This window comes from Helianthus annuus, chromosome 11 (genome assembly GCF_002127325.2).
Source record: "Helianthus annuus cultivar XRQ/B chromosome 11, HanXRQr2.0-SUNRISE, whole genome shotgun sequence".
Taxonomy (NCBI): Eukaryota; Viridiplantae; Streptophyta; class Magnoliopsida; order Asterales; family Asteraceae; genus Helianthus; species Helianthus annuus.
Window position 1 is genome coordinate 151,633,056 of NC_035443.2, and position 72,089 is coordinate 151,705,144.

At 37.1% G+C, this 72,089-nt stretch overlaps 2 protein-coding genes and 1 long non-coding RNA gene across 4 annotated transcripts; 2 read left to right on the top strand and 1 right to left on the bottom strand.

Moving 5' to 3' along the window:
• Nucleotides 1–1,353: 1,353 nt before the first annotated feature.
• LOC110930558 (guanosine nucleotide diphosphate dissociation inhibitor 1) lies at nucleotides 1,354–9,369 on the top strand. Its single transcript, XM_022173869.2, has 13 exons — nucleotides 1,354–1,573; nucleotides 4,005–4,067; nucleotides 4,179–4,262; nucleotides 4,362–4,469; nucleotides 4,545–4,717; nucleotides 5,415–5,526; nucleotides 7,056–7,136; nucleotides 7,236–7,298; nucleotides 7,469–7,570; nucleotides 8,399–8,523; nucleotides 8,660–8,870; nucleotides 8,961–9,035; nucleotides 9,130–9,369. Exons 1-13 carry the CDS (start codon nucleotides 1,487–1,489, stop codon nucleotides 9,178–9,180), a joined length of 1,335 nt encoding a protein of 444 aa, XP_022029561.1. The 5' UTR covers nucleotides 1,354–1,486; the 3' UTR covers nucleotides 9,181–9,369.
• Nucleotides 9,370–27,881: 18,512 nt separating this feature from the next.
• On the bottom strand, nucleotides 27,882–30,020 carry LOC110928265. Of its 2 annotated transcripts, none has more exons than XR_002586248.1 (2): nucleotides 29,981–30,020; nucleotides 27,882–28,063 (listed from the first exon to the last, which is right to left on the bottom strand). It is a non-coding gene; the product is annotated as an uncharacterized LOC110928265 (long non-coding RNA). The 2 variants fall into 2 exon arrangements; XR_004871124.1 differs by lacking the exon at nucleotides 29,981–30,020 and adding an exon at nucleotides 28,155–28,258.
• Nucleotides 30,021–55,244: 25,224 nt separating this feature from the next.
• LOC110932502 lies at nucleotides 55,245–58,073 on the top strand. The gene is made up of 2 exons (XM_022175830.1): nucleotides 55,245–55,530; nucleotides 57,649–58,073. Exons 1-2 carry the CDS (start codon nucleotides 55,245–55,247, stop codon nucleotides 58,071–58,073), a joined length of 711 nt encoding a protein of 236 aa, XP_022031522.1.
• The last annotated feature ends 14,016 nt before the right edge of the window (nucleotides 58,074–72,089 follow it).

The window sequence follows — 72,089 nt, forward strand, 5'->3', positions numbered from 1 at the left end:
ACGTGCTCGTGTTGCCTAATGATTCACCAAAAACGTAATTTAGGCCGAACCAAGACATCGCTAATTGGTTGTTGAAAGAAGAAACAATGAAATTCATCTTCTCCCTTCGTCGTTTATAAATGTAGAATGCAACAATCATTTTTCAAACTCCTATACGACTCGTATAGCCTTATACAAGTCGTATAAGGATGGTGTATCATCACTTCCATCACTTTCTGTCATTGTTGACTGGCATCGTATTATCTCGTATCATATACAAGTCATATAACTCTATACGACTCGTGTAGGGTTAACATGTGACTCCTGTAAGAGTCTTTGACTGACCTTGGAAATCATAATAATCATATACGAGTTGTGTAAAACTATACGACTCATATAGAGATATAGAAGGTATCGAAATAAGAAGACAAAGTGTCTCAATAAGACCTTACGGTATGGGTGTGGAAGCCCCTCCACGCCGGGAACACCACCCCGCATATGGCGTGGTGGGGGATGTTGTGGGTGGGGCTTGAGGATTTCCATTGGCATGGGGGCAAATGTGTGGGTGAGGTGGAGAATCTTGATTGGTAGGTGTAGTTTAGGTTTGTTTTGATTGGTTGATGTTTATTTATTTTATTTTTTTATTCTCATCCACACCACTTTCCCACCCCTGTGTTTTTTTCTCCACGCAACCTTGCTAACATGGTTGTCACGTGTCGTTACACGCCCTCCTTCGAGCCCACCGTGTGGTGTAGGGCTACAAACGAACCGAACGAACACGAACAAGACCTTATTCGTGTTCGTTTGTTAAGAAATATATGTGTTCTCAAACCGTTCATTAACATTTATCGAACGAGATTTTATGTTCATGTTCGTTTGTTAAGGAAATGAACTTTTTCGTGTTTGTTTGTTAATTTCAGGCAACGGACAAAAATGAATGTTGGCGAACACAAATGAGCACAACCTAATGTTCATGAACACAAATGCAAATAAACGAACACAAACAATCGTCATGAACAAAATATATAATACACTGACACTTATTAGATATTTAATTTGTTGGAATTTTAAAGTATTTAAATAAATATAAAAACCAAAAACACTAATGAACTATCGAACACAAATAAACACGTTACCGAACGTTCACGAACATAAACGAACGAACACGACCTCTGTTCATTTAACTAAACGAACAAAATTTATTGTTCGTGTTCGTTTGTTTAATAAACGAACGAACACAAACGAATTTTCCGCCGAATGATTCACGAACTATTCGCCGAACGTTTGGTTCGTTTGCAACCCTAACCTGGTGCTAATTTAATAGTAACATAGTTTATGAAATTATTAATGTTTTAAATAAATATATTCTACCACGAAGCAAAGCATAAATGTGTTCCGGAGATATAAAAACCCCCTGAAGACACGATCTTGACTCGATTTGAAACCCTACTTTCATCCTGATCCTCAGTCGATCTACTTCTACATCACCATTTGCAGACGATCCACCATGGATGAAGAGTATGACGTCATCGTTCTCGGAACTGGCCTCAAGGAATGCATCCTCAGTGGTCTTCTCTCCGTTGACGGTCTCAAGGTATCATTTCCGCTTATTTCTCCCTGATTTGCAGTTACGAATCTGTTATATACAAATATATGTTTGTTTATATAATTACATGGATGATTTTAGTTGTTTCGTTGATTAGGTCAACATTTTGTTCATGATTATTAGTTCGGATGATCAGATCTGAAATGATTAGTAGGATTGTTAGTAGGATCACGATATGTTTGCGATCGATTAGAGAAATTAGGTTGTGATGTTTGTATTTTTTGTTGTGTGCGTGTGATTAGGTTGAATTTTGTTATTTGAAGATGAATATATTGTTTATTTATAACGATGTAAGGCTATAAGAGTTACTGCATTATATGAGTTAATATAATTTTGTGTTATAAGTTTGCAACAGGATTGTTTTGCTAATTATTATTTTGTGTTAATATCAAAGTGAGAGAGAGTGAAATTTGTTACATCCGTGTCGGTTTAGATCTGAACCTTGCTTATTATTTATTAATAAGATCTAACCTTTAATTTCAGGCTATGAGTGTTACTGCATTTTATGGAAACGTGTGTGTTGATTCATGGTAGGTGGTGCTTGTCAGTGTGTGTTATTAATCACTTGGTACTTTGCAACTGGATTGATTTGCTAGTGTTATAATTTTGTGCTAATAGATTGTATGCTGATATCAAAGGAAGTGAGAGACAGAGAGAGAGAGTGAAATTTGTTACATCTGTGTCGGTTCAGATCTTAACCTTGCCAATTACTAAGATCTAACCTTATAATTCATTTGTCTATGCATGGTTGTAAAAATCGCTAGGTGCTAGTGGGGCGGCGGTGGGGTACTGACTAGGATTAATCGGGATTAATAGGAATTAATCGGATTGGAATTTTATATGTAATTTTTTAAACTTACTAACCGCATTGGATTAATAAGTATAAATTTTCAAATACTTCAAAGATTTTGACCCATTTTGACTGAAATTTGACCGGTTTGATCGATTTTGACCACTTTTGACCGGAATTTGACTGGGTTTGACCGATTTTGATTGCCTTTGACCAGTTAACTATTTTAGGTCCGATTAGGTGAAATTTACTCGGTAAACTACTGATTTCCAATCAATATGCGATTAATCCCAATTTTTACAACACCGAGTTTATGTCTTAAGATAAAGTTATTAAGATTAGATTTGTTATGCATTTTTTAGTTTGGAATTATTATAAAAGTAAAACAGTAATTATTCTAGTTGATTTTGATAATTGACAAAATCAAGAGTTCAATTTTTGGCATTTGTTTTTTTAGTTCTTAACAGAGCTTAACTAGTCAATGACGGAGCTGGAGACCCTAGTCATCGAGGTACGAATGGGGTCAGTGATGGTTCCCTAAGTAACTAATTAACTATGTAGTTGATAGTTGGTTGACTGGTCAAATAATGTTTTTACTCATTTGCATTTTTCTTACTTGGTATTTATTTTACAAAAGATGGTGTTAAAAACAAACTTCTTTGTATACCATTAATTAATATATTAAGGTGAAATTTAATCGAAGAGCACTAGAGCAGTACATCAAAAATATAACCTGAAATCAACATACATAAACTTTAATTTGGGTATATGTTTTAACTTGTTGAGTGTCAATATCGCTAATAAACCATCAAGATACTTTAATCATCACAATCCTTTTATAATAGTTCGTCAAAATACGATAATTGGTATAGTTTATAAAGTTTTGTACCAATATACTTTATTGGAACATTAATTGATTTATGTCATCTGTCATCGCTTGTATACGATTATACAAACCATGTGTTTTGTTGGCTGTTGCAGTAAAAAGGAATTGCATTTGACTTCTAACCTAATAACAACATGTTCTCTTTTTAAATTATGAGAAAGGAATTGCTATGTATTTATGCCTTAAGTTATTTTTTCCTTGACCATCTTCATCATTGCTAAATAATAACAATAAATAGATGTACCTGATTTACGCATGGGTTGCCCGGCTAGTTTTTGTCGGTTGTGTGGTGTAAGGCTATAATTGATACTCGAAAAGAAACTGCAACCTACTTTACTCTGAGATTGCATATATCTTAATTATCCACACACAAACAGTTAAACGAATAAGGACTTCATGTTTGCCAAATGATCTTGCAAATGCATATTAGTTGTTATTGACATGATCGAAAACTTTGGTGCTGCAGAAACATTATTGCTTTTATCCTTATCTATCAAATAGTAGCCCATCTTACAAACTTTACAATAGGAATTCCAAAGAAGATGCTCTAGATTGAATTCATGAAATTAGATGGACCATGGACGTTGTGGCGTTGTTGAACATTCATTAAATAATTTGTTTGGTGTAGTGCATATGTTTGCGAATTTACAGCATTATCTATTTTCAACACTCGTTGAAGATTTTCATATAATTGGCCAAATGGATTTATGGTCTTACTCTCGTATACTTTGTGTGTAAATCAGGTTTTGCACATGGACAGGAATGATTATTATGGTGGAGAATCAACCTCGCTCAACCTTATTCAGGTTTCGTTTCTTTAAACATTTATCATATATGTAGATCATATATGTATAAACTACAGTTGTATCATATGTGTAGACCGTAATAACTAACACGACCACTTTAAAAACCTACAGCTCTGGAAAAAATTTAGAGGAAGCGATAAGCCTCCAGCTCATTTAGGCTCTAGTAGAGATTACAATGTGGACATGATCCCTAAGGTATCTATCCTGTTTACCTTTTCACTCTCGACTCTATTTTCTTACAGTTATTTATCATCTTCATTTTTGTTCAACATTATATTGTTTTCGTATTGCAAGTTTATAATGGCAAATGGTGCTCTAGTACGTGTCCTCATTCACACGGACGTCACAAAATATCTCTACTTCAAAGCAGTGGATGGCAGCTTTGTCTATAACAAAGGAAAGGTATATTGACTTTTTTTTACCAACTGTTTGACATTTTAAAGTCTCGTACGCTTTTGAACAATTTTAACTCTATAGGTGCACAAAGTTCCTGCTACCGACATGGAGGCTCTCAAGTCTCCTCTCATGGGCATTTTCGAGAAACGTCGTGCTCGCAAGTTCTTCATTTACGTTCAAGACTACGTTGAGAATGATCCCAAAACACACGAGGGGTTGGATCTGACACGCGTGACAACTAAAGAGCTTATTGCGTAAGCTTCTTGTTTAAGATAAACTAGTAAAATTACCCGCACGCGTCGTGGCGCGGGTTCATTTCATATGTCAGGACCATTTTGGTGCAATTTTCAAAAGTTGAGGGGTTGTAAAATAAAGTAATAGTGTAGGTGACCAACGCAAAACGTACTTAAAATAAGCATGAAATCGTATTTTAGTTGAGCTGACTCGTTTCCAAAAAAAGTTTACGTTGAAAAGTAAACCAACTCGAATTTATACCTACACGTACATAAAAATACGCACGTTAAAAAAGTAGTTTTTTTTAAGTTAACGAACGAAAGGGATAAACTCAAAACTTTAGAAACTCGAGGGGGTCAAAATGATATGTTATATATAGCATTTAAAAAAAAAAAGACAACAGCAAGCGGTAAAGTTGGAGCATTAGAAACTGAAGGGTTAGCTTGTAAAACTTGTAAAATTAAGTAGTAGTCTAGGGGTTAAAATTGTCATTTGCAAAAGTTTAGGGTTGTAAAATAAAGAGGTCTAGGGGCTAAAGTTGCCATTTGCAGAAGTTGGAGGAACGGTGGAAAAACCCACCGACATTTCTAAGTAAGTGTTGTATGTGAAATATTATTTTGCACTATCGCTGCATAAGGTTTGTTTAGTTGTATTAAATGTATAAAAGATTTAACATCTTTATCCTAAAACGCCACTGATGATGTTTTATTTTCTCAGTAAATACGGTCTTGATGACAACACGGTGGATTTCATTGGCCATGCCTTAGCTTTGCACAGAGATGACCGTTACTTGAATGAACCCGCTCTGGATACAGTGAAAAGAATGAAGGTGTACACATTTTTTCAATTTCTTTTAGGGTAAATTACTTTTTGAGTCCCTGTGTTTTATGGGTTTTAACTAGTTGAGTCCAAAAGCAAAAAGTTTAACGACCTCAGTCCCCATAAGCAATTTCTTTAACCATTTGAGTCCAAATTTCTAACACCATCCATCAAGTTTGTTAACTACAAGGGCAATTTAGTCATTTACACACAAAGTACAACTCTTATATGCACAAAGTATAAGGAACAAGTGTCTAATGCATAAATATTTTAATATTATATAAAATAAATCTTATATATAATGTTATCCACACCTGCACAAAATTTACTCAACCTGTCATCCCTCTCTCTCTCGCTCATCTAGACCCTTACGCCACCACCGTTCACACCACCGTTCACACCACTGCACCACCACCATCCCCACCGCACCTCCACCACTATCACCACCTTCTGTCTGTCAACCACCACTGTCACCGCCTGCATACGAGACCACCACCACTGTCAACGACCGCCTGCATACGAGACCACCATGTCTCCGTCGCCTTTCCCTCTCCACCTATCCAACAAAATTTCAACAAAACCCTAGAAAAAGAAACCCTAATTTTTTGATTTTCCCCAAATTGTTAACTACAAATGTATGTATGATTAAACATTTATGATCATCCGGTAGGATGTTTTCAGAGGGAGAGGCATTCTCCGGCTGTCGAGGATGGTGGTGCAGAGACGGGGGTTGATTTGGTTTGAAAATATGATCATACAGATTTGGCTTTTAACTCGCTTTGATTATACAGAGACGGGGATGGTGGTGCAGAGACGGGGATGGCTGTTGATTTGATTTGATTTTGATTTGGTTTGAACATTTGATTTGGTTTGAACATTTGATTATACAGATTTGGCTTTTAACTCGCTTTGATTATACAGAGACGGGGATGGTGGTGCTGTTGATTTGATTTTGATTTGGCTGTTCATTTGCGATTTGGTTTTTTCAAGGGTTCCGTTTAACTTTGACTTGCTGTTTTGACCGTTTAACCACAAGCTGTGGTGGTGATGCGATGGTGACTGTGGTGGTGACGCGACGGTGGTTGTGTTGGAGGTTTGTGGTTGAGGTGGTGGTTGGTGACGGAGGTGGAGGTGGTGGTGACGGTGGTGGTGTGGTGGTGGAGGATGTAGGGGATCTAGAGAGAGAGAAAGAAAGATGAGAAAGATGAAGACTTTAAAGAGAGAGAAAGAGATTGGTGTGCCTGATGAAGAACATGTGGTTTTTTATTTTTATTTTTAATTATAGGGTAATTTGGTCATTTAACAAAATTTGGTCATTTAACAAAACTTAACAACAAAATTCTAACTGGGTTAGAAATTTGGATTCAAATGGTTAAAGAAAATGCTTATAGGGACTCAGGTCGTTAAACTTTTTGTTTTGGACTCAACTAGTTAAAACACATAAAACACAGGGACTCAAAAAGTAATTTACCCTTTCTTTTATTTACTTTATTACTTTAATTAGAATTAACGGATTTTGAAATTTCCTTTCTGCGATAGCTTTATGCTGAGTCACTTGCACGGTTTCAAGGAGGATCACCATACATTTATCCTTTGTATGGACTAGGCGAGCTTCCTCAGGTACAACTTCTAGATACGTTTGTTCCATTTGCCTATGTCATCATGTTGGTTAGAGCATGAAGTGGAGGTTTAATGTATTAATTCCAATATATTTTGTAGGCCTTTGCTCGGCTCAGTGCTGTTTATGGTGGAACTTATATGTTGAATAAACCTGAGTGCAAGGTATTCTATATCATACCGCTCCTCATTTTTTTTCTGAATCGGCCTCTCCTATATAAATATATATATATATATATATATATATATATATATATATATATATATATATATATATATATATATATATATAACGCACTATGTTCATAACCGATTTTAAATTTACAAAATACTAGGTTGAGTTTGATGAAGAAGGCAAGGTCTGTGGTGTTACTTCAGAGGGCGAAACAGCCAAGTGCAAGAAAGTTGTTTGCGATCCTTCCTATTTGCCTAACAAGGTACAATCCTTCTGCCTCGTTTTACGTGGGCTGCAAGTTTTGTAGCATTAGCCAGAGTTGTCTACTGTGCATGCATTAGGGGTGAGCAGAAAACCAAAAAAACCAATTTAATCGAACCGAACCGTGCAAAATACCGAAAAATCCAAACCGAAATTTACGGTTCAGTTATGGTTTGATGAAAACAACAAAAAAAAAACAATCCGAAATATATGGTTCAGTTATGGTTTTGATGAAACAGAAAAACCGAACCGAATAACCTAAAAATTATTTTTTTTAATGTTTGTTATATATTGATTTAAGAATTAAGAATTATTAATATTATTCTTGAATGTTAAGTATTTATCATAAAAACATTAAAATAACAAAATTTAACATAAAAAATGAAATGATTTTCAAAGTATTATAAACAAAATGTCTTGGTAAAAGCTTTAGAGAAACATAAAAATAGATTAGAAGGTTAGGTTTATGTGAACAATATTAACTAAAAATGTTGAATATAAATCCCTTAAATGTAAACATCTAAGAAAGATTGTTAAATCTTGAATTGTATTTTTATATATGAATTTTATGTAATATAGTGCCAAAAAACCAAACCATTTCTAAAACCGAAAAAAAAACTAACATTGTGGTTACGGGTTCGGTTTGACCATAAAACCGAACTGAGAACCATGCACACCCCGTCGTGCATAACAATATTACTCAATAATTATTAAAAAAATAAGAATTTTGGCTGCTGTGTGTGACACATGTATTGTTGGTATGAAATAATTATTTAGTTATTTTCTAACCATAGTGCAAAATATCTAACTATCTAAGCATCGTTGACAGGTGAGGAAGGTGGGCAAGGTGGCCCGAGCAATTTGCATTATGAGCCATCCCATTCCGAATACCAACGACTCACACTCGGTGCAAGTTATTCTTCCACAGAAGCAGTTGGGTCGTAAATCAGACATGTGAGTTTAAACATAATATCTGAATAAAAATTCATTGTTTGTATGTGTTTGTTTTATGTTGAAGGCAACGCAACGCGTGCACTAATTTAAAGTAAACACGCAAATAAAAATAACCATAATGACTTGCATTCTGCAGGTATCTCTTTTGCTGTTCGTATTCCCACAATGTTGCTCCAAAAGGGAAATTTATTGCATTTGTATCCACAGAGGCAGAAACCGATCAACCTGAAATTGAATTAAAGCCAGGGCTTGATCTTCTGGGTCCAGTTGACGAAATCTTTTATGATGTTTATGATAGATATGAACCAGTCAATGAGCCGACTTTGGATAATTGCTTTATATCCACAGTGAGTTCTATTTTTGTAACACATCATTTTCACTATTTTTTTTACATATTATGGTGTTTTAATTTTAATTCCGTCTCCTACGTTGAACAGAGCTATGATGCCACAACTCACTTTGAGTCAACTGTAATTGACGTGCTCAACATGTACTCAATGATAACAGGAAAGGTATGTAAATAATTCCTCTTCTGTACTCGATGATAACTTTATTCGGTTGCAATTGAGATCTCTAATTTTCGGGCCTATTTTTTTTTTTTTGTAGGTTCTTGATCTGAATGTAGACCTAAGTGCTGCAAGTGCTGCTGAAGAGTAGAAACTTGGGTAGTATGTTGTTTTCCTATATCTTTTTAAGTTCTGGTGGATAAAACTTTTCTTGAAATTTTACGGAGGTTATCGTATGTACTTTTGTGTAAAATACGACTTGGGTGTGTTTACGTCCCCTTGGTTGTGGCCCTGTGTGCAAATTATATTTTTAGTTTTGACAGGCGGAATTTATTGTTATGAATTTCGTAGAAACCTGAATTGAGCCGGGTCATCACATCCAAGTTGCTGGTACAAAGAGTTTGGGTTATGTGGGACGGATTTCAGATTAACCAAATATGCTTTGTTTAACAAGTAGTCAAGTACTCGTTGAATTGGTAGGTATTGTGTTACACTTTCTAAAACCTGGTCACTGACCAACTTGAAACTGTCGTAAGGAAAGCACAACTAAGTGGAATGCTCAGTAACACATCAACAAATGGGACAAAACGACAAGACCATAATCAGAATATATAGCAATAACCTGAGAATCTAAACAGTGTAGTAACAAATCAAGGATAAAGAAAACATTCTAAGATTTTAAATATCCATAAGTCGAAACATAATAAAGCATTTGAAAATGTACATAGGTAGCTCAGTGGCGAGCTTGAGATTTCCGACCGGGGGTCGAAAACGTATATACCCAAAAATTTCTATAAAACCGAGGGGTCAAAAATGTATATACAACAACAACAACCATACCCAGTATATCCCACAAATAGCAAAGCTACTTATAGGGTCCGGGGAGGGTGGGATGTAGACAGACCTTGCCTCTATCTTTAGGGATAGAGAGGCTGCTTCCAGAGAGACCCTCAACTCGAAAACGAATAGCAAACCAACATACCAAGTCAAAGAATATAGAAAGAATATAGAAATAAGAAGTCGCCCATGCCAAGAAAGTGAACAGAGTGGCCCAATATATTGTAAATCATGTAAAATTGCATACAACATCATTTGTGCATAAACATAAGAAGGCAATCACCGGAAAAGTCACTTAAAGAATAAGAAAACCTACGACCCTGAAATACACCTAAGAGCTTACTGCCATATCCTCTAGAGGTCCTTAACCCTAATCCTACGCCTCCACGAAGTCCTATCTTGGACCATGTCCTCAGAAAGATGCAATTCTAGTAAATCATGTCTGATCTGCTCATCCCATGTCAGTTTGGGTCTGCCTCTTCCTCTCCTCCCCTCCACAGTAAGAGTTTCCATCCCGCCTCTGAGCGAAAAGTTCCTCCCCCATCCCGCCTCTACTATGCCGCGCCATTGAGGTAGCTAATGTACTAAATGTGTGATGGGTTTAAGAATTCACGCTAATCGACAAAGTATGTATACCGAAGGACCAATTCATACGCCTGACCTATATACTCCAAGAAAAATATTTGGAGGTGTGGTATGATATTACTGCTACGAAAAGCATCACCGCAATAGGGGTGGTATTGGGTACCGGAGTATCAATAATTGGGGATACAAACTTGGTATTATATCATTAGGGACCAATGGGGTGGTGGTCCATTAGCAAAGACAATGCTTTTAAACACCTTGGAAGGGGAGGTCTTGGGTTCAAGTCCCACAGACGACAGGAGTAAGAAATTTGCCGTTCAAAAAAAAAATATATATCATTAGGGGATGCAAAGCGTCAAAACAAGTGTAATATAACTACATAATCATAATAAGCTTTAGGATCATGATTCATGAATTGAGATACAACCAAATAATTTATATCGCATACATAGCGAAGAAGTATATTATCAAATTCAGGGTTTACAGTGATGATTACGAAGCCACATAATCAGATATCAACATATGGTAACGAGCCGACGATACTATGAAAACTAGACTTGAACTTGATAAACCTTCAAGGGGTGTTCAAACATGTGAGATCCAAATAGTTTTGATAGTTTTAGGAGTTTGGTGGCTATTTTATATGATTTTTTTTCATGTTAGAAACATGTAGTTATGCATATGTATCATGAACCATTTTTAATTCCTTATCATTTAAAAATTGCTTCAAACCAACCGATCCACGCAACCCGTCCGCTTCGGTTAATCGATTCCAACATGGTCTAACCATGGGTTGGTCATGAGAGTTATATAGATATAAACAATTCAAAGGATTCTAACCAAGACCAAGTATCAAATGATTATATAAAGATGAGAGGCCACGATAACGCACAAAAGAAAAGTAGTCAATGCACAGTTTGACCATGAATTGATCAAGCAAAGTATGCAGTAAAACCTTAAAATTATAAATATGGTTGTTGAATACTCCAAAAAATGATTTTTTTTTCTTCAAAAAACTCTAAAACTTCCGGTTCAATTTAGACGGCCGTCACAAGTTCCATACCATTGGCCGCATCACTAAAGCATTACACCGTAAAAGCCAAACCATAAACCGTATGAATCTTAAACTGTGTGACTACCTTTGATTTAAGCAGTCAGCATTTTTTAACACATTCATATTGACTCACGCATCCATGTTATCAGCTTTACTCAGAAAAAGACCCTTGGTAGTTGTTACCTAGTTGTGAACGAAGTTTAATGACTAAATTGACATAACACAAAGACAACAAATGTATTCCACTTTATTTATATTTTACAAACTATAACTATTACAAAACCAGAAACTCATAATATTAACCAAACATATGCATGTTTATCAACATTTTAAACAATAAACTAAAAGTATTAGCCTTCTTTACACCTCTTAAAAGTTAAAACTACCAAAAATCATGTAATAACAGTATCAATGTTCTCTAAACCATCCTTTGGTAACGACCACTAGCCGAAAAAGAACAAGGCAAGAAAGCCAAGAACGCAAACACCATAGCTAACTGTTAGATTTGTTGGCCAGTTTTGAAGAGTATCTCAAATGGGTTCGAGTCTAATGGATTGAATTTTGTGAGATATGATGGTTATTTGAGATAATTGTGATTCATTGGATTTAACATAGCAAGTGGGTCGGTTGGTGTGTTTTTCAAGATTTGTGGGTTCTTTGTTTCTAGACAAAATCTGAGATCTGTTGGTGTGTTTTTAGACTGTCCGCAATGCAACAGGCTGCATTTACTACATGCATCCTAGTCATCACTGCCACATCAGCTTTTTACTCATTATTAACAAATGCACTCTCTCTCCTCTTTTTAACTCCAACCCATCCTTCCCATATACACCCTCTCTCTTCTACATCACCATTTCTTTTTCCAACCCATTAGTTTTTAAAGGACCCACCTTCACCTTCTCTCTCCTGCATTTAGGTGCACTTCACTAAGTGCAAACCCCTTAAGTGCAAGTCCACCCCAATGCATCCTTCACAAGTGCACACGCCACGTCATTAAGTGCAACCCTCTAAAAAGAAGCATTGGATGCAGTCTTAAGGTTTTAACTAACGTGTTTCATGGCATTGAATGTTGACTAAACATTACACATGTTATGAAATGCTATTCATTATTTTGACAACGTTAAAAAATAACGTCATGTCCTAGAATCTTTAACGGATTAACAAACAACGTCCAAGAAGTTATATTACTTTGACTCTGAATTCTTTATGATTGTTATGAACAAGAAAGAAATATAGGGAGAAAAATGATTCAATTCATCCATTCAACTGACATATACATCGTATATATAAACTAGTACAATAGAATCCCTAAAAGCCTAAAGTCCATAAACATTGGGTTGGGCCATAAAATGGTTGCATTCATAACACTCCCCCTCAGACATTTTATATTATACACTATCAACATTATACGTTGGAAAATATTGGCTCGGTTCTTCAGGACCGATATTAACCGACACTTCAGGATCAGTTATACTGACTCATTAAAATCTTGCTAAGAAAAACCCAGTGGGAGAAAAAATTAGTCAACGAAAAAGAGTACAGTGTGTATATTACTCCCCCTCAATTTTGCATTTATATCTTGATGATATGTAATCCAATCTTTTTTTTTTTACCAAGTGCTTAACTTGATATTTGATGTAGTCTTCTTTGAATTGAGTGGTGCAATTTGCATTGTCTTCATACGGTATAACTTGGACTTCCCTTGATCATTTCTAATCTACATTCTCCTTGAGTATGTTGAAATCTTCTACCTTGATAAATAAAATTGTATCTGCATAACGTGACTTCGTATTCTTCTTAAGGATCAATCGGTGTTTCGAGTCATGTAGAAATATCAACTTATCAATTAATGCGTTTTATAATTATGACTCGTTAAAAGCCTTGCTAGGAAAACCCAGTGGGACAAAACCGTAGCTAAGGAAACAGAGTATAGCGCATTATACATTATTAACAACAAGCTTCAAAATGATGTTAAGTCGGCACTTCAGGACCTACAAGATAAGGATAAACTGATGCTACTGGATCAGTTATGTTGCCTCGTTAAAAACCTTATAGGAAAAACCCAAAATGGGGAAAAACCTAGTGAAGGGAAAAAGAGTGCAACATGTTATATTAGAACTGTAATCTTCCCAATACAGCTATCAAGAACGCAATACCATGTGTCGTCTTGCTTGCAAGAAACATCAATGTTCTGATCGCAATTAAATAAGGTACTTCTAGACCAATTATTTATCCATCCTCTTCTTAGGAACGATAAAAATCATTTCCATATTTCAAGCAATTCGACAACCATTAGCGTACTCGTAATTGAATTTTATCTATATAACATCTTCTGCATGTAATCTGATTGATAAGAAAAAATAGTACATATATATACTCGAACTGCGGGTCAAGAACTACACAGTGTAAAGGTCCTTCAAAATTTTCCCTCTTTAGTTTGACAGTTCCTCACTCACAGTGATGTTTACATCATCACTGTAAAATGAAATTAAATTGAACATTAAGAATGAAATCTTAATAAGTAGATATGAGCGCCTCATTTCAAAATCAGCTAAGTAAGCTGTATCACGTAGGACCAATGTTCCCTTTAAGATTTATATAACACGTATGGGGTTATTGTTTAGTAATGCTTTGGGCATTTTAATCCTTAAGGGATTTTCATGCAGATGTCATTTACAATTGTCTCGTACATGTACATGGTGACGACATCCATAAGTTTTATCTGAAGTCAATTCTGAGATTATGAGGTCGCTTAAACATCAAAAGATTACCGCATCCACTTCAGGGGTATACGTTTCCTCATAATCAACTACTGGGATTTGGGAAAAATCTTTATTTTAAAAGTCGTACCTTTCATCACAAAATCTCATTCTTTACGTTTCTTTTTTTTTTAAAGACACCCATTTATAACCTACTGGTTTGACGTCTATGGGTGTTCGAACGACAGGTTCGAAAACGTTTTGTTTGTCGAGCGAATTTAATTCAATCATTAAGTCGTTGAGCCATTTTGGTTATTTCTGTGTGTGCACTCTTACACAATTTCATGTTTGTAACCTTTTTCATCGATTACATTTATTGCTATAGCATATGCAAATATATCATTTCACACGTGTTTCATTACGGTTCCATATTGTACTATTTTGTACATAAGTCATTGAGATCTCATACTTGTTTGATAACTGAGCTTCTTCTGGAACTCCATTATCCTCTTCTGGGGATTCGTTAATATCTTACAGGAATTCGTTAATCTCTTTTAGGATTTTATCAGCAACCTCTTTTAAGGTTTTGTATGCAACCTCTTCCGGGATTACACCAACTGCGTTGCCTTGCTCTTTTTGTATTTGTGGGATTTATATATTGGAACCGAGTTTACTTCCCACTTTTTATTTCTAATATGGTAATCATTTGTGATTACTTAAATTTGAGCAGGTGAGTTAAGTGCTGGTATATGTGACCTTGTCACTCTATTTGTGTTTGTGAATGCATCTCGTATTTCGTTTGCTATTATTTGCAAATTCACGCTCCTCTGGACTTCAGATTTATATTGACCACTTCAGGGGTCTAAAATCAATAATGATGATGCATTTTCTTGTGTTGCCAGTCTTTCATTTTCTTTTCTCCCCCTAAGACTGGGAATACTGTGTACATATCCCATTTCATATGTTATGGTGGTGCTATTGGCACATAGGCTGCACAACCTAGTATAAAGAATAGAAACTTGGTTCGCTTCAGGAGACCAGTTATAATGGGGAGTATTTGTGATAAGCAGTTGGTTTTGAATTGATTTTATAGTCATTAACAGACGAATTCTGTCTTGACTATGCATGCCACTCACTATACTTCACATTGTGCCCAACAATGGTCCCTACAACAACGTTGTCAAAGAGCAACGTTAAATCATGTCTAAGACCAACGTTCCATAGTGTTGGGCGTATGCTACATATGGGTAGTTGAAAACTCACATGTAACCATGTATGGATGCCTCAGTTCAGACATCTGTATATTTCAATGGTCCCATATAAGAGGGATTATTTGTAAAAAAAATTATTTGCCAAAAAAAAAAAGCTAACTACACATATGATAAGTCATTTTGGGAGCAATGCTTTTAGATTATTTAGAGGTGCTAGTTAGCACGTTTGATTGTTTAGCATATCATGATGCTATATGGCCATGTCGTATGGTGAACGTGTATTTTTCTGGTAGCTTCTGGTTGCTCACCATTTTTTTTGACTTTATGTGAATTTTTTTTTCTTCTTGCAACATATTTTAGTTGGTAAACCTTTGGTTTTCTAATATGATCTTTTGGCTATATTGACATATGCAATTTTGGAGATATTCAATATCATTTTTCTTTATCATCATTCCAATGTGATGATCGTTTATTCAAACATATTCGAAAACTTAGTAACTTTCTTCAGGATATACTAGAATATGAGGCATAATTAATTATAAAATTTGATATTTGGGAATAAGATGTTGATGCTCTTCCGGAGCATTTGATATGCTACTAACAGTGAAATAGTATCAATAATTGTCATTTCTAGAGACAACTAATAACAATATTTCTTTAGTGTTGGCGTATATCGGACATGTGTCACCCATATTTGTGGTAGCTAAATGGGTGTTTATTTTCCCTTTTTAACGGACCTCCCCCTTAGCGACTGACTTATATTTTGTATGTTTGACTCATTGATGTCCGGTTTGATCATGATCTTCCACGCATATGGCCGCTACTGGGGCTGAATAACTATTTTTCTCCTTTATTAGCATAAAAAAATTGCCACATTCGCTTCAGGGAATGACTAGCACCGCTGAATCAACTTGTATAGTATTTAAGTATGAGCTTTCAATTTTGCTATGCGGTTTCGAAGATGTGATATGACTTTCGAGTATTATGAGAAAAAAAAATTCTCTATATTGTTTCGAGAGAGCATGTGATTTGTGAGACGTAATTTCAATTCTTATGTAATCTAAGAGTTGAAAAATAAATTACAATTTCAAATAGATAAAACTTATGTCGACCTTTTGGAGGACAACCAACTTCTGGTGGTCATGCATATCTTTGAGGTTCTCAATGGAAAGAGATTATCTTTCTAGATATTTTAAGGCTTGTTATAGAGAAAGATCCTGGCTTTAACTCTTGCTTGTATAGAAGTTTCATTCCCGCCATGGATTGTTTCTTCTAGGCTATTTGCTATATTTTAGTATCTAGAGTCTAGGCGAGGTAGTAGTGTCTGGAGGCGTCGAGTGCGACAAACTCAAGTTTGGAAGTGTGAATTAGTATAAATTTGGTAGAAGTCAAGTTTTTATGATTGACATTTCTTCCCATTTTGTGGTTGTCTATCTTTCAAATATTTTGAATACTTATAATCATTGGTAGATTGACCACATCACGTCATTTAGGATTCAAATAGCTAATTACACTAATAAACTTCTTTATATGTAGAAGTGTATGGGCATAAGAGTTCGGGCTCAATTTATGTACTATCGTCACATATGATATGCAAGAATTTTGTACATTTTATGTTTAATTACGTATACTAAAATGATTAACAACATCTCAATCTACCTTTAATTCTATTATATTAAAATAAAGACAAATCTCATACATGGGTAACTAGTCATCAAACAACTACATCTATGGCCCTTACAATTTATATCCTAAAACTAAACTTCAAGAAAGTCAGTGTTTATGAATTGGCTCTGGTCATCACAAATATAAAACTTTCGAGGTACATATCCTATTTTAATAAAAATGCAACTTAATCATACAGATAATCTTTAAAAAAAAATAACTTTGTATGGCATCATGCGTAGGCTATAGATGTATTATAAATGAATGGTGGTATAACCAGCCAACACAATATCCAAAACCCAGCTTTAAAGCAAAAAGCTTACATGAGATTTCTCTAACATAACATATGTTATCTTTAAAATAGAGGGTTAGAAAACTCTTGAAAGAAAAGAGATGTTTAATAAAAGAAATTTGAAATTTAATATATAATTAAATTATAAGAGGTTAATAAATGATAGTATTAACTTATAGTTATGTCATGTTAATTAATTATTAATTATTAATTATTAATGATATAAAAATAAAGAGATGTATGCAGTTACGAATTATCTCATGGGCTCACCTATGTTGACTTGACTTTTTATTAATGATAGTATTAATTGATAAATGAATAGCTTTGTCAACATCGTGACCGCCAGTCCTATTTTCCCGTTCGTAACCGGTTTTCTCATTATGAACAATTATTCTATTCAATGCTAAGATAATTTTTTTTATATGATAGGGTGCTATTAATTCTAAGCATATTCCTAAAACTTGTAACAAAACACAGAAATCGTAGTTATATCTTATCATTATTTCTACCTTACACACACCATTAAGAACGTTTTAAAAGAAATAATAACTGATGGAGCATTTAATAATTAATTTCACAATAAAGTAAAATATATCATACAAGACTAGGTCAAACTTATATCCTGGAAAATAGAATTTCCTGGTAACATCACCAACGGTTTTGCCAACGAATTCATCGAAACCGACTCGCTCCAAAATCCTTTTTTTAATCATACCACTATAGTTTTACGTGTATGTTCAACCTCTAAAAAAATTCATGTGGGGATTTCATAGATTTGATTTCTAGATATCTTAGATTTGTATTCTATGATTCTATCTTCTTGACTTTTAGTTTCTAATTTGCATACTCTTCATGGCCGGAAACTAAAAATTAAGTCGCAGAACTATAACGGTAAAATTATATCATGTATATCCATATATGTAGGATATACATATTACGCATTTAATCACGGAAGAAGGTTCGAATTGTTACCTTAACTGATGGATACAGCCGACCTCTGCTTGTTGGGTAGATGCAAAATCAAAAGGAAAATGCAACACATGATCTAGTTTTTCAATAACATGCATGGTAATTTTCTGAATATCCCTTCTTACTCGTACCAATAGACGGATAAAGAGGTTGACATGTTTTGAATAGATATGTTATCGAAAATGGGAGTGGAGAGTCTTTACTGAAGAATTAATGGAAAATGGTTTGAGCATCGTGCTGATAACGTGTTATAAACAAGAAAGAAATATAGGGAGAAAAATGATTCAATCCATCCATTCAACTGACATATACATCGTATATATAAACTAGTACGATAGAATCCCTAAAAGCCTAAAGCCCATAAACATTGGGTTAGGCCATAAAATGGTTGCATTCATAACAATGATCTTGTTTTTCAGTTATTTTTATATATCAAACCGTTTTCTGATTAATTAACTTAATATTTCCTCAAACAACAAAAACTACTTGAATATTAATCATTAAAAAAAATATATTACATCGAAGTCACGTTCCAATGTGCCTCGCCATGGATCGTTCATGTGAGTTTAAAAGATGTAAACAATTCAAAAGATTCTAACCAATATCAAATATCAAACTGGTTGATATGCTTTGATTCAGACGATTCAATTCGTTTCAACTGTTTAACACGTCCATACCCCGCACTCACAACGTTTGTCACACACATCACCAAATTAGGATAAAATCTAGACTCATAAGGGTGGGGGAAGTCCATCTTACCTTTTTCTTTAACTAATTAAATACGATTTTTTTTTGAACAGCCACTAAAAGCATTTTATTAATTACCATGCCGGACTAACAATTCTTAACCTGGGCCACCAGTTATTTACAATCAGAAAATGAATCAGAATTACATTAGGAGAATTATTCCTCCTCACCCCACCAGATTACATCATACCCCCAAACCTACAACATCAAAACAATTCCATTGTTCCCATGTTAATGATGTCCTCCGAGCTCGGCTTTTAAACCATAAGTAACTTGTCGCCTTGACTTCTTCGAAAATATTCCTTATCTGTGGCTGTTTCTTATTGAAAATCAGGTTGTTACGACATCACCAAATACTCCACACAACCGTTTGCATATGTCATGTTTTGATTTGATTGGGGGATTGTTAGATTGCTTCTCGATGACTCATGGGAAATGCCAATGGCTTCGGCCTTTCATGGAACACATGGGAAGAAGGGATTAGGACTTTCTGGTGAGTGTTTACCAGGGCGGTGTTCCCTCCCCTCCCCGAACCTTTGTTTTACCGTGCGCTCTCTCCCTCACCTCCACGTGGAACAAGTTTATTGGGTGTTCTAGGTTTTCCGGATGCTTGCGACGGAGTGGACATCCTTGCAATGACTTATAATGACTAAATTGACATAACAAAGACAACAAATGTATTCTAATCTAGATTTTACAAACTATAACGATATACAAAACCAAACATATGCATTTTAATGAACATATTATACAACAAAACTAAAAGTATGAGCCTTCTTTACACCTCTTAAAAGTTAAAACTACCAAAAATCATATAATAATAACATCTAATGTTCTCTAAACCATCCTTTTGTGACGACCATACGATGATCTCATCTTCATATTCATTCTTCTCACTTCCATTATCAGTTGTTAGATATGTTAAGACACTTTTGAAGAGTATCTCAAAGGGGTTTGAGTCTAATGGATTGAATTTGTGAGATTTGATTATTTGAACATAATTGTGATTCATTGGATTGAGCAGAACAAGTGGGTTTGGTGGGTTCATTTTCATGCAACTGTTGGTGTGTTTTTCAACATTTCTAGATTCTTTGTTTCTAGAGAAAATCTTAATCTGTTGGTGTGTTTCATGACACTGAATGTTAACTAAACATCACACATGTTCTAGATTCTTTAATGGATTAACAAACAAATGATCTAAGAAAGATATCGTTAACGTGTGGTTTGTTCACTTGTTGGATATAAGATCCTAGAGAACTAATAATACAAAACTAAGTTTATTGTTGATGATGAGAATTATTACTTATAGGTTGAGATGGTTTGATTAATGTTGATAAGTGTTTTCTGTTATTGGAAAACAATTTACTATAGTCAAAGATGATGTTTGATAACATATTTTTACGAATTGGATATATTTGTAACACCCCGTGTTTCGAAAGTCAAAGTCAAAGTCAAAGTCAAGATTGAAGTCAAAGGAAGAAAATATTGCTAATTGCGATCTGTCACTCCTTGCTCAACTATTGTTTTGACTTCTTTGACTTGTAATCAAATCTATATTTTATTTGCCTTAGTTGTATTATGTGGAGTACTTGTTAATAATCGAGGTTTAAACGATGTTTATCGCATGTTTTATCGCTTTATCGCTTATCGCATCGCAATCGCACTCGCAACTCGAATCATGCATTCTGGATATTGTTTTACCTGTGTGTGCCTTTTATCTGTTACTTGTGCATGTTTATTTATGTTTATGTTGTGGTGATTATCGAAACGCAATCGCAACTCTATCGCAATCGAATCGCAAACGCTAAATGCCAGTTAATTATGATGATTGTATGTTAGATATAGTATTTGTGTGTTTATTATTAACCTATCGCATCACACGCTCGAAACGCATCGCAACGCTCAACACGCGAATCGAAACGACAAAACTCAACACGTCGGACACCAGGATCGAGTGGCCAACCGATCGAGTGGCCATCCGATCGAGTCGCCATCCGAACGGTGGCCCATCCGATTCATGCTCCCTTTCCTCTTTTGGAAACCCTATAAATACCCACCTGTCACATCATTTGTGATGTGACAGCACTCTCACTCGACCAGCCCGCTCAAGCATTTCTTTCTCTCGATTTCTCACGATTCTTGTAAGTTTTCAACCTAAATCTTGTACTTCTATGATCTACACGCACTTCTTCATCATTTTCTCTTTTGAATCTCAACTTTTAACCGTGAAATCAACGGATTTGAGGTGTTCTAGGGTGATGTCATCATGGAGTTCTTATGAACTTCAAGTATTGGCCTCATTCCACCAAGAACAACTCAGATCTGAAGGATTTCCACAAGATTAAACAATGTTTTCGCATAGATCTACATAGATTCATGGTTAAAAGGATTGAAAGATGGTTTTCTAACTTTCTTTCAACTCTTTTACACTCAATACACTCAAAACCGACAGAATCGGAGCTTGTTCTGATCTTCTACTCTTTCTTAGTAATGTATTGGTTCAAGATCTGGATTCTATCCACGAGACAACCGAACCCGAGTTAAACATAAACAACCGTCTCGAACCGTGAACTGACAGGATAGGGTGGTTCCTGTTCGATTGGGTCACTTGGGTCATGATGGGGTTTCTGTTGTTTAGCACGTGATCATATCGTCTCGATCAAAACTGCAAAACTATCAAAACAATCAAGTATCAAAGACGATCAGGCCGTTGGGACGGATTGCCATCCGATCGGACAGTGATGTGCGTAAGTGCGTATATAATTTAGGTATATATTTTAAGCCTTTTTACACTTTTTAGCCAAGTTTTCAATTTATAAAACACGATATTTACAAACACTAAATACACATATGGGCAAGTGCACCCATCATGGACGTAGTATAGTGTTGGTAAGATACCGAGGTCGTCGAAGGACATAAGAGCTTTTAGTACCGGTTTATCCTCAACGTCTAATCAAATCAAAATGTAAGAAAAGATTTTTAAACTAAGAAAATAAAACTAACTAAAATGCAGAAAAATAAAATAAAAATAAAAACAGATAGACAAGATGAATCACTTGGATTCGACTCGTGTGTTAGTGTAACCTTTGATTATTTTCGCACTTTTGCACTTGTTTAAGAGATTATCTTAGTTATTGTAGTAGGCCCCTCTTTTGAAGGCGACGTTACCCTCAACCCAGTAGTTTGAGTCAGCAAGGATACAATCCTAAAGGTTCGGATTATTGAAAGATAATTAAGTTATTAATGCATAATGTGGTAGTCCCCTCTTTTGAAGGCGACGTTACCCTCAGCTAAGTAGTCTGAGTCAGCAGGGATACAATCCTAAGTAGCTGGGTTAAAGTTTTAATAGTAGTTTAACTTATGAGGGGATCAAAGAGTTTGGACCCCCGCCATCCAATACCTTTGGGTATTGAAGGAGGTCCTACTAAATTTGACCCAGGTCCTTTGCAGGATCTATATACTGAACAATGGCAAGACTCTTACCAAACCGTTCCCTTAACCCCTGACCAGGTAGCCAACATACCTCCATATAGACCGTGAAGATATGAATGGTGAAAATCTTTTATTTTATATAGACAGTAAAATAATGCCAAGACACCACAGACAAACGATAAGGAAGAATCACCTTCAACATAAGAAACTAGTAATTAAAGTCATTAATACAAAACCAATTAAAAAGTGCAAAAGATTAAAAATAAAAAGTATTACACTAAACACTTGTCTTCACCAAGTGATGTAAAAGACTTAAGCAAACATGGCCTTTGATTGTCAAGAACTCTTACGATCAATCTTGGATCCCGAGACGACTCACACACTCTATGATGGACAATGGATGATGGTGGTGGATGATGGTGTTATGGTGGTGGTGGGTGGTGGATGAAGTGTGAGAGAGGTGGTATGCCAAGGGATGAGTTGAAATGGCTCCAAGCACTCCTATTTATAGGCTGAACAGAAGCCCGGGCACGACCCCGTGTCCATCTGACACTCTCTCTCCTCATTAATTGTAATTCTCAATTACAATAAATGCGCCTGCAGCAAGTTGACCACGCCCCCGTGTCCGCTGGGCACGGCCCCGTGGTGGGCAGTAGAAGCTTCTATAGATTTGTCTTTTCTGCTGCTTCTTGGGCACGGCCCCGTGCTCGCTGAGCACGGGGCGTGTTCAGTCTTCTGCTTTCTTAGTTTTGTTTGGGAAGATGCTGTTGAGGGGTCGGGCATTCCACTTTTGTCCCTTTTCTTGTATTTATGTTAGATTTTGCTGTCTTTTTGCTTCTTTTGTTAATTTGAGTTCATTTAATCCTGAAAATACAAAAGGAAGACAAAAGCACACTTTTTCCAACATTAGTACTAAAAAATGGTTAGTTTTATGCCACAATTGATATAATTTATATGTTGCATTTTGCGCATATCAGACAGCCATCCGATCGGCTTACACTTGGTTCCACACTTAAACTTTTGTTTCAACTTTCAAAGATCTAAACGCCGAAGGAATGCCGTCCGATCGGATTGCCATCCGATCGAACGACCATCCGACCATGTGACGTTTGGGACTTCAACACTTAAACAATTTTCAACATGTTCAATGCATAGGCAGTTCCAACGGATTGCCACCCAATCAGATTGCAATCCGATCGAGTGACAATCCTGCTGTGAACTTGTTCTCACTAAGTGTCCTATCAATCGGATCGTTACCCGATCGAACCGCCGTTCGATCGATCGATCGACCTGAAGGGTAGAGATACTTCTCTGTTTTCAAAATGCTACAACGAAAACTTCAATGCCATCATACACAAACACATCCTTCCCAAACAGGATGACAATCCAATCGAATGGCCATCCGATCGGATGACCATCCGAACAGATTGACATCCGATCGACTGGCCATCCGATCGGATTGCCATCTGATCGGATTACCATCCGACACTTATCACCTTTGTACCGTTTAACGCGCCGCTTATGGTTTATGCTATCGTTAACTGTTCAGGCTAATCTCTCTCAGCGCTCCCTTCAATCCAAGAGAGTGTTTAATTGTTAAACACAATCTGTGAGTATACTCGATCCCTTTTTGCTTTACGCACTTTTGGGTGTTACATATGTTACTTATGCTAAATCACAATCGACACACAATGCAAACACTATTTATACGCTAACCGCTATTGCATGCTACGTGTTATTCAATGAATGCTTGTATGTTATGTTAACACAGTGATTGTTGCCTGACACCTTAGCAACGATAGTACTATAGTTTGGACTCAGCACCTGTCGTGGACAGGGGTTGTTAAGGGCTTTACTTCACGTGTCCCAGTGGGGATAGGTGTTGCGCATTCTACAACTCGCAGTCACGTCTGTGCATATTTCTCTGTCGATAAACTACTAGCCTTCACTTTATACATGTTTCATGCTGGTTATGCGTAAACTATTCTCGAACTCTATTATGCTACATCAAACTTGTATACTCACCTTTATACTATGTGTGTTGACCTCTATTTTAACGTATGTGACAGGTGTTTGAATGCTAGGATGTTGCTTGTTACTTGCTGGAATCAAGCTAGGAAGAAGTCTAGAAACAAACCTAATAAAAATCTGAGTTGTCGGAACAGTTTGCTTGTTTTTGAGACAATTATCTGTAATAACTATTTTTACTTTATCTGTTAGTAGTATGGGATATTAACGTTAAGGATTTGGTAATTTAATAGTTGTTGTGGAATCTCTTGAACAATCTGTTTCGGTCAGTGCCGCGCCCCGATGATTCCGCCATCGGTTGGGGTGTGACAATATTCATCATTATTAGAACTGATAGTTAAACTTAATTATGTTTGTTATGTATATGTTAATTTATAACTTATAATCTCGGTAGTTATGATAGGCTATGGTGACGATAATAAGTGGGTGCATTCAAACTGCCAAAAGCAATTATTCCAGCCAACATGTAACCGCCAAAAACATCACCTATATATATGTAATGTCAGGCAATGTATTCCGGGACCAAGACAATTTGCCTGTTATTCGAATTGTCCATTCCTGTCCCATTCAGTCTTCTTGTTCAAATACCATTTCTGTATATTCATTTTTCCCTGATCATCATGACTATCGAATCTTCAAAACCAAGTTACTCCGCTGCAAGTGTGGTTGATGTCCAACAAAGTGGTATCAGAGCCACATTCAAAAATAGGGATGGCAAAAATACCCGAGCCCGACGGGTATACCCGAAAACCGACACAAATGGGACGGGTATACCCGATACCCGACGGGTATTGGGCCGGGTATGGGATTAGTTTTAAAAAATTTCGTGGGTATGGGATTAGGTGATACCCGACCCGATTACCTGAAACCACATACCCATTTACCCGAACTATATACCCGATCATATACCCGAAGTTTTTAATTTATATTTTTATTTTCCATTAACCTTATCTATTAGTGGTTTATTTTAGTATGTTCATAACGTGAAAAAATAAATATTCTTTTAGCATATGTATTTAATAATGGTATTTATATTTTGTATGTTGTGAAGTGTATACATATAAGTGTACAAATATTATAATGTTATTATTAACTTATGCTACTATTGCCACCAACCCGGCCATCAAATATATTCATGCAAATCGAAAGAAAATGACGAAGCCAATCAATTAATCAACCAAGCAGTTAATGCCGGAATTCAGAATCAGAAGAGTGATGCAGTTTGCCGTGACGAAATGATTGTCACCGGAACAGAGGGCGGCCAGTGGGGCGATATATGGTGCGTTAGTTCTGCATTTTCTCATCACTATGCCGGAAATTTAAATGTATTCAAACGTATAAAACATTTGGTTGGGGTGGAAACCAAGTCAGGGGAAAGTGACTTCTTGTTCATTCGGGGCATAGGGGCGGTTGAAATAAAATCAAACAATGAACGATTAAGAATTCAAAGCGTTTTCTATACGCCGGAATTAGATCGAAATGTTTTGAGCATGAATCAATTAACTTTGCAAGGATTCACGGTTAATAAAACCTGTGACACTTGCAAAATCTTTCTGATGTTCTCGGCGCCGGTGATGAACGCAGTGAATGACATGAATGGTCTGTCAAAAGAGGAGGAATTAGGTTTAAAAGAAAAACAGAGGGTGATGGAATTAAACGATGTGAACGAGAAACACAAAGAAAATTATCTAGATTCCTATTTTGAGGATTTAAACATATCCTCTCAAGAACCCGACTGGAGTGTGATGATTATAAGGGCAATGGAGTTTCACGATTTCACCGATTGTAAATCATTACTGGAGATGATGGAAGACAACAAATTCGTGATTAAATACAAACACGAATTGGAAAGGAAATTTGAAGAAATGTTGACGTGGTTCATCACCATTAAACTGGGAATTACCACAAGGCCAATTCCCCCTCATGCGGTTGATAATAAGATGGTGGATTTGTTGGGCCTGTATATGATAGTGGAACGAGACGGTGGATACCGGAGTGTTACTGACAACAATATGTGGTCGGTGGTTGCGAAAGATATGGGATACGAGTATCATGACGGTGAGTTCATGAGAATAATTTATGCTATGTATCTCGATGTCTTGGTGTACTATTACAGGTTTAAAAGTGTTCAAGAATAGGTGATCGATAAAGAGATGATGAAGGAAGGGGAATCCTCATCGGCCGGCTGCCATGAGAGAAGTTCGAGTGCTGATGCTGTTCAAGATGAAGCTGCCATGGATCATTATGCCCTGTATGCAGGGAATGATTGGGAAGGAGCCTGGAAGATGCACAAAAAACGTAGAAGATTTGACTTCAAGCAGGCAATAAAGGCCGTTGATGAAGCAAATCAGAGTGTACTCATGTTTACAGCCAAACACAATCAAGTTTAGGGGAAAGTATTAGAACTGATAGTTAAACTTAATTATGTTTGTTATGTATATGTTAATTTATAACTTATAATCTCGGTAGTTATGATAGGCTATGGTGATGATGATAAGCGGGTGCATTCAAACTGTGACAACCCTCACTAAACCAGGTATCCGTATGACTTAATTAATGACTAATTACTGCTTAATTACTGTGCTTACTTGAAATTGCTGATGAACTGCTACTTGATCTCTGATACTTGTACATATCTGCATCATACTTTAATTACCGTCACTACATTATTTACATGCTGAACCTTAGTGACAAACATGATGCACAAAAGCACAGTAGCACTATGAACGGATAACCTATTGAACATGCTGATAAGCCAGCATCAGGCAGATATTGCCTCTAAGGCCTGTATGAGCCAGAAATATTTCACTACACCCATAGTGAGTGTAGGGATACAAGGGTTGTAGAACTGCGTCTCTAGGAATAAGTTACAATGACAGGATGTGCCTAGGACATACACTAAGCACAAAACTCAGCACTTTAATCAACAATTCAGCTTTTAGCTCACTAATAAAGTGCCAAAACTTGAGAAAAATATTACTAGACACTTTCCAAGGTGTCGGGAATAAGTTGTGTCACTAAAAAAGGGATTAACGACACTTAAAAGCTTTGTTAAGAACTTTAACGGATTACTATCCAACCGAACAACCGGACTTTACCCGGAACATGAAAATATTGTCATAAACATTATCTGTCTTTTTCTGAGCCGGTTAGGGTCCCCGAATACCCTAACACCCGCTTTAAAACACAACACACAACTAATCGGGTTAATTACTTAACTAACCTAATTAACCTAATTATTAATCTAACTATAGTTGAAATCTAACCAAGAAGCCCTGTTACACCCTAATTCATATTTGACAAAAAGTCGCAGCGGAAACTCATGCCATAAAATTTCTTTCATTATTAACGTCATGACTTACTTGAAAGTACGTTTTAATATGTATCTTTTACAAAAAAATAAAGCATAAGCCCTGATTACTAATAATACATATTCAGTTATTCCCGTACAATCTAGCTTGTGACTCGCTCTTCGAGCTCTATTCCTCGTGATAACCACCCGTGATTCGTACAACCTGCACTCACCACATACATTCATCACACTAGCATACAATACATAAACAAGACTCAATACATGTACACTTTCCATTCAGCTTTCTCTCTAACTTTAAGCATATCATTAGCGTATCCATTCCCTTGTGAGTCTTCAATAATGTACCTGCGTAAATCTTCGTTTTCCAGGTACATGATTAATATCATTAACACTTAACGTATCCTAAATCATACTTACATATACTCTTGCATACATCCATACCTCAATACATACATGCCTGCACTCATACGTATCTTCATATGTTCATAAATACACTTCTACATATGTACCTACATTCATACGTCTCTACATTCATGCCTACGATCGCACGTACTCCCATACATACACAAATACACATTTGCATACATACGTACATTTCTACGCCTTCACATATATACATACTATCATACGTATCTTCATATATACATAAATACGCTTCTAGATACGTACCTACATTCATACGTCTCTACATTCATGCCTACGATCACACGTACTCCCATACATACACAAATACACATTTGCATACATACATACATTTCTACGCCTTCACATATATACATACTATCATACGTATCTTCATATATACATAAATACGCTTCTACATACGTACCTACACTCATACGTCTCTACATTCATGCCTACGATCACACGTACTTCCATACATACACAAATACACATTTGCATACATACATACACCTCTAAATACATACATACCCTTCCTACATCGTTACGTACATGCATACACTCGTACATATCTTTATACATACATACATACACATCTACATACGTACATACTTTAACGAACACGTACTAGATCACGCGTACCTCTTACATAATCATACATTATGAACATGGGTCTTAGACTTAGCTTTATAGCCCATAAACATCTAAGGAACCATCAAAATCATGTTTGGAAAGTCCACCGTAGTCCACGGATATCAAACCGAAGCCCACGGTACATAAATTAACTTAAATAACAAGATTTCAGCTTTTGGGACTTGGGAAGGCCGTCGCCGACGCCCCTAGGGCCGTCGGCGACGGGCCTTGCATTTACCCGTAGCCCAAAAACCCGTAGACAGGTAATTAACCCGTCAGCACAAAAACTGATTTTCCCTTGCCCGTCGGCGACGGCCCCCTACCCGTCGGCGACGCCCTCTAGTTTTTGCAGTTTTCTGCAGGTTTGTTTCGTCGTCCGTACGCACTAAAACGCGCGTAACTTTTGAACCGTTTACCCGTTTGACCTCCCGTTTCTTCCTACATGCTTGTAAATTCACATTCTATCATATGAACTTAAAATCCCATATCCGGATTAAGGAAATTCTTAACTTACACGCTATCACCTTATTATTCATTTATGATTTATTCGACCCGTTCATGCCTTCATCCACAAAACTTGTTTGTTTGACCAAGACTTCTTATGAACCTAATTATGTCAACATTGTATATCATACAAGATTAAATTCTCGGATGTCTTGCATCCTCTTGACCCATTTTCTCTCAAGAGCTTATTTTGACCCGTTAAGGGTATTTGCGCATTTTAAGGTCTTTAGCTTACGACAACCATACTTCTCGCTTTCTTGCTTTTTCAAAACATTCATTTAATCAAATAGCTTGTTTGTAATCAACTTTTAAGACCATTTGCTTGTTTTACCCATCAAGGGCGTTTTTGTCAACTTTGCTCTATCCTTAACAACAAAGGACTCCCTTGCATAAGTAATCAATCCTACTACTTAGCTACAGTTCTTAATCACACATACCTCGCTCGGATCAAAACTAAGATCCGTTTAATACTTCATCGGTCTCATACAATTCTTTCCTACTTGACCTCGATCATCATACTTAATTAAATTGCACATAACTTTACATAAACAACTAAGAAGTGATTACAAAAATCACTTACCTCGTGCGTCCATGTTCATACTCGTTTCCTCGCCACTTTTGACCCGTTAGCCTTCCGTGCTTGATTCCGTCTCGACATGATTCCTATACTTCCATGTCATCGAAATCACATTCTTATTAGCATACATAATTGTGCATGTTAACGATCATATCGATCGCATAATTCCTATTTGACTTTCATTAGTTACTTCTAGCAAGCATAATACATGTGACCAAATTCATATCATTTCAAACTCATGTAAACCATCATGTCATCGCATTAAACACACATTCGTCAAACACGCTCCATATAACTTACCTTAATCTTACAATTATGACAACTCATCTAACCATCCTTCTTATACACGGTTGACTTTTAGAAGTCAACGGTTCATTTAGTTTAACTTTTGACCTATCATTATATACCCGCAACATCATAATCGACTATACGGACGACAATACATACATTTTATCATACGATTGGGGTGCGTACCATCTTTTAAGCATAACGTACAACTAATTTATGCACAATCTTCTAAATTCATACATAGTTCATCAAATCCTTCTACTAATCAACATGTGGTATTTAAAATTAAACATCATACATATTATCATCACATTTTGTTCACTTCATCTAACAACAATTCACCATTTCTTATCCAATTTCTTTAAACACTCACACACATGTATGATTCCAAACATTGTTAACATAAGCAAATCATCAATTTACATTACATCATCTAAAACCCACTTCATAACTACTTATTAATCACTTACAAGTGATCTAATCTTAAGTTCTTCATAATTTCATCATACTTTTGATATGTGTACTACCTTGTAAGCATAGTGTACAACTAGTTCATGCATATCCTTCTAATTTCATACATAATTCATCAATTTCTTCCTTCTAATCAACATGAATCATACATGCATAAACATCAAACATACTAGTATCACATTTCTTTCAATTCCCCTCATAAGAATCCATCTTACAAATCAAAATACATCAATTTTAAGCAAGAATTTAGACATAGATGATTTACCCATGTCATCATCTTCACCATAACAAACGGGTTTCACCCTTAAACATCAAATTAACCTAAACCATGCATAATCCATGTTCCAAATGATGAATCTAACGCATACTCATGCTCAATTTTATACCAATTCATGATCTACAACATAACCCACTTCGTGGGTAATCATCAAATCTAGAATCTAAGACATACCTTATGATCCCCTAGTGTAGGTGATCACAAATTCGCGTTCGGTTCTGAATTTGAGCTTCATTTATCCTTCCAATTTGATGAAAAGGATGAAGCTAGGGTTCTTGGCTCCATGGGAGCTTCCTGCTCATTCTCGAACCCACGATATATGGGTTTGTGTGTGAGAGTTTTGTTATTTAGTAACTTAACTTTCATCTTGTTCCATTTGGCCCCTCATCTTTGTCACTTAACATAAATTGCACTATTTTGGTCATTTAAGACTTTTAACCACACACTTAACTAGGTTAATTAGCCTAGTTAGTTATTTCATACTAAGTTATATAGGAACATACGACAAGTATAAACATTCGAGTTTTGGGGTGTTACAAGTCTACCCCCCATAAATAAGGTTTCGTCCCCGAAACCTTTCTCATTTCCTCTTACACACACACACATTTATGTTTGACTTAATAGTCACATCAAGAGTTCTAACATAATCATCAACAATTTAGCAGTTAGCATATTTCATTCGAACATTCATTATACTAGATGATTATTCGTCTATAATCCTTTTACAACTTCTTATGTACATGCTATTACACATTCCATGTTTCATTCCTTAAGGTTACTTATTTTGCCTATCTTTGTAGTTTGACCTCTTAAGGTAAACTGACTTTTCTTACTTATCATAGATGCATTGGGGTACACATTCGTACTTCCTTCCATTCATGCTTACTTATAAAGGCATTCATTACATCCTTTTTATGTTTTAAATCTGTCCCACGGATTTAAATGTAACATCCATACCCTTCATTCCTTCTATGTTTGAATCCATCTAGCGGTTTCAAACATATATGTGTTTTTAACGCGTTCCGAACGAAGTTTTAAGAAGTCTCATTTCAAGAATTATAATCTTTATAGAAAATTTAATAGAGATTTGGGTTTTATAAGTTATTTGGAAGAACCGGATTTTCGTCGAGCCGTAATCAAAGACTCTATGCGTGTTCAAAGGCGTAAAATGGTTATTTGGGGACCGTCTCAAGGAAATCCCCATTCCCCCCTTTTTTTTGGAAAAAATGGAAGATTTTCCTTTTCCTATATCCGACCTAATGAAACTTTTTTTTTTTAATATTAGAGATTGGTTAGGTAAAAAGTCAGAATTCGAAATTTTAGATCAACAATTCCAAATAAAAAAAAATAACCAGGAGGACGTAATAGAATTCTGGGAGAACATTCCATATGCACAAAAATCAAGAAGTGTTTTGTTACTAGCTCAATCAATTTTTAGAAGATATATTAAATTACCCTTATTGATAATAGCTAAGAATATTGGTCGTATTTTATTACGACAATCTCCGGAATGGTACGAGGATTTTCAAGATTGGAATAGAGAAATTTATCTAAAGTGCAACTATAACGGTCTTCAATTCTCCAAAACGGAATTTCCTAAAAATTGGTTAATCGAAGGTTTTCAGATAAAAATCCTATATCCTTTTCATTTGAAACCTTGGCACAGATCTAAGCTACGACTCTCTGATAGAGATCGAAAGCAACAAGATGATTTTGATTCTTGTTTTTTAACAGTTTTGGGAATGGAAACGGAATATCCTTTTGGTCCTCCGCGAAAAACACCTTCCTTTTTTGAACCCATTTTTAAAGATATAGACTATAAAGTCTAAATCAGAAAATTCAATTTTAGAATTCGAAGAGCTTTAAAAAAAATAAAAAAAAAGAAGCAAAAGTCTTTTTCTTTGTAAAACAAATACTAAAAGAACTTTTAAAAGGAAAGAAAATTCCATTATTTATAACGAGAGAAATATATGAATCAAATGAAACTGAAAGAGAAAAGGATTCTATAATCAGCAATAAGATAATTCATGAATCACTTAGTCAAAATCGACCTAAAGGTTTGACAAATTATTCACAGACAGAAGAAGAAATGAAACATAGAATTGATAGAAGAAACACAATCAGAAATGAAATAGAAATAATGAAAAAAAAAAATAAAAAAACAGTAACGCTGAAAAAAAAATAAATAAAAAGAATAATGGAGAAGCACTCCCAACAATTTGGAAAATATTAAAAAGAAATAATATTGAATTAATAGTTAAAATTTTCATTGAAAAAATATACATAGATATCTTTCTATGTATCATTAATATGCGCAGAATCGCTCTACAACTTTTTATGGAATCAACAAAAAAAATTATTGAGAAATACATTGACAATAACGAAACAAATAAAGAAAAGATTAATAAAACAAAACAAAATCAAATTGACTTTATTTCGACTAGGACTATAAAAAAGGCTTTTGATAATCTTAGAAATAGTAAGCGGAAGTCAAATATTTTTTTTGAGTTATCTTACTTGTCACAAAAATATGTATTTTTAAAATTATCACAAACCCAGGTTATTCACTTCAATAAGTTAAGATCTATTCTTCAGTACAATGGACCGTCTTTTTTTCTTAAGAATGAAATAAAGGATTTTTTTGGAAGACAAGGAATCTTTGATTACGAAGTAAGACATAAGAAACTTCCAAATTCTGGAATGAATCCATGGAAAAACTGGTTAAGAGGTCATTATCAATACGATTTATCTCAGATTACATGGTCTAGATTAGTCCCACAAAAATGGCGAAATGGAAAAAATCAATGCCAGCCGTCTCAAAATAAGGATCTAAATAAATGGTATTCCTATGAAAAAGACCAATTATTTGATTACAAAAAAAAACAAAATTTGAAAGTCTATTTATTATCAAATAAAGAAGAGAATTTTCAAAAAAACTATAGATATGATCGTTTATCATATAAATATATTCATTCTGAAACTAATAAGAAGTCCTATATTTATAGATCATCATTAGAACCAAATAAGAAGCAAGAAAATTCCACCAGAAATAAAGAAAAAACTGTTAACATACTTAAAAATATTCCTATCAAGAATTATCTAGGAAAAAGTGATATTATATATATGGAAAAAAATACAGATAGAAAATATTTGGGTTGGAAATTGAATACAAATATTCAGGTTGAATCTAATAAGGACCAAATCCAAATAAGGGATAAAATTCCGAATAATGGTCTTTTTTATCTTCCGATTTATTCAAATTCCGAAATCAATTACAAAAGGGTCTTTTTTGATTGGATGGGAATGCCTTTTGATTGGATGGGAATGAATGAAAAATTCTTAATCTTAAATCGCCCCATATCAAATCCGAATTTTTTTTTATTTCCAGAGTTTTTGATACTTTATCATAAATATAAAGAGAAACCTTGGTTTATTCCAAGCAACTTACTTCTTTTTAATTTGAATATCAATCCAAATTTTAGTGAAAATCAAAATATCAAGGGAAAACACGAAGAGGATGAGGATTTTTTCAATTTTAGTCCATCCATTTCAAAACAATATTTTGAATTAAAGAATCAAAACAATATTGAAGAATCCCTTTTAGAATCGATCGAAAAACTACAAATATTAATCAAAGGAGATTTTCCTTTGCAATTAAGATGGACTGGACGTTTGAATCAATTGAATCAAAAAATGATGAATAATATCCAGATATATGGTCTCCTGGTTAGCCTAATAAATGTAAGAAAAATTTCTATATCCTATATTCAAAGGAAAGAAATGAATTTGGATATAATGAGGAGACGTTTAAATCTTACACAATTAACAAAAAAGGGAATATTAATTATGGAACCCGATCGTCTATCTGTAAAAAATGACGGACAGTTTTTTATGTATCAAATCATAGGTATTTCGTTGGTTCATAAAAGTAAGCACCAAAGTAATCAAAGATACCGAAACCCCCAAAATGTTGCTAAGAATCATTTTGATGAATCCATTCCAAGACATAAAACTCTAAATAGAGACAAAAAGAATTCTGATTTGCTTGTTGCTGAAAAAATTTTATCGTCTAGACGTCGTAGAGAATTGAGAATTCTAATTTCCTTCAATTTAAAGAATCAAAATAATGTGCATAGAAAGAAATTCTTTTGCAAGGAGAACAAGATAAAAAACTGGAGTCAATTTTTGGATGAAAGTGAAAATTTTGACAGAAAAAAAAATGAATTAATAAAATTAAAGTTCTTTTTTTGGCCTAATTATCGATTAGAGGATTTAGCTTGTATGAATCGCTATTGGTTTGACACCAATAATGGGAGCCGCTTTAGTATGTTAAGGATATATATGTATCCCTAATTTCAATTTTTGAGTTTCCTATATCTTCTATTGTTCTATCAATCATATTTCTCATTTTTTCTGCTGTCCGTGATCTGTAATATCCATGTTATATGCAAGTAACCCGATGCACACATGTACTGTCTTACATCCCAGTTTAGGATAAAAAATAAGGAAATGGCGTATCAATTAAAGCTATAAATTAATCAGCAGAATCTTTGTACTAAACTATTTGCTATCGTCTTTTTGTATCACTATCCAAATGAACTCAAAAATCAGATTAATTAATGTTAATTGATAAATTAATTAATGTTAATTGATAAAATGAATATAAATAAACTATGATTATTGTGTATACTACATTAAAATTTCTGACATTATTATTACTGATCAATAAAATCAATATCTGTAAAAAGGGGAGTGTCAAATTCTTTTATGGTAAAAAATTCATTTATTTCCATTATTTTGAAAGAACAAGAAGAAAACAAAGAAAACAGAGGATCTGTTGAATTTCTTTCGTGATACTCTTCAATTCACTTAAATACATTAATCTCTTTTTATAATTTAATGAAAACTAACATACATATATCAAATTAAGTGACCATATACACATCCACGTACAATCCATGACTTGACTCGATTCTTCGACCACGTACACTTCTTGATGAAATTTCCATAACCCTGTACCGCCTGCAGTCACCACATTCAATCACATCATTAGAAACCGGTGACATAATACAAATAATCATAACACATGCATAATAAAGCGTCAACATATCATGCTTTCTCTTATACTAGCCCCATCATCCATCCATTCGATCACTCGCATCGGATTGCGGAGTCAACCTTCTCTTCCATAGTTACGTGCCTATACTTCACATTAATTCTCAATAGGAAAACGGTTAGTATCATTAGCTTCCTTTCATATGAACATGTCCTCAAATACCCAAAACTCGACTTATTCATCCAAGCATATAATTATAAATCCCACTCAAACATGTATTCAATTTCTATCCATACACGTACTTGCAATTTACATCCTACATGTATAACTCCTTAATTCGCCTTTATGCATAATTCATTATGTAAGTTCCCCTTTCTTACCCAAACTTAATCGATTCCCTTTCTTAACCACTTTCAACCCATTACCACTGATACTTAACTTAGTAATAATCATTAATTCATATCTTCTTACAGTACATTCAATAATTACCCTATTTTATAAATACCTTACCAAACAAAAAGGGGTAAGTTCGGAGTTCACTTACCTTGCACGTCCGTATTTGCGTTCGCTTACTTGGTTGAGTCTTCTTAGTCCGTTAGCCTTCAACGCTCCATCCATCTTGACATGATTCCTATACACTCATGTCATTACATTCACATTCTTATTAGCATATATGCTTATACATGTGAACAACCATATCAAATTCACATCTAATATACGACCTACATAAAGCATACTTAACATCATTAATCCATTCAAACAGGCATAAAACATACTCGACATCATCCCTACATAATCCTCACATGAACTATATCCATTTACCCACTACTTGCATACAATTTCACTTATTATTGCCTTTTAGACATTTCATCAAACACCTGGTGCGCGTATCATTTTCTAAGCATAATGTACAAGTGCTTTAAGCATGTTCTTCCTTATTTCATCTTATGAACCCTTACATTCAAGCAAAATCTCATAATCACAAATTCCACATCAAGTTTATCTATCTAAGCCTTATCATACTACACCCTATATATCACAAAATCACACTATAACATCTTCAAGTTCATCATGATCATTATCTTCACACTCATGCAATGGGTTTTATTCTAAATCACCCAATTACTTGAAATTACTCATAACATAAGTTCTACTTGGTGTTTTTAACACCTCTACATGCTTAATTTCATACAAATTCATGGATTGATCATAACCCACTTTGAACAAGATCATCAAATCTAAATTTTAAGACATACCTTATGATCCCCTTATGAAGGTGATCGTTAATTCATGTTTAGTTGTGAATTTGGACCTCATTCCACCCTTCAATTTGAAGATTCATCTATTAGAATCTACATAGCTTTTGCTTTTTTTAGTTATAGTTAAAACTAACTATTGCTCTTATCCAAATTCTCTTGTTTTCATCTCAATCTTACCGAGAATTCTCTCTAAAGAAAAGGGATTCTAAATAGAATTCTCATTTTTTTTTTCGAATTTTGAATTCTATTTATTAGTTATTTGAAATTGGTGGAAATTGAAATCGATTTGTATTATCCTTTCTATTTGATTATCTTTATATAATATATTGAATTTCATTTTTTTCTGAATATGTACATTTGTCTCTTTTTTATTAGTGGTTTAGAATAGAACAAGTAGTCACAAGTAGTCAAATGTAAGAGAATGTCTAGGAATTTTATTTAGAATAGATGGGTCTTGGTACTTTTCTTAGAATCCAATCCCAATGGAGGATTTTCTATCGAAAGAGAAGACTAGGTTTCGGTCACAATGTGACCATAGCTTGTACCATCTTCATTATTTAATTCTTGAGTGTCCCATATCTAGAGAACATGAGAACCAATGGACCATAATCACAACTTATGTCTATAAGTAACAAGGATAACACACTAATCACTTTCATTCTCACATTCCACTCAAACACACCTCTCTTTCCCTCTCTATAGGCTTCGGCCGAACACCCCCATCCCCATCCATCATATTTTCGAGTTTGATTTTCCAAATCCAACATCACACAAGTGTTAAGGGTCACGTATAAGGAGTCTTGGTGCAAACGGAAGGCGAAGGACCTCATTCTCTTACTTTTATCCACCCAATTTGCGCTTAGATTCTTCCCTAGCCTCGAGCTAGTGGTGAGTTACTTAAATCACCTACTCGAACTATTTTAAAGTGGTTAATACGATGTGTAACGGTTAAAACCCGAAATCTTACAAGATGATGCTTTAAAGTCTACTAAAAATACAAATAATGATGGTTAAAAGCTCATATGATGTGTAAATGTTGTAGTAATTAAATTGTGTAGTTATTTGGACCCGATCTATGTTGTGGTAGTTCGGATCATCATTTAACCCGGGTTGGTCATGATCATTGATCATGACATAAGGTTGTTTTGAATGAAACAAGGGTTGAAGGGTGAAACTCTACCACACACGAATCATGAACTTGTGTAAAAGCGTTTTACTTGTAAAATAATGTTTAAAACTAGTAGATCTACGTATCTACAAGTGGTATTTTCAAAAGACCGAGTGTCAAGAAAATCATGTTTTCTAAAGACGGATCTTATGATAACTAGAATGATTTTTAGAACACACAAGTGTGTAAACACTTGTGTAACACAAAGTTTCGACAAAATAACAATTTTTGTAAAATTTACAAGAAGATGTAAAGACGGGATTTCTTTAAAAGCAAGGTTTTTACGAGATCGGATTACTTTACATAAAGACCCGCTAAAAGTAATAAGATTTACTTCGTATTTTTGAGTAAATCACAAGTTCATGAAATCTTGGCGATTTACATATTTATTAACTAGTTTGTCGTGTTGGACGTTGTTTTGATTGAATAAGAAAATTGTTGAATTGATTTATAAATGATACGCTTGAAAGCGTGGCCACCTCCAGTTACAGAGGAAACTCTGGCGAAATTTTTCCAAAAACCTAACACTTAGAATTATTTTCACTATAAGTGTTAGACATGCTTTTTGACATGTTTTCAAAATATATAAGTTTCGCCACGACTTTATTTACAAAATATCGGAGGTGGGATTTCACAAAATAAAACTTAGTAAATATATATTTAATATATATATTTTTCATAAATCACTTGATGCGTGTTTATGATTATTTTGTGAAGATACATAAATATTATTTTTAGAGTAAAAATAATATTATCGAATGTTAACGAATCCAAAATAATACGAACGCTTTCACGATAAATATATAAGTTACACCGGTAATTACTATTACCACTCGATCGTTAAAACGTAACTTACGCACTTTACGGAAATATTTATGAACGCGTATTTTTGACAAAGTATTATTTTGGGAGAATTTTGTGAAGTAAAAATATAATATTTTTGAGAAAAATATTTATATTTTGGAGTTAGAAATAAATATATATTAAGTGAGACTTAATAATATATTACGAACACACATGTATTAAATCCCCCATCATTGGGAAGGAAAATAATTACCAAGTATATACGGGATGTAAACACGAAATAGTTGTCTAACTATTTCCCAAAAACCTAAACCATAAAGCTAAGGCACGGCCGTCCGTCTAATAGAATTAGTACATGTAGGTCGTTGCACAGCTGCTTGACTTGGAGTATTACTTGGTAGAGACGCACCGCTGTGAGTTCATGTCCCCCTTTTCTCTTAACTGTTTTCAGTTTTCTAAACTGTGGGGGTGAAATACATGTTACTTTGATTATGAATACTTTATACATGGTATGGTTAGCGTAAGGAGGGTTACTATTTAGATCATGTGAATGGGTAGGCGGAAACTTGAGGTCATTAATCCTCAGGGTAGGACCGAGGGGCAGGAGCGATAGATCTATTTGGGTGTAGCGAGCCCAGTCCCAGGCCCAGCATAACGGACCTCGGGATGACTTTGTTCCCGGCGCATAAATCTGCTAGGTTTGAGCCTTCCTACTTGCATTTCACACATATCAATGGCCTTGCAAACCATTGGTGATCTCTTTTTCCTTATTTGCTACATACCAGGATTTTTTATACAAACAAAGGTTTATTTACTCACTTACACATGAACTCGCTCAACATTATTGTTGATTTTTCAACTTACATGTATTTCAGGGAATTAAGGGATCTGACACGGTATGGCACGTTTTCCGCTGCACTGTTTTCGAGGTCATCCGGGTTTAGAGAATGTGACTCTTTCCTGGACAAGTCACAGTCCTTAAACTGTGTTTGTGTTTGTTGATGTTTAAGTTGTTGAACAATGTCTATGTTTAGGGTGTGTTCCAGTTGATACAATCTTGTTGTTTTTGGATTTTAAACTTAATTGAATGGATGATCTCGCATGATTTTACTTCATATAGCTTTGTTATGGTTAAGCTATGGTATTAAGAAGTCACACCAAATTAACCACGCTTCCGCAAAGCCAGGGTGTGACAGCTTGGTATCAGAGCTCTGATCATAGCGAACTAGGATTCCTTCTCGAGTCTAGACTATGATCATTAGGGCTCTCACGAAAACATTTTTACTACATACCACTTAAGTCCAGATCCAAAACGTTTTTACAAACAAATGTTGAGCACATTTTATTTATTTATTATTAGGCTCAGTCTTGGAGGCTGAGGCTCGGTCTTGGAGACCGAGGCTCGATCTAAGAGATCGAGGTAGATAGCTAGTGAGACTAGGAAGAGTAGGCTCAGTCTTGGAGGCTGAGGCTCGGTCTTGGAGGCCGAGGCTCGATCTAAGAGATCGAGGTAGATGGCTAGTGAGACTAGGGAGAATAGGCTCAGTCTTGGAGGCTAAGGCTCGGTCTTGGAGGCCGAGGCTCGATCTGAGAGGTCGAGGTAGATGATAGAGCAGTCTTAGAGACTGGGAGGAATTTGGCTAGTGGGACTAGGAATGTCAGTCTAGGAGACTGGGAGGCTAGTGGGACTAGGAGAATTATTTGATTGTTTATTGTTGACTAACATGTTTATATGATTATATGATTGATTGTTATACGTATATGTGTTTGTGATACAAACGTCATGCTTTCATCATGTACTAGAAAGATGGACACTACGAACCCCATGGCCATAGTATCAGACGACATAGTTTCATCGGAGCACGAGGTGTACATTTCCGATACTACCGGCACAGGTAATGACGACTTTCAGCCCTTTGCGCTGCCTGATGTTGTAGCAGAGCCTGCTGATGGCCATCCTGTTGGGAATTTGCCACTCGCGGTGATCCCTGCTCCTGTGCCCCTTGCCGCATATCCTGTTGTTGATATGCCCCCCCCAACGTGGCCTCTGACGACGATAACGATCTACTAGAGGAGGACCCATTCGAGGGCGAGGCCCTATTGCTGCTGGTATTAGCCTACTGCTTGCGGACGCTCCTGCAAGGGAAACTCATGCCCATTCCCCTGTCCCAGACTCATTTGAGTTTCTGACATCCGCATTTTCGCATATACAGGGAGTGCAGCACCATTCACACAACGCCGATCCTGATACGGCATCATCGGCTGCACCGGTTCCCGCACACAGCTTTGAGTTTGATCACAGTATTGAGGGTGATCCTGTTCTTCCATCTGGTTTTGATCCAGACCATGACCTTGAGTTCATACACTTAGACCAGCCCTTGGAGGATCCTGTAACCCCCTGTGATGGTTGATCCATCTGATTTTGAGATGGAGTTTGTTGATCCGGAGTCAGCCGTGGCCCCTGAGCCAGGCGTTGCTCCTAACACCGCATTGGAGCATGACCCTGTTCATGCCGATGCACCTGCTGTTGCTCCTTGATTGATCATCTGCTTAGACGAGAGAAAATTTGGGGTAACTATGCAAGACAATTTATTATTACGGGGGCCCACGTAATAACGACTTGTAGTGCACAGAAATCCTGGTGGACTCTACGGGTCAAGCTAATGAAAACCAATGTGGCAGGAAATAACTCGAACACGAATGACCAAGGCGATGAAGCCTCGAGTTCATCCTATTTCAAACAACAAGCCAAATTGGCAAGCCTATGTGAAGGCTCAGAAATTTATTTCCCCACCCATACATTGAGTATATTTACGTGTAAAATTAGGTGAGTACATGATGGCTTATGGTGCTATGTATCTCATAGACAATTGGAAAGTTGTCTAACCCACTTCATGCCATTTCGGCCGAAAAGAATGCCACCCAGGCGTGACACAAACGCCAGTATGTTGCCAAGGATAGAAGCCGAGCTGCAAAAACGCATCTCACAGGCAAATGCATGACATGAAGCACTCCGCTTTAAGCACAACGATGGCACTACTGGAAATAACCCCCCCCCCCTAACTGATCGCACCTATAAGCAGTTCCTGAACTGCAAGCCTTTGAACTTCGTCGGAACAGGAAGCGCCATTGCATTTGTTCGTTGGTCCGAAAAGATTGACTCCATTCTGAGAATGACTAACTGTTCGCCCCAACAGAGTGTTACCTTTACCTCGGGGTCATTTCTAGATGGCACACTCTCATGATAGGATCTTCGGATTCAGACCCTTGGTACAGATGCTGCTTATGCACTGAGCTGGGACGAGCTCAAGGAAATGATTAAGGAGAAATGTGGTTCTAAGACTGGAATAACAGAAGCTTGAGATGGAGTCCTGGAATTTGAAAATGGACGAACCAGAGATTCCTGAACATGTCCAGCGATCGCACGACTTGCCTAGGGTCGTCCCCTACTAAGTCATTGATGTTGTATAATACAGTTGGGTACCTGTAAACCTTACATTTTGGTCTCGATTTGTGGCAATGCAATCGCAGAAATCTATTGTTCTATGACATGGGATGTTATGTGGCTGATTTATTATAACATGAGATGTTATGTGCTGATGTTGTTGAATACATACGAACGTTTCACCTACTATGGCCTGACCGACGTAAACACATCTTTAGAAGATGCCGCCGAGACGTCAACAACCGCAGATGCCTACCAATCAGGCAGAACTCCAGCAAATCATTGCTGCTGCCATCGCATAATACGCCGCCTCTCAAGGAGGGATTAGTGGAAGCAACTCTGGCAACACTGGCAACAACAACAACCCACCTCATGGGTGCACCTACAAGCAGTTTCTAGACTGCAAGCCGGTCAACTTTGATGGCACAGGAGGTGTTGTCGCCTTTGTTCGTTGGGCTGAGAAAACTGAATCTATTCTTCGCATGAGCAAATGCGCACTAGATCAGCAAGTCACCTATATCTCTGGGCTATTCTTGGATGGAGCCCTATCTTGGTGGAATTTGCAAGTACAGAGACTTGGTGAAGCTGCTGCCTACGCGCTAACCTGGACCGAACTGAAGGAACTTATGCGCAAAAAGTACTGTTCCCGCGCTGAAATCCAAAGATTGGAGACAGAGTTCTGGCATTTAAAGATGGAAGGTCCAAAGATCGTGGAATACGTTCAGAGGTTCCACGACTTATCGCATGTGGTACCCTACATGGTCACTCCAGAGTTCAAAAGGATTGAACGTTTTATTTGGGGATTAGCTCCTCAAATCATAAGCATGGTGACCTCCTCCAAGCCTGTGACTATTACTGAGGCGATTGATTTGAGCGTGGCTCTCACAGAGGAAGCTATCCGCCTGAACAAGTTTGATGAAGCTGAGCCAAAGAAGAAAGAGACTCATGTGGAGTCATCAGGAGGTAACAAACGGAAGTTTTCGAACTTCAAGCAAGGCACTAGCAGTGTGGTTAAGAAAGGGGAATCAAGCACGCCAGCTCAGGTTACAGCTGGTAGTGGGAAGAAAGGAAAAGGATACATGGGTTCCCAGCCCAAGTGTAATACCTGCCAGCGCCACCATTCTGGCCGTTGTGGTTTGAAAGTTTGTGAAGCTTGTGGAAAGACTGGCCACTTGAAGGATTCTTGTTGGGCCATAGCTGGCCAGAGAGGCCAGGGAGGATTCGGGAACAGAAACACCAACCGGGGCGGAAATGGAAATCGCCCATAAGGGAATAATGGAGGTGATGGAAATCGAGTTAACAATGCGAATCAAGCGGGCGCTGTGAATCGTAACCAGAGGAACAATCAAGTTGGAAATGGTGGTGGAAATGGGCAAAGGCCCGGATGCTTCAACTGTGGTGATCTTGGGCACTACAAGAGGAATTGCCCAGAGTTGAACCAAGCCCGCGGAAGGGTTTTCAACATAGAAGCGAGGGAAGCGCTCCAGGGTCCAAACGTTGTTACTGGTACGTTCCCTGTAAACCAACGCTATGCATCCGTTTTATTTGATACTGGCGCCGATTATAGCTTCGTATCCTTAGAGTTTAAGAATATGCTTGGTTTAGCCGCTAGTAAATTAGATATTCCGTACTCGATCGAATTGGCCAATGGAAAGTTGGTAGAAGCCAATGAAGTTATCAGAGGTTGTGCGATCGAATTGGGAGAGTGTGAGTTTGCTCTGGATCTACTACCAGTCCAGTTGGGAAGCTTCGACGTGGTGGTAGGAATGGATTGGTTATCAGGCAAGAAGGCAGAGATAGTTTGTCATGAAAAGGTAGTTCGTATCCCAACTAAGGATGGTGAGACCATCGTGGTTCACGGAGAGAAGCGTGATACGCCGTTAAGGATTATCAGCTGCCTCAAAGCGCGAAAATGTTTACAGAAGGGATGTGCTGCCTTTCTGGCACACATTGTAGATAAGAAAGCTGAAGAACCAAAGATCGAAGACATCGCTGTCATGAGGGAATATCCAGAAGTCTTCCCAGAGGACTTGCCTGGATTACCACCTCAGAGGCAAGTGGAGTTTCGCATCGACTTAGTTCCAGGCGCTGCACCTGTGGTTAAGGCACCCTATAGACTTGCTCCGTCTGAGATGCAAGAACTGTCGACACAACTTCAGGAGTTGTTAGAAAAGGGATTTATCCGACCAAGCTTCTCGCCTTGGGGAGCTCCGGTCCTGTTTGTCAAGAAGAAGGACGGTAGCTTTCGAATGTGCATTGACTACCGGGAGTTGAACAAGTTGACGATCAAGAGTAGATACCCTCTGCCAAGGATTGATGATCTGTTTGACCAACTGCAAGGTTCAAGCTTTTATTCAAAGATCGATCTTCGATCTGGATACCATCAGTTAAGGATACAAGAGGAGAGTATCCCGAAGACAGCCTTCAGAACTCGATATGGACACTCCGAATTTCTAGTCATGCCGTTTGGGTTGACAAACGCACCTGCAGTGTTCATGGATTTGATGAATAGAGTTTGCAAGCCGTATTTGGATAAGTTCGTGATTGTGTTCATCGATGATATCTTGATTTATTCAAAGACGAAGGCCGAGCACGAACAACATTTAAGAGCCATTTTGGAGCTGCTGAAGAAAGAACAGTTGTACGCCAAGTTCTCTAAGTGCGAGTTTTGGCTACGAGAAGTACAATTCCTTGGGCACGTGGTGAATGGAGATGGAATCCACGTGGATCCCACCAAGATTGAAGCGATCAAGAATTGGGAAACGCCAAAGACGCCAACCGAGATTCGGCAATTCTTGGGTTTGGCTGGCTATTATCGAAGGTTCATTGAGAACTTTTCAAAGATCGCTCAACCATTGACGCTCCTCACGCAGAAAGATAAGAAGTTTGATTGGAGAATCAAACAGGAAGAAGCGTTCCAGATATTGAAAGATAAACTCTGCAATGCGCCAATCTTAGCACTACCGGAAGGTACGGAAGATTTTGTGGTATACTGTGACGCTTCGCGTCAAGGATTGGGTTGCGTGTTGATGCAACACCAAAAGGTTATTGCCTACGCGTCACGCCAGCTGAAGGTACATGAAAAGAACTATACCACACATGACCTGGAACTTGGCGCAGTGATTTTTGCTTTAAAGATCTGGAGACACTACCTTTATGGTACGAAGTGTACAATCTTCACAGATCACAAAAGCCTCCAGCACATATTCAACCAGAAGGAGTTGAATATGAGGCAGAGACGATGGGTCGAGTTGTTGAACGATTACGATTGTGAGATAAAGTATCATCCAGGGAAGGCGAACGTGGTCGCCGATGCCCTAAGTCGAAAAGAGAGGATCAAGCCCATAAGGGTTAGGGCTTTAGAAATGATTATTCAGACCGATCTTTCCTTGCGCATTCGTGCCGCGCAGAAAGAAGCTCTCAAGGAAGAAAACCTTGAAGAAGAATATCTCTGTGGGATGGAGAAGCTATTGGTACCAAACAGGGAAGGAACTTTATGTTTTGAGAAAAGGATTTGGGTTCCTTTGTTTGGAGATTTAAGGAAGGTTATTTTCGATGAAGCTCACAAATCGCGGTACTCTATCCACCCTGGAGCGGATAAGATGTACCAGGACCTTAAGGATTATTATTGGTGGCCTAGGATGAAAGGCGATGTGGCTGTTTATGTGAGCAAGTGTTTAACATGCGCTAAGGTTAAAGCGGAATACCAGAAGCCTTCAGGACTTCTGCAACAACCGGAAATTCCCAAGTGGAAGTGGGAACAAATCTCCATGGATTTTGTTACGAAGTTGCCAAGGACGCCAAAAGGCCATGACACTATTTGGGTAATAGTGGATCGATTAACAAAGTCGGCGCACTTCTTACCTATCAGAGAGAAGGATAATACGAGCAAGTTGGCCGAAATTTACATGAGAGAAATTGTTACACGCCATGGAGTACCTCTCTCGATCATCTCTGATAGAGACGGAAGGTTCGTATCAAGGATTTGGCAATCCTTCCAAGAAGCTTTTGGCTCGCAATTGAATATGAGCACAACGTTTCACCCGCAGACCGACGACCAAAGCGAACGGACGATACAGACCTTGGAAGACATGCTGAGAGCATGTGTGATGGATTTGGGCGGTAGCTGGGATAAGCATTTGCCTTTGGTCGAATTTTCATACAACAACAGCTACCACGCCAGTATTGGTGTCGCGCCATTCGAAGCTCTTTATGGCCGCAAGTGCAGATCACCGCTTTGTTGGTCTGACGCAGGTGATAGATAGTTGGTTGGTCCTGATGTGGTCCAGGAAACCACAGATAAGATTGCACAGATCCGAGATCGCATCAGTGCGGCTCGTGACTGTCAGAAAGCTTACGCGGATCGAAAAAGGAAACCTCTGGAGTTTGAGGTAGGTGATATGGTTTTGTTGAAGGTATCACCCTGGAAGGGTGTGGCACGCTTTGGGAAGCGTGGGAAGTTGAATCCGCGGTATATTGGCCCGTTCAGAATTCTGGAAAGAATTGGGTCCGTAGCATACAAGTTGGATCTACCTGCCGAACTGAATGGTGTTCACGATACGTTCCACGTATCAAATTTAAGGAGGAGTCCAACGCAAGATACCGTTGTCATTCCTACCGACGAGATTCATGTTGACGACACGCTCTACTTCGCTGAAGAACCCGTTGAGGTTACAGATTGGAAAGTGAACAAGACCCGCCAGAGCAGTGTCAAGCTCGTCAAGGTTCGTTGGAATGCCAGACATGGTCCTGAATACACCTGGGAGCGTGAGGACCGGATGAAAGAGAAATACTCCCACTTATTTCCTCAGAACCCTGCGACTAGAAGCAGAACTTAAAATTTCGGGACAAAATTTTTCTAATGGGGGGAGAATGTGACAACCCTCACTAAACCAGGTATCCGTACGACTTAATTAATGACTCATTACTGCTTAATTACTGTGCTTACTTGAAATTGCTGATGAACTGCTACTTGATCTCTGATACTTGTACATATCTGCATCATACTTTAATTACCGTCACTACATTATTTACATGCTGAACCTTAGTGACAAACATGATGCACAAAAGCACAATAGCACTATGAACGGATAACCTATTGAACATGCTGATAAGCCAACATCAGGCAGATATTGCCTCTAAGGCCTGTATGAGCCAGAAATATTTCACTACACCCATAGTGAGTGTAGGGATACAAGGGTTGTAGAACTGCGTCTCTAGGAATAAGTTACAATGACAGGATGTGCCTAGGACATACACTAAGCACAAAACTCAGCACTTTAATCAACAATTCAGCTTTTAGCTCACTAATAAAGTGCCAAAACTTGAGAAAAATATTACTAGACACTTTCCAAGGTGTCGGGAATAAGTTGTGTCATTAAAAAAGGGATTAACGACGCTTAAAAGCTTTGTTAAGCACTTTAACGGATTACTATCCAACCGAACAACCGGACTTTACCCGGAACATGAAAATATTGTCATAAACATTATCTGTCTTTTTCTGAGCCGGTTAGGGTCCCCGAATACCCTAACACCCGCTTTAAAACACAACACACAACTAACCGAGTTAATTACTTAACTAACCTAATTAACCTAACTATTAATCTAACTATAGTTGAAATCTAACCAAGAAGCCCCCCCCCCTTGGCCGATTTCGGTCACAATGTGACCATAGCTTGTACCATCTTCATTATTTAATTCTTGAGTGTCCCATATCTAGAGAACATGAGAACCAATGGACCATAATCACAACTTATGTCTATAAGTAACAAGGATAACACACTAATCACTTTCATTCTCACATTCCACTCAAACACACCTCTCTTTCCCTCTCTATAGGCTTCGGCCGAACACCCCCATCCCCATCCATCATATTTTCGAGTTTGATCTTCCAAATCCAACATCACACAAGTGTTAAGGGTCACGTATAAGGAGTCTTGGTGCAAACGAAAGGCGAAGGACCTCATTCTCTTACTTTTATCCACCCTATTTGCGCTTAGATTCTTCCCTAGCCTCGAGCTAGTGGTGAGTTACTTAAATCACCTACTCGAACTATTTTAAAGTGGTTAATACGATGTGTAACGGTTAAAACCCGAAATCTTACAAGATGATGCTTTAAAGTCTAATAAAAACACAAATAATGATGGTTAAAAGCTCATATGATGTGTAAATGTTGTAGTAATTAAATTGTGTGGTTATTTGGACCCGATCTATGTTGTGGTAGCTCGGATCATCATTTAACCCGGGTTGGTCACGATCATAGATCATGACATAAGGTTGTTTGAATGAAACAAGGGTTGAAGGGTGAAACTCTACCACACACGAATCATGAACTTGTGTAAAAGCGTTTTACTTGTAAAATAATGTTTAAAACTAGTAGATCTACGTATCTACAAGTGGTATTTTCAAAAGACCGAGTGTCAAGAAAATCATGTTTTCTAAAGACGGATCTTATGATAACTAGAATGATTTTTAGAACACACAAGTGTGTAAACACTTGTGTAACACAAAGTTTCGACAAAATAACAATTTTTGTAAAATTTACAAGAAGATGTAAAGACGGGATTTCTTTAAAAGCAAGGTTTTTACGAGATCGGATTACTTTACATAAAGACCCGCTAAAAGTAATAAGATTTACTTCGTATTTTTGAGTAAATCACAAGTTCATGAAATCTTGGCGATTTACATATTTATTAACTAGTTTGTCGTGTTAGACGTTGTTTTGATTGAATAAGAAAATTGTTGAATTGATTTATAAAAGAAAATGATACGCTTGAAAGCGTGGCCACCTCCAGTTACAGAGGAAACTCTGGCGAAATTTTTCCAAAAACCTAACACTTAGAATTATTTTCACTATAAGTGTTAGACATGCTTTTTGACATGTTTTCAAAATATATAAGTTTCGCCACGACTTTATTTACAAAATATCGGAGGTGGGATTTCACAAAATAAAACTTAGTAAATATATATTTAATATATATATTTTTTATAAATCACTTGATGCGTGTTTATGATTATTTTGTGAAGATACATAAATATTATTTTTAGAGTAAAAATAATATTATCGAATGTTAACGAATCCAAAATAATACGAACGCTTTCACGATAAATATATAAGTTACACCGGTAATTACTATTACCACTCGATCGTTAAAACGTAACTTACGCACTTTACGGAAATATTTATGAACGCGTATTTTTGACAAAGTATCATTTTGGGAGAATTTTGTGAAGTAAAAATATAATATTTTTTGAGAAAAATATTTATATTTTGGAGTTAGAAATAAATATATATTAAGTGAGACTTAATAATATATTACGAACACACATGTATTAAATCCCCCATCCTTGGGAAGGAAAATAATTACCAAGTATATACGGGATGTAAACACGAAATAGTTGTCTAACTATTTCCCAAAAACCTAAACCATAAAGCTAAGGCACGGCCGTCCGTCTAATAGAATTAGTACATGTAGGTCGTTGCACAGCTGCTTGACTTGGAGTATTACTTGGTAGAGACGCACCACTGTGAGTTCATGTCCCCCTTTTCTCTTAACTGTTTTCAGTTTTCTAAACTGCGGGGGTGAAATACATGTTACTTTAATTATGAATACTTTATACATGGTATGGTTAGCGTAAGGAGGGTTACTATTTAGATCATGTGAATGGGTAGGCGGAAACTTGAGGTCATTAATCCTCAGGGTAGGACCGAGGGGCAGGAGCGATAGATCTATTTTGGTGTAGCGAGCCCAGTCCCAGGCCCAGCATAACGGACCTCGGGATGACTTTGTACCCGGCGCATAAATCTGCTAGGTTTGAGCCTTCCTACTTGCATTTCACACATATCAATGGCCTTGCAAACCATTGGTGATCTCTTTTTCCTTATTTGCTACATAACAGGATTTTTGATACAAACAAAGGTTTATTTACTCACTTACACATGAACTCGCTCAACATTATTGTTGATTTTTCAACTTACATGTATTTCAGGGAATTAAGGGATCTGACACGGTATGGCACGTTTTCCCGCTGCACTGTTTTCGAGGTCATCCGGGTTTAGGGAATGTGACTCTTTCCTGGACAAGTCACAGTCCTTAAACTGTGTTTGTGTTTGTTGATGTTTAAGTTGTTGAACAATGTTTATGTTTAGGGTGTGTTCCAGTTGATACAATGTTGTTGTTTTTGGATTTTAAACTTAATTGAATGGATGATCTCGCATGAGTTTACTTCATATAGCTTTGTTATGGTTAAGCTATGGTATTAAGAAGTCACACCAAATTAACCACGCTTCCGCAAAGCCAGGGTGTGACACAAACTGCCAAAGGCAGTTATTCCCATGAAACCGCCAAAAACATCACCTATATATATGTAATGTCCGGCAATGTATTCCGGCACCAAGACAATTTGCCTGTTATTCGAATTGTCCATTCCTGTCCCATTCAGTCTTCTTGTTCAAATACCATTTCTGTATATTCATTTTTCCCTGATCATCAGGACTATCGAATCTTCGAAACCAATTTACTCCGCTGCAAGTGTGGTTGATGTCCAACAATCATGAGGTTTTGTTACAGCTAATTGAACAAAGTGTTTAACTAAAGTGTCCCTGGCCCAGCGGTACGAATGTATTGCACTAAGCATTTGTCTTTCCAAGAGTAAGGGTTCAATCCCCGTGATGGACAAATAGATGTAGTTTAGTAGTAGATATAGAAAATGTATACGTAAGTTGTTGTTCTAAAAAAAATAAAGTGACTGGTGGTGGTGGTAATTGATTACCGATGGATAACAAGTTATTGCTGATGGTAATTTACGACAAATGAAGAACAATTTTAGATGTATAAAGACGTTACTGACGATGAAGACTTCCTGCTGATGAGGAAGTTAATGATGTTCAAGAAAATATATAAGCCAGTGTATCAATAATCCACGAGTTATGTATTGAGGTACTAATCTCCGAATTCTTATTGTTCTTGTTTTTTAGTTATTTTTATCAAAAGGAGCTTTTTCATTAAGTAACTTAATACATCCTCTACTAATAAAAAACCTTTTGAATATTAATCAATAGAAAAAAAGGTATTACCTAAAAGATCCTTCGTACCTTATAATGACTTACAATGAATGAAGTGTAAAGTTAAACCTAACATAACACAAAGACAAGAAATGTACTCTACACTTTTCATAAGATATAACGTTTTACAAATTTAAAAATTCACAATACCAAACAAACATATGCATATTGATGAACAACATTTTAAATAACAAACTAAAGAGTATTAGCCTTCTTTACACCTCTGAAATCTACCAAAATTCATATTAAAACAACATCCAATATGCTTCAAAGTTCAAATCACCCCTTTTTGACATCCACTGATCAATGAACACGAAGGCAAGAACGCAAACACCATAAGACCACCCAAAATAACAATCGGAACCAGAAGCAGCATCATCGGCGGCGGAGGCAACGGAGGCAGTATCACCGGAAGTATAAGCAACGACGCGGCCAATCCTACCAACACCAACACCGTTTCCACACTAAAATTGCTCTTCGATTTCGATACAACCACCGTATCACCACCATACGATGATCTTATCTTCATATTCATTCTTCTCACTTCCATAATCAATTATTCAATTGTTAGATTTGTTGGACAACTTTGAAAAGTATCTCAAATGGGCTTGAGGTCTGATGGATTGAATTTGTGAGATTTGATGGGTATTTGAACACAATTGTGATTCATTGAATTGAACATAGCAAGTGGGGTGGGGTGGGGGGGGGGGGGGTCAAGTAGTTTCATTTTCATGCAACTGTTGGTGTGTTTTTCAAGATTTGTTGGTTCTTTGTTTCTAGACAAAATCTGAGATGTGTTGGTGTGATTTTAAGGTTTTAACTAATGTGTTTCAATGTTTCATGACATTGAATGGTAACTACACATTACACGTGTTATGGAATGCACTCATTGTTTTGACAACGTTAAAAAAAGCATGTTACATAAATAGTTATAACGTCCTTGTCCTAGATTCTTTGATGGATTAACAGACGAAGTGTAAGAAGTCAAATGATTAAATGTTTAGTGGTGAAGAATCGTTGACGTGTGATTTGTTGGGGGTATAAGATCCTGAAGAACCGATAATACAAAACTAAGTTTATTGTTGGTGATGAGAATTATTACTTATAGGTTGGGATGGTTTGATCATTGATGATAAGTGTTTTCTATGATGGAAAATGAACAAACACGGGATTACCTCAGGAGTGATTTGGAACGATTTCTCTAAGATACTGAGAACCAGACCTTGATCTTTTTCTTGAATCTAGATCTGTAATGGAGAAGAAAGAAAAGTGGGGATGTAGAGACGTCCGGTAGGGGAAGAACCCCCTTTTTTTCCAGCTATAAAAAGTGTGTTTGCTCCATATCTCTTCTCCATTAGAGATCTAGATTTAAGAGGAAGAAAAGGTATAACTCTCGGTATCTTAAAGAAAGTGGTCCAAATCACTCCTTAGGTGATCCTGTGTTTCTTCAGAAAACAATTTACTAAAGTCAAAGATGATGTCCATAACATATTATATACTCGTGAGGTTTAGTTATTGCCGTTTGAACAAGTGTTTAAGATAAAGTGACTTACTACTGGTGGTGATTGATTACCGATGAATAACAAGTTACTATTGATGGTAACTTACTATAGATGAAGAATAACTTTAGACTATGTGTAGTGATTTAGTTAGTGAATAAAAAGTGAACGTGACGTCATTGTAACGTATGCATGGGACGCTCACTAACTAAACCATTAGTGATGTGTGATGGCTTTTGACTCTTTGACCTCCCCCTTTTCTCGGAGCCACCACCATTCAACAGAACCATGTGTGGACATACCTTTGGTTCACGCCCCTTGTAATGGCGCCCCCATTTTGGTGTTTCATGCCCCTAGGTGGTGAGTATGTAAGTGGGTAACGCCCATGGTCTTATATGTAAAGATGTTAATGGCGATGAAGACTTATTGCTGATGAGGAAGTTAATGATGTTGAAGAAAACATATAAACCAATGTAACAATAATCCATGAGTTATTAATTGAATTACTGTTCTCCGAATTCTTAATGTTCTTGACTTCTTGTTTTTTAGTTATTTTTATCAAACAAAGTTTTTTATTAAGTAACTTAATAATATTAACCATTAGAAAAAGGTATTACATCTACGTCACTTTCTAATGTGGTGTAACCATGGATCGTTCACGAGAGTTGTTCCAGTGTGGTCTAACCATGGATCATGAGTCTTAAAGATGCGAACGATTCAAAAGATTCTAACCAATACCAAGTATCAAGTTGGTCGATTTGCTTTGTTTAGACGATTCAGTCCGTTTCAACTGTTTTAACACGTTCGTACCCCTCACAACATCTATGTCACACATCAACCAAATTAAGATAAAAGCTCTACTTACAAAAAGATCCTTGGTACATTGTAATGAATGAAGTTTAATCACTAACCTGACAAAACACAAAGACAACAAATGCATTCCACATATAATATTTTATAAAATAAACTATACATTGTATTAGGATGGTTGTGGTGAATTTTGACACATTTTATAAAATAAACTATACATTGTATTAGGATGGTTGTGGTGAATTTTGACACATTATTTGTCTTATTTGCAGGTGGCTGAGCATGTGCCACACGCTTTCTCTATACACCTCATCCTATATCTTGTAAATTTTATAAATAATATTATATTATGTTATGAGTTAATATAATAATTATTTAACAATTAAGCCAAGATGAATGAGAAATTTTGAGCATTAAATTTGTGTGTTGAAAACCATAAATATGTGGAAAATTGAGATTGTCCCACACAGGTGGAGAGATAAATCTTTTGTGGATTTATAATTAGAATTCTCTACATGAATGTATTCTTGTGTGACAACTCACACCTAGTGGTAGCCAGGAGGGTGCCACGCACCCGACACGCGCCCGGGCCCAAGATGAGTGCGCAATGTGGCGCTTTGATGGCGCACGCTCGCATTGCCGCGAGTCGCTTGGAGCCGCCTTTATTATTTTTTAAGTGTGTGTGGGCTCGAGTCAGTGGCTTTGTGTAGTCAACTAGAGATTGTTCAAGTTCCTACCTGTCAAAACAAAATTTTTATGGGGAGGTGGTGGGTCCGAAAAAAAGCTTCATTGGGTGGCTTGGAAGCAGGCTACTGCTCCGGTTAACAAGGGCGGCATTAGGCTTTCGAAAATAAAAGATATAAATACAGCTTTGCTGTGCAAGTGGGTGTGGAGGTACCGTTCTGAAGGTAATGCTTTATGGAAAAAAGAAGTTGATTCCATACATAATTCTAACAGATGTTGGTCCCCGGTTCCAGTTGATAAGAATATTGGGGGTGTTTGGAAAAGCATTGTTACGGAAGTCACAAAGTCTAAGGTGGGAGGAGTTCATCTTATGTAGAATTTTAAGGGGTTAGTTGGTAATGGAAGAACGATTAGGTTTTGGCTCGACTCGTGGTTGTGTAACATGCCGCTGAAGGAGCGGTTTCCGTTGTTGTTCCGGCTGGAAACTGAGAAGAAAGTGGTGATTGATGATCGGTTCAACAGTCTTGTGCAGACTTTCTCAAGGAAATGGAGGTGGTCCCGTAGTCCGGCTTCTCCCGATGAGCTGAGAGAATGGAGCGATTTTATATCCCTCCTCGACTCGGCAAAGCTTTCAGATAATCAAGATAAGTGGGAATGGAGTGGAAGAAATGATAAGGAGTTCTCCGTTGGAGCGGTTAAAAGATTTCTCAGAAGCGACGAAGATTATAGTACTAATTTTGTCTTTAAATGGTCGAAGTGGGTTCCAAAAAAAGTTAACATTTTCATTTGGAGAGCTCAAATGGGTCGGATTGCTACACTAGACGCCCTGATGTAACACCCTGAAAATTTAAAACTTTGTATTAGAATTATAAAGAATAAAATAAATGAAAACAAACTAACTAGGAATAAATAACCCAGTTAGTCATGAGTCTTGTAATAACTTGCTAGAGGGTTAAAACACCTTAAATAAGAACTTATTGATAATGGAGGGACCAAAGGTGTTAAAAACTGAAACTAAGATTATAAAAAACAAATTTTGAACACCAAACACACACTAATGTGTGTGTCTGGTCGATCAACAGAGGGGGGGTGACCAAAAGCTCTTCTTCAAAACCCTAAATCACACAAAACTCACAAATTGAAGGCAAAGATCAGTTCCAAAACGAAATTTGAGCTTAGATTGGTGACCTCCACTGTAAGGGGATCATAAGGTATGTGAATTTTATAGGAAATCTCTACTTGAAATTCTGGATGAATTTAGAGAATTTGAAATTCATGGTTGCATGAATGTTATATGGATGGGATATGAATAGTGTTGTGTCTAGGAGTAAACCCTAGACAATTATATGTGAAATCATGCTTAATTTCTGTGAATTCCATGAACACCATTGAAGGTGATTAGTGGGTTTTGTGGGAACTTGATAAACACTAGGATTTTGGTTGTTATTCTAGGGTAATCTGGTTCATAGGAAGTAATTTCTGAATTATTGATGTTGAAATTTATATGTGATTGTCCGATTGATGTTAATTTTGGTCACATAATAAGTCACGAACTTGATAATGAATTGTGTAAAATCATGCCCTTAAAGTGTTTGTAAAAATGCCTCAAAGAAGGCTTAAAACTGAAATTCAAGTTAAAACGCATATTTGTAACGTTTTCGGCAAACTATGCGATATATGTTGAGAAAAGAGTTCTAAACATGCTATGGTTGAACTCTATAGGAAAGGAAACCGGAGTGTCTAGTGGACAAGCCAGTGGCGACGCGCGTTTGAAGGGTGTGCTTTGAAGGTATGTAACTCGATTCGTTACGTTAAGTAAATTTGATATTTAAATCATGTATAGTTGTGTTTTAGAATAGAGGCTTGTGTTGATTGGGGTGACAATGTTCACTACTTGAATTAATAGGTTAAAATTGGATTAAGAAGCGTTTAGTAGTCAATATAAATGGAGGATTCCATAATTGAGCCAAACGGGTCGAATAATTGTGTAGTTAGTAATGTTAGTGTTTGATAGTTAGCTTTTGGCGTCGACAATCACTAGAGCATGAAGGCATATGATTGGTAATGAAATGCCGGTGATATTAAGCCCCGGATGTTGGGTAAGAGCACCTTAAGGTTACTATCTCATTGGTATAAAAATTGGTATAAACTTGGTGGGTTGAATAATTACATAGTGATTTCAGTCATTCGGTCCGTAACCCGAATTCTTGGAATAATGAATGTCATAGGCACGTCGGTAATGAAATTACAGACGTATAGGAAAAATAATCAACTAAAACGGACCTACAGATCAAAAGTTATGAGTATTTGAAGTTAAAATTTGTGAATTTTGGAGCTGGCAGGAAATGCAGGTCAAAAAACCGCACTTGCTGGAAAACCAAGTCCCCCGCGCCACGCGACAGGATCCTTTGGATCTGGCGCGACACGCGGGAGTTCTCGCGACACACGACAAGATGAGGGGGTTCTGGCGCGACATGCGACAGGCCTAAAACTGAATTTTTATTTTATTTTTGATGATTCGATGCTAGAACTCGTTTATATGCATTATATCAATGTCAAAACTAACATTTTAAGTGGTTTTGACTCTAGGTGATGATGGGGTCTTTCCGGATGGCGATCAAACATGTTTTGAAGAACCGAACACGAACTTTTGAAGCTTCCGCGTTAAATTAACTTTGTTTAGACAATGTTTATGATGTAAACAATTTACTAATCATGTTTTGAATGTTTAAACTAGTTAAGTAGTTAACTAGTTTGTGATCACTTTAATACTTCGATTTTGTACTTGTGTTGAAGTGAAGTACTTTTTATATAAAATCTTGTATATTTTTGTTAAATTCGATTAGAAATTAGACGGTTATTACACCTGAGTAAGCAGAACAGTTTTAGCGGGGACGAAAGGTGTGTGATGTGCAGTGATGGTAGTGAGTCGGCGGAACACCTGTTTTGTTATTGTGAGGTGGCTGCGGCGGTTTGGTACCACACCAGTCGTTGGTGCCATATTAGTTCGATATACGCCTTCTCGTTGAATGATATGCTGGAGGTTAATGAGCGCGCCGGGTTAGGAGTTAAAGCTAAAGACATTCTCAAAGGGATTATCATGGTGGGTTGGTGGTGTATCTGGAAAGCGAGAAACGAAAGAAGATTCTCCAAGAGACAAAGATCGGTTGCAAATATAGTTCAAGACATTAAGTCTCTTGGTTATTATGGTATAGTAATAGATCAAAAAATAGATATGTTTCTTGGGATAATTGGATTTCTTTTTCTGTGATGTAATTGGTTTCGTTTTGGTTGGGCTGCCCTTGTTTTTGAGGATGGTGTTGGTGTGAATAAAAGTTTCCTTTCAAAAAAATGATTAAGTCTCAGAATTCATTGTTCCATTGAATTCTAGAATTTATTTTTATTGAATTTTGTATTCAATGGAGACTCTTCATTTCGAATTCTAATGAGTTCATATACCAAGCTTTGTGCTTTGTTTTAGATACACAGAGAATAGAATTCGTATGGTTGATAGCACACACACTACTTCCATAGAATTTCCTAACTACACATCCCGAAGAACTCTTGTTTCAGGTATTCTTTCAGGTGCTTGGCTATCCTCGGCAGTACAATATACTCTGCTGTTGTACCCTGATAAATAGACGGGTTCGCCTGGGTGACCCGAAATCTGTTATAAGGGAAGCGTGGTCTTCACGTGCCTCACTCACCGTTGTTTTATGTTTTCATTTTTTTTTTTGTAATATGTTCTTAGTTTAGTTTATATTTCTTGTATTGTATTTTCTTTAAGTTTGGTTTCAGTTCTTCTTTATGTATTGTAATCAGAATATTAATTGATAAAATTATTATTTTATTTATTTTATGAACGGTTGTCCTACGCTATGTTCGATATTATCTTCTTCTACTCGTTTAGAATAAAGAGTAAAACTTCCGTTTTGCTCCCTGTGTTTTGGTCACTTTAACGGTTTTGCCCCAAACCTTTAAAAATAGCTATTTTCCTCCAGTAGTTTGCTATGGTTTTTCCATTTTGCTTCCCGCCTCTAACTCCATCTAAATTGTCTGTTTTTTTCATTTTGCTCCCCGCATGGAGCAAAATGAAAAAACCATAGCAAACTATTGGAAGAAAATGGTTATTTTTAAAGGTTTGAGCCAAAACCGTTAAAGTGACCATATCACAGAGAGCAAAACGAAATTTTACTCTAAAATATATTATTATAAATTATATTCCTTATTCTGGAAAGCAAATGCAAATAAAAAAACAATATGTTCATTTTGTTTTAGTTACTTTATAACTAAAAATACTAAATTAAATTACCAATAATAAATATTTATTATTAGTATCATTAAATTCAAAGTAATTATTTAATTTCAAGATATCATTATACAAAACCAAAAGCTCATCATATTAACCACAAACATATGCACTTTAATCAACATTTTTTTGAATAATAAACTAAAAGTATTAAGCCTTCTTTACACCTCTTAAATCTACCAAAATTCATAAAAAACATCCAATATATATTCCTCAAAGTTCAAACAACCCCTTTGAAGAATATCGACCACTTGCCAATGAACAACAAGGCAAGAACGCAAACACCACAAGACCACCCAAAATAACAATCGGAACCAGCAGCATCATCATAGGCGGCGGCGGCAACGGCGGCAGAATCACCGGAAGTATCAGCAATGAAGCGGCCAATCCCACCAACACCATCACCGATTCTAAACCGAAGCCGCTCTTGGGTTCCAATACCACAGTGGTCTTGATATTCATTGTTCTCACTTCCATAGATTTTGATGAATGGGTTTGAGAGTAATGCATGCATTGAGTTTGAGAGTATTTGAACATAATTGTGAGTGTGGGTGGATTGAAAATGTGATTGAGAGGCATATGGGGTGGTCGGATTCAGTGGATTGAGTAGTAGAGCAAGTGGGTCGGTGGGTGGGGGATGGTTTCATTTTTTTCTGCATGTGTTGATGTGTTTTTCAAGATTGGTTGGTTCTTGGTTTCTAGACAAAATCTTAGATGTGTGGGTGTGTTTTTAACTAATAATTGTATTTTTTTTTAATTCAAAAAATTGAGCATGTTATACAAATACTCATAATTATTAGAGATAGGCAATAATTATAATAAAAATTATATATATAAATATTAAAATAGTAAAAATACTCTTTTTATATATTTAGGAAATTGTAATAACCCTATCGTGTACAAATCCTAACGAAAATAACTTATAATACAACATATGTACTTAAATAGATTCAAACTATAGTCTTTAACATGAGCTCTAACCGCGTCTTCTTATATGGTTCCTTGTGTAGTCTTCAACGAACTTTGAATCACGTCTTCTTGTACAATTCATTGTGTAGGCTTCAACGAGGTCTTAAACCACGTCTTCTTGCACAATATTTTCTTAAAAAAAGAACAAATAAGTGTTGACGGTTGTGGCTGAGGCACGTGTTCAACACGTTTCCCTTAAAATAGATTTCATGTCTCTACTAAAGACGACGCGTCTGTCTCCCAGAGTACAAGAGCAAAAGCAGTCTGTACTGCCAGAAATGGCCACGCGCCCAAGGTTACACCGGATAAAATTATAGTGTTAAAACTTGTGGAAAAATAATGATACGAAGTTGATGAAATAAAATAGAGAAAACTTATCTCTCTAAGTGTAACACCCCAAAACTCGAATATTTGTATTTGCTATATGTTCCATATGATATCACATGAAATAAACTAACTAGATTCTTTGTGGTAACTAAGTTACTTAAGTTAGCTAACTTATAAGTTCTATAACTATGGATGTAATCTTATGGCTAAATAAAAACAACAAACCAAACTATAGGGCAGGAGCATGTTTCGACACACACACACATAGTGTGTGTGTGTGTTTTTGTGTGAATCAAGAAAGAAGGAGAAGAGAAGGAATTCAAAATCATGCATGAAAAATCTACGAGTTTTGAAGTGTTCATCATCTTCTAAGCATTAACATAAAGGGGGCAAGTCAAGATGGATGGAAGCATGGAAGGTTAACGGGTCAAAAGGAGACAAGAAACGGATGTGAATACGGACGCTTAAGGTAAGTGAACTCCGAAACTCACTTCTTAGTATATAAATGAAACTTTGTTTGTATAAATGTTGGGAGTCTTGTAGGAATGGGCATGAAATGTAAGTAAATGGGGTAAGAAATATTGTATTAGGTGGTTTATAGTTCAAACGTAATGGAAGTTGCTTGGTGAGATCAAACGGGTCAAAACATAGAAGAAAGTAATCATAACGAGTTGTGGTAGTTGGATTGATCTTAGGGTAAGTATTAGAGGGATATGGGGGCTTGAAAATGGATATTAAACGTCTTGGAATTTTCGTGATATGCGTTGAGTGGGCAGAATGAACAAAACAGCGGAAATCAGTGTTTGAGCTGCAGAGGAGGCGTCGGTGACGCCAGGCAGGCGTCGGCGACTCCCTGCTCTATGGCAGCCGACGCCCTATCTTGTTGCCTACGTGGGTCCGATGCCGGAAACTCGTTTTTCACCTTTTTCTCACTTTTCCTGGCTTCCAAGGCCCCAATAAGCTTCCCAAAGCTACCCCAAGTCTACTATGAAGTTTTTATGGAGTTCGGGTAAGAACGGAAACCTATGGGAACAAGTACAAAGACGTGACATGTACACTAACATATGTAAATGTGGTTTTGATACGATATGGCCAAGTCTTATAAGTAAGATTTTTATTGTATGCACATGATAGAGTGTAATATGGAAACCATAGCTAAACATGATTAGATATGAATATATGTGTAGACTAGTATGTATGAGAATTTTACGCATAGATGTTGTGCTTAGGATTTGTTTAATGGTTATGTGAGCATGTAAAACGCATGTAAGAGTTTGGGTAGGGAGGTATGCATGTTCGTAGTCGATCCTTCATACACGAAAGAGTCAGATTAAGTGTTTTGTACATGTGTTATTACACCATGCGTCTCCAATAAATGAGACTCGTACGAAGATAAATAAGGTGTTAATATATATATATATATATATATATATATATATATAAGAATTTACGATGTTAACCGAATTATTTTTTAGAATGAAATGAAGTGCAGGTATATTATCGTAGGCTCAACGAAGGTTAGACTCTGAGATGAAATGCTCGAATTCAGAAGGATAACTAGATGGAATCTACATGAGGAAAAAATGCGACGTGATCCTTTAGTTATACACTTTAGATTATATAATGTCCCACGTACTAATAATGTGAACGTATGTGGTGACTGCAGGTTGCACAGAATTACGGATCATGATCATCACGAGACGTAAGCGGTTGAAGATCGAGCTATAACACGGATTGTTAGGGAATGTGTGATCATGTAGATAGTAAACATACGATATGTTTCATGTATTTAATGAAACGAAAAATGTAATTATCGTTAAAGACTCACCATTAGAGAAACGTGCTTTGGCCTATAGGTAAGATACTCTCGTCGAGAAGCGATTAACGGTATCTTACCCTTCCAGTTACTACACGTCTCTAATCGATTGAAACAATCGAAACTTTGGCGAGAACGAAAATAGAGGAATGGGACTCAATCGACAAGGTGCGGATTTCACCGCTAGCTTGACAATTTCGTACCCTAATGTGGTTGGTACTCGTCGGGTCAAAATATAATTTCGACACTATGACGAGGGTCCACTAGAGTTTGAATTGGAAATTTACCATTTAGATGTGGATTTCACTCCTAGCTAAATGGCGAAATCGTGCAAAAATAAGAATAAGCGGAATGAGAGTCGTTCACCAAATTGTGGGTTTCACGCCTATTTTGGTAAACTCGTCTCTTTTGTATAAAGAGTGTCTTCAAGTCTTCAAGTGTATTATGTAAAATGTCTTAGGAAAGACATCATGTAAATATTAAGACCAAAGAGAAGAGAAAGAAGCAACGTAGGAAGAATAACATTTTAAGCAAGAATCAAGAATGGTCAAAAATATGGTTCCTACTATAGACTAGGTCGAACATGGCAATTCTACCTAATTCCCTAAAGTTATGGCTCTGATACCAATCTGTCACACCCCAACCAATGGCGGAATCATCGGAGTGGGACTAGTTCGGGATTGTAAGAGACTTCATAACACTATTTGTGACAATAATTAATTCAACCGATTTCATTTCACAATCAAATTGTCAAATATTACAAGGAAATTCAAATAATAACATTGTTCATAACATAAACAACACTTTAAACCTAACGTCTAAGTGAGTATCTAGGCATCATTGCTAATCCATTTCATAGCATCATCAATCCTCAACCTGTAACATGTTTAAAATACAATTCAATGCAAAAGCAAAGGCGAGTATACAAGTTTAAGAATAAGTATAAGTATAAGTTTAAAAGTTTAAAAAACGAATCCACATGGCAACTTAGTTTATACAAGAACAACATAACATGGCATGCAATATTTCTAGTCAACCCTCTGTTTACGCAAAATGATATAATTCAACATGGCCACTAGTCTACGGGCGGTGCGCTACTCCTATAGCGCTATACATGTCAAATGGAGGCTCGTGAAAGCTAATGACTAAAACATATCACATAAGTATGGTACACGTATAAGCATCAAGTATAACAACATAGTATTCATGTATAAGGATTGTTTTTCGTGCATTGCATAAAGAATAAGCTAAGTGTGGTTTTAATAATTTAACATGTTACACCCCAAAAGTGGTAAACATAAAAAGGGGGGTTTCCGAGCATACTCACGGTTTTGCAAGTCTTCACTTGTGAATCCGTGAGTTAGTTGTTGTTGGAGGTAGGAACACTAAGTCCTTCACTTAGACGAAAGTAATCATCCTTTAGCACAAGTATTTGTTATTGACACTATGAAACCTCAAGGGTTAATGTTTTCATGAGTAATATACTCATTAGAATCGTAACAAGTCTTATATCTTAGGTGATGTTATTCTAACACTATGACGAATGAACACAAGTTCACCATCAAAGGTTCGAATGTTAAATAGTATATAAATACATGTATTATATGTATTATTATGTCCAATAGTCAAGCATGACGTAGAAGATTAAATCTTCATTTAGGCACCTCTAAGTATCATGGAAATCATGTAGGAGGTAGGAAGAACAAGCTTCCATTTAGGTACCTCTTATGGTTCGCCACTACACTTAATGTAAAAACATACAAGGAGGGTCATGAACTATGAAATATACAAGAATACAAACAACTACACTATGATAAATCATTAAGTAGTGGGGATTCTATGTTGGACAACCCAAGTTAGTCCATAATCACACCTACATTAAGTCTTGAACTTAAACATTACTTGTGCGTTAAAAACCCTAAACAAAACAGAATGTATATGAGGTTTAACCTCTGATTTTGAATGTCTCAACCTTATTTTTAAGCCTAACTAACCATAGAAGTGATTATAAGCATAAGGACATAGGTTTGAGATGAGTTTGACTCAAGTTTGAACAAGTTAAGTAAAGTTTGATTGAAAACACAAATGAACAGTAAACTTTGAAGCCTTTTTGGCGACGTTCTAGGGACTTATTTACTGTGAAAACCCCATTGAATCGAAGCTAAGGTCAATCCAAGCACATAGGAAAAAGAATGAGGTAAAACGGATAAGAAACGAGTGAGATATGATCACTTTAGTGAAGCTTGAAGAATCTGCTCGAACACTAAATTGCAGCTGCGTTTTTGAGAGTTTGAGAGTGATTTGGATGAGTTTGTAAAGTGCTTAGGGCCTAGATTAGTGTGGTATTTATAGGAGAAGGTTTAGGGTTAAAGTTGGTTGGCTTTAAATGTGATTAGTTGGGTATTATACTAGTTAAAAAAAACAATTTAAATCTGCATAAAAGGGTTGTGTTCGAATTGGCTGTAAAGCCACTAACATATATATTTTTTTTGTGTTTTGCAACTTAGGTAGGTACAACATATTTATTAAATGATGTTATTAATGAATTATTTACTAACCACTAATATTATGTAAATGGTTAGAAGATTATACATAAAAAACAAACAAACAATTAAACTCCTAGATACTTCCGATCGTAATGTTGTTACTGTCTTTTTCTTTTTTTTTTCTTTTTTCTTTTTTTATTTGCTTTGAACATTAGTATTTGGTCGAAACAACATGCAACATACGTTAATGTTGGATTCATTTACTATCATATTATTATTATTATTATTATTATTATTATTATTATTATTATTATTATTATTATTATTATTATTATTATTATTATTATTATTATTATTATTAGAATTAACCATATATCTAATATTTAACAAGCATGTATAAGTTATGAGTACCAGTATGTCGAGTATTGGTTGCGCGTACGTATTCAAGATTTGTAACGTATAACCCGAGTATTGCAACTCGTATAAGCATGTATTTAAAAAAATATAGTATTCCATATGAAAGATTCATTTCATTACGATCAAAGTCTCGGATTTACAATGGTTTGAAATGAAATTCGATTACAAAAGAAACAACTTCCAAAAATAGAAATACAAGACCCGTTTTCTAATTAAGGAAAGTTACGAAAGAGCGGAGCGTTACAGTCTCCCCCCCTAGGGAATTTCGTCCCGAAATTTAGGTAGATGTAACGTCGAACATATACGGATACTTGGTCTTCATATCACTCTCGAGTTCCCAAGTAAATTTAGCGCCACGTTTTCCTTCCCATCGAACCTTGACGATAGGAATTCGACTGCGCCTCAGTTGCTTGACTCCTCGGTCCATGATTTCGACCTTCTTTTCCACGAAGTGAAGCGTTTCGTTGACTTGTAAGTCTTCGAGAGGAACGTGTAGTCCTTCGTCAGCTATACACTTCTTCAAGTGGGATACGTGGAAGACAGGGTGTACATTGTTGAGTTCTTCAGGCAGGTCCAGTCTATACGCAACCTTGCCAATCCTTTCGAGAATCTTGAAAGGACCAACGTAGCGAGGTGCGAGTTTCCCTTTCTTGCCAAATCGAACCACGCCCATCCAAGGGGATACCTTGAGAAGTACGAAGTCACCTGTCTCGAATTCCAAGGGCTTGCGACGCTTGTCAGCGTAACTCTTTTGTCGGCTCCTGGCTTTCAATAAGTTGTCTCGAACCTATAATATCTTGTCCGTCGTCTCTTTTATAAGCTCGGGACCAGTGATTTGAACTTCACCAATCTCGTGCCAACAAATAAGCGAACGACACTTGCGACCATACAATGCTTCGAAGGGTGCCATTTGAATACTCGCGTGATAACTGTTGTTGTACGAGAATTCGTTCAACGGCAAGTGTGAATCCCAGTTGCAACCAAAATCGATTACGCATGAACGAAGCATATCCTTTAAGGTTTGGATAGTACGCTCGGTTTGACCGTCTGACCGAGGATGAAAAGCAGTGCTAAGGTTAAGAACAGTACTGATAGCGGACTGAAAAGTTTGCCAAAGGCGAGACGTAAAACGAGCATCACGATCGGAAATGATGTCAATGGGAATACCATGACGACAGATAATCTAGTTAGTGTAGATTCTATCCAATTTCTCGACTTTGAAATCTTCACGAATGGGAAGAAAGTGAGCTGTTTTGGTCAATCGATCAACGATCGCCCAAATACTGTCATGACCAGAAGAAGTACGAGGGAGCTTAGTGATGAAATCCATGGCAATGCTCTCTCATTTCCAGACAGGAATTTCTGGTTGTTCGAGTAAGCCAGAGGGACGTTGATGTTCAGCTTTCACCTTTGAACAAGTGAGACATTTCGAGACGAAAGTGGCTATATCCTTCTTCATTCCAGGCCACCAATAGGATGCACGCATATCATGGTACATCTTGTCGGCACCAGGGTGAATAGAATATTTCGTGTGATGTGCCTCCTTCATCAGGAACTCTCGAAGGTTATCACGATTGGGAATCCAGATTCGATCAGCATAGAATATTTCGTGTGATGTGCCTCCTTCATCAGGAACTCTCGAAGGTTATCACGATTGGGAATCCAGATTCGATCGAGATAGTATTGAATACCATCGGATTTGGTTACGAGGCTTTCTTCAGCACCACATCGCATCTCGTCGTAGAGGTTACCCTCGTAAACAGATGAATATTGAGCATTACGTATGCGGTTCTGAAGGTCATGGACGAGTTGGAAACAACAGATACTCTTGACATGAGTTTTACGACTAAGAGCATCGGCTACTACATTCGCTTTACCTGGATGGTTTTTGATTTCGCAGTCGTAGTCGTTTAATAGTTCCACCTAACGACGTTGACGCATGTTCAGTTTCTTTTGGTCGAAGATATGTTAAAGGCTCTTATGGTCGGTGAAGACCACACACATAGTACCATAAAGGTAGTGTCGCCAAATCTTCAATGCAAAAACAACTGCGCCAAGTTCAAGGTCGTGAGTAGTATAGTTCTTTTCATGTATTTTGAGTTGTCTCGACACATAAGCGATGACCTTATCTCGTTGCATAATCACACAACCAAGTCCAAGGTTTGAAGCATCGCAATATACGATGAAGTCGTCGTTACCATCAGGAAGCGCGAGAATAGGAGCATTACAAAGCATCTCCTTGAGCGTTTGAAAAGATTCCTCTTGTTCGGGACCCCAAACAAAAAGTTTCTCTTTTTGAGTTAAAGAAGTCAAAGGAACAGCGATCCTCGAGAAGTTAAAGATAAAACGACGATAATAACCAGCAAGACCAAGAAACGAATGAATTTCAGATGGAGACTTAGGTGCGATCCAGTTCTTCACAGCTTCGATTTTAGCGGGGTCAATGTGAATACCAAGTTCGTTGACAGTATGACCAAGCAATTGAACCTCTTTTAGCCAAAATTCACACTTAGAGAATTTGGCGTATAGACGTTCAGCACGAAGAAGTTGAAGGATAAGACACAAGTGTTGCTCATGCTCTTCTTGTGTCTTGGAATAAATAAGAATATCGTCGATGAAGATGATCACGAAACGGTCCAAGTACGCTTTGCACACGCGGTTTATCAAATCCATGAAAACAGCAGGTGTGTTGGTCAAACCAAAGGGCATGACTACGAACTCGTAATGACCATAACGTGTATGAAAAGCGGTTTTAGGTATATCTTCTTCGAGGACTCGAAGTTGATGATACCCAGAACGAAGACCGATCTTTGAAAAGCAGGTCGCGCCTTGCAATTGATTGGAGAGATCATCGATGTGCGGAAGAGGGTATCGGTTCTTGACAGTAAGCTTGTTGAGCTCATGATAGTCAAAACACATACGGAATGACCCATCTTTCTTTTTAACGGCCCTAAGGAGAAGTACTAGGGCGTATAAAGCCTTTATCAAGAAGCTCTTGGAGTTGACTCGAGAGCTCTTGCATCTCAGAGGGTGCTAAACGATAGAGAGACTTAGCGACGGGCGTAGCGCCAGGCACTAAATCGATGCGAAAGTCGACAGAACGAGCAGGAGGCGGACCAGGAAGATCGTCGGGAAACACATCGGGAAAATCACATACGACGGGAACGTCACTTATGCTTGGGCCTTTGTCCTTCTTTTCCACAATATGGGCGAGAAAGGCGAAGGTACACTTGCGTAAGCATTTTTCGCTTGGATACACGACATAAGCTTGAGTCCTTGAGAAGGTTTCTCACCATATACGTGTAGAGAATCACCGTTTGGAAGATGAAGACGGATAAACTTTTCAGAACAAACAACTTCAGCACGAACTCACCTAAGCCAGTCCATGCCTACTATGATGTTAAAGCTACCCATTTGCATAGGTATAAGGTCGATTGAAAACGTATGATCATTGAGAATCAAGGAACAATTAGAAAGAACGGAACTGATAGTGATGGATTTACAATAACGACTTTGACAGCGAAAGATTTTGGCAATTTAGAGCGTTTACACATAAGCAATTGTTCAAATTCTAGCGAGACAAAACTTTTATCGGCGCCAGTATCAAACAGACAAGAAGCATAGACATGGTTCACAAGAAACGTACCAGTAATGACATCGTTGGCGTTCTGAGCCTGAGCGGCAGTGATGACAAAAGCTCGGCCTCTAGCAGGTTGTTGAGCCTGTTGCTGCTGTTGTGGCGGTTGCTGCTGCTGTTGCTATTGTTGAGGCTGATAACGCTGGGGACAAACATTGGCGAGATGATTGAGATCGCCACACTTGAAGCATGCTCGCAAAGGAGCAGCTTGAGGTTGAGCCTGGTTAGGAACAAGGTTTGCAACGATAGCCTGATTCTGGTTGTTTTGGGCTTGAGGGAAGTTTCGACATCGGTTAGCAAAATGACCATACCTCTGACAATTGGCGCCTTTGCGGCAGGGTACGCTGGTAGGATGGTGAAACAAACAGGTAGTACATTTGGGGTGAGATCCAACATAGCCTTATCTTGGTGGTTCGGTGTTTGCGGGTGCAACGGCTGCTAAAGCTTGTAAGGGTTGTGGGTTTGGCGGAGTGACGACCGCACAATTTTGGCTTGAAGCCTTCCGCTTCTTACCTCGGTTTTTCTTGGATGATTGAGAGGGTGAGGCCTCAACAGCGGCAGTGTCGGTTGTGGCTTGGTGTGCATTCTTCATTGAAACCTTGTCAAAGGCTCCATGAAGGATACAATTGTTGTTAAGTTCGATGGCTATGGCATAGGCTTCCTCTATGGTTTTAAGGTTTGCAGAGGCAAGATGATTGGTCATGGCAGGTGCAACACAGCGAATGAACTTGGCTATGGTTTTGGGGACGGAATCGACTTGTCCAGGGCAAAGGACACTAAGCTGTTTGAAGCGCGTAATCAGACCATACATGACGCTCCCCTTTTGCATTAGGTTCCAAAATTCGTTCTCCAACTTTTAGAGCTCGTGAGGGGGACAAAAGTGGTCTTTCATAAGCTGCTTAAGCTCATCCCAAGGTAACGCATACGCGACATCATTTCCCCTCTTGTTGCGTTCAGTGGTCCACCACTCGAGTGCCCTCGAGCGGAAGACTCCAGGCGTTCAAGGTTCGCATCTCATCAGGACAACCACTTTGCAAGAATTTAAGCTCAATTGCGTCAAACCAATTCATCATGGCGGTAGCGCCATCTTCGCCTGTAAACTCCAAAGGTTTACAAGCCATAAATTGCTTGAATTGGAATGTCGGCTTAGGTTTTTCGGCCTTCGAATCGACAGAGCCATGTGGTGAATCGGGATTGATTTTGCTAACGATATCAGGGATGACCTTAGCCATTTGCTTGGCCATGAATTTCATGCAATCCTTCTGCGACATGGAGTTGGAGCTAGAACCCTTCTTTGATTGGAGCTTCTTGGACGTGCTGGACGGCATTTAAAAGATCGAAAGAGAAGGAAAGGAATGAGACTTGATCATAAATTCAAAATAAGTTTGCAAGTTTTAAACACGTAAACATGATGTAACACGTATGGTTCACATAGTTAGCATGATTTCAACATGTATTCAACAAGTATAAACACATATGAATGCGTAAAAAGAGCATAAATTTAGTTTGTTCACGAGAATTATTATTGTTTTTGATTGCGCGAGACACGAGAATTGTGTAATGGTTTTCAAACGAACGAGGTAACAAGTATAAAATCACATATAAATTGAATCACATAAAAGAGAGGCTCATAAAACATAGGATTGTTTCGGGTAGAGAAACGTCGACTATTCCAAAGTGAATCGGAAGTCCTTTCTAATTAGAGAAATGTGCTTTGGCCTATAGGTAAGATACTCTCGTTGAGAAGCGATTAACGGTATCTTACCCTTCCAGTTACTACACGTCTCTAATCGACTGAAACAATCAAAACATTGGCGAGAACGAAAATCGAGGAATGGGACTCAATCGACAAGGTGCGGGTTTCACCCCTAACTTGACGATTTCGTACCCTAATGTGGTTGGTACTCGTCGGGTCAAAATATAATTTCGACACTATGACGAGGGTCCACTAGAGTTTGAATTGGAAATTTACCATTTAGATGTGGATTTCACTCCTAGCTAAATGGCAAAATTTCGTGCAAAAATAAGAATAAGCGGAATGAGAGTCGTTCACCAAATTGTGGGTTTCACACCTATTTTGGTAAACTAGTCTCTTTTGTATAAAGAGTGTCTTCAAGTCTTCAAGTGTATTGTGGAAAATGTCTTAGGAAAGACGTCACGTAAATATTAAGACCAAAGAGAAGAGAAAGAAGCAAAGTAGGAAGAATAACATTTTAAGCAAGAATCAAGAATGGTCAAAAATATGGTTCCTACTATAGACTAGGTCGAACATGGCAATTCTACCTAATTACCTATAGTTATGGCTCTGATACCAATCTGTCACACCCCAACCAATGGCAGAATCATCGGAGTGGGACTAGTTCGAGATTGTAAGAGACTTCATAACACTATTTGTGACAATAATTAATTCAACCGATTTCATTTCATAATCAAATTGTCAAACATTACCAGGAAATTCAAATAACAACATTGTTTAGGGCTGGCAATTTTACACGAATACACGACACGAACCTACACGAAGTTAACAGGTATCGTGTATGGCCTTAACAGGTATCGTATACCAAACTGGTAGATACGAGATTACCTGTTAATTTTCGTGTATAAACAGGTTAAATACCTGTTTACCTGTTAATACTTGTTAGTACACGATAAGAAATTAAATTAAATAAAACTCATCAACCATGTGCGTGTGGTGTCACACCCCAACCGATGGCGGAATCATCGGGGCGCGGCACTGAGCGAAACAGATTGTCCAGAAGTTTCCGTAACAATTATCATTACTATTCAATTTAAAATAACATGTCCCAAACCATGTCTCAAAACAGCAAAACAAATTATTACAGACCAAATCTAGGCAATTAATTCTGTTCCGACAACTCAGATTTAAATATAGCAATTGTTTATCTGCTTCTAGAGACCCTTGATTCAATTACTACAGACAACTATCTGTTGGGCTCTAGAGCTTTATTCTAGCCTCGCTTTCCTAGCAGATAAGCATCCTAAACACCTGTCACATACGTTAAAATAAAGTCAATACACATAGTGTAAAGGCAAGTATACAAGTTTGATAATAGCATATAGAGTTCCAAATAGTTTACGCATAACCAGCACGTACACAGACGAAAACGAAACTTGTTAATTATCGACACAGATCTATCGATACCAATGACTGCGGGTTGACTGCCCGAGGCAGTTCGTAATACGTGATCACCACTGTAATCCATGCAAATAATTGTCCTTAACAACCCCCGCATGAGCGGGTGCTGAGTCCAAACTATAGTACTATCGTCGTTAAGGCAGGTAGACAACATTCCATGTGTAAACAT

Coding starts and splice junctions, on each gene's coding strand:
- LOC110932502 (XM_022175830.1), top strand. CDS start 55,245: ATGCCGCTGAAGGAGCGGTTTCCGTTGTTGTTCCGGCTGGAAACTGAG. Junction 55,531..57,648: donor CAGAAGCGACGAAGATTATA/GTACTAATTTTG, acceptor AAATTCGATTAG/AAATTAGACGGTTATTACAC.
- LOC110930558 (XM_022173869.2), top strand. CDS start 1,487: ATGGATGAAGAGTATGACGTCATCGTTCTCGGAACTGGCCTCAAGGAA. Junction 1,574..4,004: donor TCTCCGTTGACGGTCTCAAG/GTATCATTTCCG, acceptor TGTGTAAATCAG/GTTTTGCACATGGACAGGAA. Junction 9,036..9,129: donor ACTCAATGATAACAGGAAAG/GTATGTAAATAA, acceptor TTTTTTTTGTAG/GTTCTTGATCTGAATGTAGA.